At 42.6% G+C, this 70355-nt stretch overlaps 4 protein-coding genes and 1 non-coding gene across 5 annotated transcripts; 3 read left to right on the top strand and 2 right to left on the bottom strand.

The window, feature by feature from the left end:
• The first annotated feature begins 18268 nt into the window (after positions 1-18268).
• SNRPF (small nuclear ribonucleoprotein polypeptide F) lies at positions 18269-19632 on the top strand. The gene is made up of 4 exons (XM_052667403.1): positions 18269-18394; positions 18515-18640; positions 18833-18897; positions 19515-19632. Exons 1-4 carry the CDS (start codon positions 18392-18394, stop codon positions 19579-19581), a joined length of 261 nt encoding a protein of 86 aa, XP_052523363.1. The 5' UTR covers positions 18269-18391; the 3' UTR covers positions 19582-19632.
• Positions 19633-23098: 3466 nt separating this feature from the next.
• On the top strand, positions 23099-29871 carry AMDHD1 (amidohydrolase domain containing 1). The gene is made up of 9 exons (XM_052667399.1): positions 23099-23293; positions 23497-23603; positions 23759-23823; positions 24445-24719; positions 26233-26458; positions 27396-27520; positions 28396-28489; positions 28891-29051; positions 29531-29871. The coding sequence occupies exons 1-9, from the start codon at positions 23157-23159 to the stop codon at positions 29643-29645; spliced, it is 1305 nt and encodes a 434-aa protein (XP_052523359.1). The 5' UTR covers positions 23099-23156; the 3' UTR covers positions 29646-29871.
• A 2733-nt stretch (positions 29872-32604) lies between these two features.
• Positions 32605-44837, bottom strand: HAL (histidine ammonia-lyase). The gene is made up of 20 exons (XM_052667377.1): positions 44470-44837; positions 43959-44019; positions 43758-43785; positions 43393-43467; positions 43215-43287; positions 43063-43129; positions 42823-42860; positions 42619-42744; positions 41203-41342; positions 39996-40043; positions 38241-38388; positions 38067-38162; positions 37892-37950; positions 37020-37100; positions 36125-36190; positions 35875-36040; positions 34698-34832; positions 34027-34135; positions 33869-33938; positions 32605-32979 (listed from the first exon to the last, which is right to left on the bottom strand). The coding sequence occupies exons 1-20, from the start codon at positions 44714-44716 to the stop codon at positions 32830-32832; spliced, it is 1983 nt and encodes a 660-aa protein (XP_052523337.1). The 5' UTR covers positions 44717-44837; the 3' UTR covers positions 32605-32829.
• A 2351-nt stretch (positions 44838-47188) lies between these two features.
• Positions 47189-61339, bottom strand: LTA4H (leukotriene A4 hydrolase). Its single transcript, XM_052667392.1, has 19 exons — positions 61154-61339; positions 60484-60614; positions 58706-58826; positions 57918-57986; positions 57117-57221; positions 55846-55898; positions 55074-55146; positions 54623-54763; positions 54440-54463; positions 53351-53421; positions 53130-53241; positions 51403-51547; positions 51216-51319; positions 50832-50902; positions 50161-50215; positions 49733-49828; positions 49103-49185; positions 48041-48145; positions 47189-47674 (listed from the first exon to the last, which is right to left on the bottom strand). Exons 1-19 carry the CDS (start codon positions 61304-61306, stop codon positions 47554-47556), a joined length of 1833 nt encoding a protein of 610 aa, XP_052523352.1. The 5' UTR covers positions 61307-61339; the 3' UTR covers positions 47189-47553.
• A 263-nt stretch (positions 61340-61602) lies between these two features.
• On the top strand, positions 61603-61674 carry TRNAD-GUC (transfer RNA aspartic acid (anticodon GUC)). Its single transcript has one exon. It is a non-coding gene; the product is annotated as a tRNA-Asp (tRNA).
• Positions 61675-70355: the final 8681 nt, after the last annotated feature.

Raw genomic sequence — 70355 nt, 5'->3', positions numbered from 1 at the left:
CAGATAACCTTCCTGCAATAGCTGGGGATGTATCTGGATTGTCTTTACAGCCTCCTGTGGAGCAGATACATTCAATATTGTGAAGACAAGGTACATTTCCCAGGATGAGCCAAGAATGCAGACCACAAATTCTGGGGAGAAGATTCATGCAACTGTCTCAAATTCACCTAAACTCAGCCCAACAAATGGTTTTGCTTTTCCTTTTCCTTTTTCAAAAGGGATTTATTCTAATGATATGTGAATTTAACAGGCAGGTGAACCACAGATGGGCAAACATGAAAGATTGATGTAGCCAGATGGAATCGTGTTTGTTTTAATCTGCCATCAGCAGGCACAGTAGTGACAGCCTTTTCACGCTGTTTTACAGGAACCAAACGCTCTGAAACTTGATTGCAATTATACCACAAGAAATAAGAAACCCCAAGAGAGACAGCAATAACAGTGAATGTGAGGCAATGGTGGAGTAATACTGCTACAGAGGGGATAAACACTTCATCTTGGCCTTCCTTGTGCCAAGATGAGCGGTCTGCTCAGGTGTGGAGCTGGAGGGGAATACAGGCCCCAAATAGCAAGAGATATTTCTCAGCAAGTGCCATTTTTCTGCTACTACAACTGCTTCCTTTCCTCCTGCTACAGGAAAGAGCCCACAGCTGTAAGCAGAGCCCAACATGAACCCCACGTACTACGGCTCTTCCCTCAGGCAGGCAGCCCTTAGCCAGGGTGTCCCACCCTGCATGTAGGCGTTCTGGGCCATGGCAGTTGTATGACTGAAAGCCCTTTTCCTGTGAGGTCACCACAATGGAAGCCTCCCTCGCTCTTCCTGCGTCCAGATCAGGGGCTGCCAGAACAAGAAAGACCTGGAGCTGTTGGAGCAGGTCCAGAGGAGGGCCTTGAAGATGCTCAGAGGGCTGGAGCACTTCTCCTATAAAAAAAGGTTGAAGGAGCTGTGTTTCTTTAGCTTGGAGAAGGCTCCGAGGAAACCTCATTGTGTCCTTCCAGTACTTGAAGGGAGTTTATAAGCAGGAAGGGAAGCAACTTTCTACTTGGCCTGATAGTGATAGGACAAGGGAAGACTGACTTTAAACTAAAAGAGGGGAGATTTTGGTTACATGTTAGGTGGGCATTCTTTAGCCAGAACGTGGTGAGGCACAGAGTGACCAGAGGAGGTGTGGGTGTTCCATCCCTGGAGACTTTCAAGGCCAGGTTGGATGGGGCACTGGGCAGCCTTATCTGGTGGGTGGCAGCCCTGCCCAGAGCAGGGAGTTGAAGTTCAATGATCTTTAAGGTCCTTTCCAAGCTAAGCCCTTCTGTGATTCTCCCGAGAGCCCCTGGCACTCCTGTGGCAAAAAGCCCTGTCAGTGCTTTCCAAGAAAAGCAGCAGTGTTTTGCTAAAAGTTCTGGCTGGCAGCAGGTTGGCACTGGGTTTCTTTGTTAAAAGATGACAGAGCTTACGTCTTCCGGGAGAAAGAAAAGTCCTATTGATATAATAATATCATGCCAGGCAGACAGCCCTGCCTGTGTAATCCGCCGCGAGCACAATGGCGTGTTGTGGCGCGGGCATTGTTCCCAGCTGAAAAGTGGCTGCGGTGTGCCTGGCTGAGGACGTGAGCCTGACTGACAGCTCCACAAAAGGAGATGGAGCCTGGGGAGCCCAGCTGAGGGCCGGGGGACAAGGCGGAGGCCCTCGGGCCGGTGCATTGATTCCTTATCAGAAACGGGATGGGTCCTCTGTTTGGGAGGAACATGGTGGCAGGGAGCCTGCTCAACATGATGCTTTTTCGGTGGCAGCAGGCAGACTTTCCCATTCATGCTCTGCATAGCATTATTGCTGAAATCCTGGTATTCCAAGGAAACACCAAAGCTAGCCAGAGACAGCAGTAATGAAATCCTACTGACACTGAGACTTTTTGTCTTCCTTTCTTTGCTTTCCTTACTATACAGAAGTACTCACCTTAAACTCTGAAATGTCCCTTTGCTCTCAGAGAAATCATTGAGAAATGTTGGTCATTTGAAGTCTTAATTGTTAATTGGTCATTGACAGTTGCCAAAAGCACTCAGGTTTGTAATAAGTACTTTGTTACTGAGAAGAAGTAGAAATGCAGATGATAGAGAAACATTAAAATACTGCCTAGCAGGTGGATTTTGGTGATTTACCGTTGCTATGCTAACACTTTTTGTTCACTCAGATATCCTGGAAGCCATAGTAAACAGTGGAAGACATCAACAAAATTATGCTAATTATGGATGTTGCCAACAATAGAAAGCTTTTTATCTTCAAAGAAAAACATATTGATTGTTTCTGCCCATCTAGCGTTAGCAACTAGCTTTAAGGGGAACGCTAATATATCTAAATCTGGCAACATTATATAAACAGAATTAGACACTGCAGAAAACTTGATTTTCATTTTGCATTTTTTAATGACTTTGGCTGTTCAGTGGCTGTTGAAAAGTCTAATTGCTTGATTCTCTCAATAAATGTGATGAATGTGACAAGGTTTCTTTACAAAGAATTAAAAGGTAGTATCGTCTCATAGGCAGGAATTTGCCTTGCAAATTGCCTCTTCATCTTCTATCTCTTTTTTTGACATTGGTACAGGTTAGAAATTCAACTGAAATAATGAGGTCATAATTTCAAGACAATGACCCTGGCTTGTCTTGGGCCAAACACTGATGCCATGTCAAAGATGATGGGCTGAGCTTTGTGTGTGCAGTAGAGCTAGGTTGTTGTTAAAACTTTGTATCAGTTAACTTCCCTCAAAATTTTGCATGTGTGTCTACAAATCTTTCTCAAATTGCAGAGCATTTGTAATTGACAAGATGCTGTTTTCTATGTAAAGTGGTTTATAACGATTCCTGTATTGTAATGACAATTCCTAACCTGATCTATTTGCAAAACCTTCTTGAGGGCTGAACTTGGCTATCAGCTATGCAGTGAGAAATCTGGTGCCTGCTGCAGTCTTATTCGAGTAGTTTGTGGGTTTTGTGCCACCCCTCTACAGAAGCAGAGTCAGCCAGGTGTGAGAAGAGCGTGACAGTAGCCTGGCCAGATGAGTGCCATGTCTAGGCAAATAGCTAGGTTTTCCTAACACAGGAATGAAAAGCATCATTCTCCTCTTTGGAGGCTGACATTTTAATCAACACCCTTTCTCTAGTCAAACATATTTCAGTATTTTAGTGATGACAACTGAACAGAATCTCCATTTCTCACCTGACTTGAAGTGCATCTGTAGCATCCAAGCCTGAGCCGTCAGCACTGTCATTAGGCATTCAAGAGCTGGCATGGTGCAGATGGCAGCACACATGCTGGGTAGAATCAAACTCCCTCTCTGTATTCAGGATAGGGAATTATAAGATTTAAATGTCATGTAGCCCTAAATTTAAATGCCACATCACCACATTCTAGTCTTCAAAATCAGGCTGACCTTCTCTCTCCAATGGAAAATGAGCATTAAGTGCTATGCATGCAGTTGACTCAAATGCTGCTTCACATGTTCAAAACAGCGAAGATAAGCCTGAGATAGTAGCTGAGTACTGAGAGAAGTGCATCACCTGCAGTCTCTGAAACCACACCTAGCTAAGACACACAATTTTTGACAGCTTTCCATCCAAGTAATGACCAGGCCTGAACATGCTTAATTAGCGAGATCTGATGAGTGTAAAGCCTGGGGATGTATTAGCCTTGTTTCTAAATTTGGACACACACTTTGAACTAGTAATACATGAATTAAAAGCACCATATAAATGGGATTAGACTTGGCTTGCAAAATCTTGGCTTCTTTGTCAGAGGGAATAAAAGACAGCAAGAAAACACACAGGATAGCCAATGTTTTGTACACAAATGGCTAGGAATGGGAAAAGCACAACTTTCAATATCTACTTCTGAGCAGGTACGCCTGGGCATGCCTGGGGTCTTGTGGTGGGGAGCATGACATTGTGGGAGGAGGCTCATGGGAGGGCAATGGCACCCTATGGCATACCGGGCACAGATATCCCCTTCAGAAGGAGGTGCCCTCAGTCCATCTACACATGCAGGGGCTGCAAGGCTTCCAGGAGCACCAGCCTATCTGCTGGAGAGACACAGGGCTGCCCTGCTGCAGCACTATGGAATGGCCTGGCATCTCCAGCTACGGAGCAACCAGGAAGGTGCAGTATGGTCCAGCCACCCTGATGTGGCGCAGCTTGGGAAGTCAGGGCTGTACAGGGGGCTGGAAGAATCCACCTAAGCAAAGCTTCCACATGGAACAATAATAATAATAATAATAACAACAACAACAAAAAATAGGAAGTATCCAGGAACACATACTGTGAGATTTACCCAGTGGCTCTGGATGTTCCCAGAGCTCCTATCATTGGACGTGAGGGATAAGGGCAAAGTAGCCATAGGCTCAGAGCAGCACTGCCACTGGACATAACAGGGTGATTACCAGAAAAGATAAAACACCAGAGGCTTCCGTTCAGTGATCTGTTGCAGGGCTTTACCCAGGGATTTTCTGTCTCAGCAGGAGCGCACAAAGAAAATGTAGAACTTGATGGTTCTGAAAATATGTCAGATAGCACCCAAACACATGCACCGTGGATGTACACAGCTTACTTACTACCTTGTACCTACCTCACATATAATTTCACAAGAGAAATTCAAGCTTTTTTGAAGAGAGTTATTTCGTAGGAGAGCATTTTCATATGTATAAATTCAGACTAGCACCTGTGAATCCATGTCCTGGTATGATCTCTTGGCATTAAATTATATTTTTTCCTGTCTTCTGAATATAATACTGGATGTGCTTCTGTGTTGCAGCTCTGGGAGCCACAGATGCTCTTAGAAATGCATGGTCAAATTGTTCCTTCTAGTCTCCAGCGCTGTATCCCTAAGCAAGGATGTCCCAAGCCAGCCAAAATCTTTTCACTGGCATTTCTACTTAGGAGAGAGCTAAATCTACTTCATGTGCTATTTTGTCTTCTTTTCCTTTCCTAATTTATCTGCAGATGTTTCAGGACTGGAGTAGAGTGCTTAGCATAAATCTCACAGCTGACGAACAAAAGACAATATTTAATGTAGTTACTTTCAAATAATCCAGTCAAGCCATCCAGACGTTTGTTGCCAAACAAGATCACCAAGGTTAAGAGGCTTGTATATACTATTCCCATTTTTCTGATGACTTATTTGCTTTGCATTTAGAGCAGTCTGTAAACTATTTTTCTTTATAATGTAAAGGATTTTTACGCACGTAAAGAATTCTCCATCCTTCACTTTACAGATGTGATTTAACAGTTCTTGCCTTCAGAGATTTTTATCTTGACAGAAATATCTGAGGTATCTAAAATATTATAATGGAGGTTAGAAATAGTACCAAGAACATAGGGCTTTTTAGAACTCATTCAGCCTGTTGCAGTGAAAGAAATTTTTTAGCTTTAGGGAGGAGTGTTTTTTTTAGCTTTAGTCTTGGAAGGACAAGTTCAAAAGCCAAAAAAGTCTGGAAGTTTGAGAAACATTCCCTTTTTCTATTTACATGTTTGTTTTGCCACTGCAAAGTAGTTTTAGAAGTACATCCATGAAGACTTTCCAAGCATTCCTAAGAGACATTTTATATGGAGTGTCTGTATTGTAAAGTGGGAAGGTGGACATTCTGAACTAGCTCTTCCCCTTGTCTGATAATCTTCCCTATGAATACACACTCAGAAAGCGGTTCTGTTCACACACCAGTAAATGTCACATCAGCTCCTCCCTTTGTCCCAGTGCACATCGGATGAGTTGCTGGTTGTTGCGTTCATGAAGGTGGTGGCCCTTAGCATTTGCCTCCTCTAAGAGACCATTCTCCTCCATGGGGATCTGCTGACTCGCTTCTCTCCAGAGTTCTGCATTTTATCACATACTTCAGGCTATGAGCACTGGGCTCTGTTTCACTTGCAAATCTGTGGTCTGAATCACAAGGATGAGTATTGATGCATAAATTTTACTTGAGGTTTTAAGATGTGTGTGTCATGGGAGCCGCAACCAACACAGTTGTGTCAGTGGCTCAGAGATGCAATGCTGAAATCTTTGCTTGTCTGGGCTATGTCTGTTGCTTTTTGCTCAGACAAGTTTTGTAGTTCCTTTTACCTCAGTATTTTTGAAGCCATTTCAAATTCACTGCTGAAAATGAACTTAGAAGGAATCTGTTTTTTTCTAGATTTGACTGTACCACTGGAAAATGTGGTGACATCAGCTGTAGTTCATCTACGTTCAAGTGCAGCAACCACTTCTAATAGCAGCCTTCAGCAACAGTAAAGCAACTCAGAAAACGGAAGGCAATTCAAAAATGTGTGGTCATCTTCAGGAAGATCAGTATTTTCCAGTGTAGAAGAAATTTCCACAGCCAAGGAGATTTTTATTTACAAAATATGACAGTATGTTTGTGTATTCACAGTCAAACTATTTTTTTCTTAATAAATGAAGAAGTTACTACTTGAAGTTAAGCTCCCTTGATACTAGCTTGGCAGGGTAGAAATAGACAGCAAAGCTTGTTCTCTGCTACCTCCTGAGTACATAAGTTCAATTCAAAAATATGAATATACCACAGAAAATGAGATACTGGAGTTGTTAGTGAATCTCCTGAAGGAAGGTTTCCAGAGGAGAGCCTCTCAGCTGCCTTCCTTCCAAGATTGTTTTGCTTCCAAGACCACAGCTGCCTCACTGCTGATCTTAATTTCTCCTTCACAAAGTCAGAGTTTCTCCTTCCAGCAGGTAACTCTTCTTGGTGGGAAGGGCAAGGCCTTTGGTGGTTTATACCAACAGCAGACTCTGATTCTCTCTGCCTGTGACAAAGCACACATCCATGTTCACAGACATTTCTCTCCTCTCCCATTTCAGTATTCCATGACAGACTGCATGTAGGGGCTTTTTTACATCTTTCCCAAGCTGGACACAGTTGGGGAACAGCATATCTTTGATTACTTAGCAGTATCTCACCACAGCCATAGACCATGTCAACCAATCTTTTCATCTGGATTAATATAGGGTTTTTTTTTTCTCTCTCTTTGTACCTTTTTGCAGCAACAGCCATGTAACAGGTCAGTGGAACAATACCAACCATCCCTTGCCAACAGCTGATATCACGTTGATATTTGTCTGCTGGACTTCCATTTTTACAAGAGTGCAGTTCCTCTTGTTCCCTGGACAGACTGCACGTGTTGTGAGGAACAATATATTTGGCTCCCCTTTCAACAGTTACAGTTCCCAAAATTGAACAAGTCTGTAGTAATTCTGCCTTATCATTTTAATCTCCACATCTGCCTTTGAGCAATTTTTCTGCCTGCAACACACACAAATGTAACATTTCCTACTGATGTCACTGACATTCTCCTCCCTCTCCAGTTCATTAATAAAGTTGTTAAAAACCTTTCATTAGCCTTCAGGATGATTTACTACAGGTTGCTGCTTCCATGACTAAGGGGGACTGTTAGCAGGTCTGGAACATCTCCTTAGTTTCAAGTCCTGCCTACAAGACAGACTGCTTACAAGACAGAAACAACATAATATCACAGTTTTCGGCAGCTGCATGTTGATTAATCCCTTCTCATTTTCCTCCCTTCTTTCAGAAGTTGTTTCTTTGTAATTTTACTTCCCCCTCAAAGTTTAGCAATAGCCTCGAGTCTCCCCTCTCCACAGCGTTCATGTACTTGGAGAGCTGTGGCTCAGAAATTCTTCATTCTTATTTTGCAAAGGAGCTGAGTGATGGAAACAGCACACTGTAATAATTCTTTTAATCAATTAATAAACTAATTTATTGCTGGAATTATTTTTTACTTTTTCTGCCATTACATTGGGTCTTGCTGGCATGTTCTTGTCAGTGGTTCCAGCTGTGGTGGGTGGGATTTCTCAACAGCAATGCTGAAAATTACTTACATCAGTGAAGCTTTTTTTTTTTTTTTTTTTTTTTTTTTTGTTTCTGCATTGAAATTTGTAAAAAAAACTACTTAAATTTTCATTATCTGTCACTATAAGCCAGACAAAGACCTTATAAATCAACTGTTTTGCTCTTTCTGATCCTAATGTTTATACTCAAAAATATCACAGGCTTTCTGTGTACACAAACAATTACCTCTTCTATCACAAGATGTATGTAGCAAAGGTAAAATATGTGAGCTTTTTCAAGATTCTCCACGTCTTGCTCCCATCCCATTAGAAGCAAGAGTGTCTCTTGTGTGTAGTGATAAAGCTACTTCATATTGCCCTTGTTGGATGTTCTGGGTGAAGACTTCTTTGTAAGCATCACTCTCTAAATTGGAGGTGTGGTAACACCTTGAGGTTGTGCCTCAAGAGCAGGGTGAGGAGCAGTGCCTAGGCTAGGAAGGAGAGGCATCTCAGAAATGCCCATCTACCATGGGCGTAGGCAGCATCTTGCACATAGCTTTTGACTGGGCTAGAACATCATGGAATAGTTCAACACAGCTGGATTTTAAAGGACAAACAGGACAGTGAGTCCTGTGTCCTAAAGTCGTATTTAATAGAATCATCCACCTTTTCTTAATTTCTTTTCCCAAACTGATACATTGATCACAATGGCCTGGTCAAGCCTAAAGAGAAGGCGAGAAAGCATTATGAAAATTAGACTCAGAACTTCAGTGTTGGGTTACTGCCTTAAGGGTGGACAATGTGAGCATGTGTTCTCTGCTGATGACAGCCTGCATCCTCCTCAGCAGCTGTGGTTTCATTATAGTATCATCTGACCCCCTGCTGGCCTCATTTTTCTCCTGAGCACTTCTTACACAGCCAATTTTTCTGTTTTTTCCCTCAGGATTCTTCACAAAGTCACTCTCCTTTGTGAGGAAAAAAGTCACTTTTTGCAGCAGAGGATCACCCCACACCAACCAGCACTGCCCAGTATTGTTCCTCTCCTGCTGCCGCGTTGGTGGCGATCCCTGGCAGAACCCGACTGTATCTCTGGCTAATGAGTTGTCAGAAATTCGGCTCCGTCCCTCGCCTCCCGGGCAGGTTATTATTATGAGGGCTGTCAGTGGCGGGTGAGGATGGGGCAAGCCGTCCATTCTGCAGTCAGCGGGGAGCTGCGAATCTGTTCACAGGGGATCAGCGGGGTGCTGTGGGAACCGGTCTGCCCTGCAAGCGTCCACCAAGGACGACCATTCAAGTGGGTTCATGGCGAGCTCAGCGCGCCTGCCTCTAATGTATGCCCTAATGAGCTGACGGAGGGTGTTCTGCCTGCCTGAATGTCTTTAGTGTGGCAAAGTGGAGTGGACATTCCCATACAATAGTGGGCTTAAATTCAGCTTCTCACCGACGCCTAATTCATGGGCGGAACGGCTTTTGTGATACCTATAGAACACAAGTACAGTAGGTCATTTCACTAACTAATTGGAGTTGACAATTGCATATCTGTCCATATCTCAGAGCCATTCACATGCCTCTGGAAATGGAGGAGGTATTTTGTCTTTCTACATGTGGTCAGCTACTGAGGAGGGAAAAATGTAGGTATCCTTCTGTGTTTCAGACAGCAACAGAGCTTTGCAACAAAAAACAGAAGTCAGACAATGTCTTTTTCACTTCCTGAATGGCAGGTAGAGCATTAAGGGTCACCATTCTCACCTCTGCTCTCCACTTCTCAAGCGATCCTTCGTTTTCCCCCTCCATCATTTGATACCCACACAGGGAAGCCTGGCACCTTCATCACACTTGCCAGTGATCCCACACAGGACAGATCAAGAGCCTTAGTCTTGCACACACCTTGTAGGTGCCATCACTCCCTCAACAACAGAATGGAGTAATAGTCATAGTAACAATGAAAAATGTTCCTGCTTTACAAATGACTTCACAGCTTGCTAAAAGCCACTTGCTGGACCAGCAGCAGAGATGAAACCAGCCATGAACTCACACCTAGGTTGGTAGGCTGCATCAAAGCTGCCATGTGCTGTAGTCTGTTTGGGCATAGCATGAACGGTCTTCAGTAGAGCATTTGGTCCTCAAAACATCAGCCACCATGATTGTGGCATTCTGACATTCTTTTGAAGAATTAACAGCGGTTTGGGCTAACTTGGGAGATTTTTATTATGATTTTTTAAACAAAAGCTTGTTTCTGTCCACTTGTCGTGCTAGAACTTCCAGGCTTTCTCAGAGCAGCCCTCAACTCAGTTAACAGTCTATTATGAAATCAAATAATTAAATTCACGTCTTCTATTCACTGAAAGTTTATTCCACATAGGATCTAACATGTTGAAACTGTCTGCTTAATACTTTATGCTGATACTGAAGGAGAACGAAAATTGGTGTTTCCACGTCTTGGAAGGAGACAAATAGACTTTATGCATTGACTCCATCAACTCAGAAGCAATTCAGTTGTTTGTGATTTGACATGGGGGTTTTCTAAGATGTTGTAGAGACAGAAAGCTTATGCGGCCACACCACAAAAAGAACAAAGATGAGGTAAACTGCCACAACGTTTTCCTAAGTGTATTCAATAAGGGTATTACTTCGCCTAGAACAAAAGAATTTATGATGTTTTTGCTCTTAGGAAACAATGACCTGCTACAAGTGTGGGAAATATGGTTTTTTGTTTTTTTTTTTTTAAACCAAACAATAAATGGAACACACGTCAGTAAAGACAGCTCAATTTCGTTACGGTGGTGTGATCACAAAAACATTTTCTACCATGCAACTTTTAATTAGTCTCGCAAAAAATTATTCTGCTTCACTTATACGGAGTACAGTAAATGGCCACGTAAACACGTAAGGAATGAAATAAATACGCTTTGTTCAAATGTGGTGACCTTTGGGTGGGAGACAAAGATGATAAGAGAATGAAGTTTCTTTCTGTTTCCCCTTGTATCAATGTTCCCTCATGAAATACAGTAATTATGATAAAAAATAAACCAAAGTGAACTTCTTCACTTCACACTTCAACAGTCTTCCAGCCATACAGACGCATTCATGCATGTATGGCTGTCATTTCCAATCCAGACAATTTCTGATAAGCTTTAGCAATTCTGAGGTGCTGCCAGTTTGAGTGACAACCTTGATACCTGCAACTAAATGGTTAATCTGTTCACCATTGTGAATGTAATCAGTGCTCTTACACACAACAGAATCCCACGTTTTTCTAATGTCTGAATAAAGTGGTTGTTAGTAAATAATATAGGCTTTACATACACACTAAATGTGGTACATAAATATAGATCACTACGGATGGCACTGACTGCATTGTTTTGCAGTATTGCAGATACACATATAAAACACATATTAGATCTGAGAAAACACGGAAAGTGCAGCATATTTACAAGTGATATAGAATGGATCTGCTTTTGTAATAAATATAATTGCATGATACTTTTCATTACAGCAACACTTCAGATGTAACATAAGTGTGACTCATCTGTGCTCTATGGATTTTTAGTGCAATTCAGCACCCAGTTCCCATGGAACTCAGGGACATTCTGCCCTTGAAAGTACAGTGATTACTCCCATCCTGCTGCTATTTAAATGCACTTGAGATGATGTATATTTCCAAATGTGAACAACACAAAAACAGTGAAGGCAAAGGTTATGAAGACAAAGGGTATTCCATTTCCCTCATTTGCTAAACACATTACAGCTCAGATCAGTGTGCTTAGCATGCACCTTTTGGCCCATCATCTGAGGTTCGAGTCAACCTGGCACACATTACAAATGTTGTATTTTTCATTTCTGTGAGCTACTGTATACCCATATATTGATTCTGAAACATTGAATCTGCAGTATTCCATATCGATACTGCAGTATTTTTCATGTGTACTTAAGTTATTAATGTTGATTGCTCAGTTAAAAAAAACAATCATGCAAAAGAACACCATCTTTTCAGAATTAAGTCATTGGAATTCTGACAAACTTGGGACTGCCAATAATGGACGCATAAAGAATCTACTGTATGGATTGAATGTCAGAGAAAAGAAGGTCAGTTATTGATAAATTCAAGAGATACTTCAATAAATACAGATTCTTAAGTCTGGTATGTGTTGTTCCCCAAACACCTCAGGGAGCAGAACTATAATGTTATAAAGGTCACTGTCAGCATGGCCCACGGGAACAGCAGACCTGTGTCCAGCTGGATACCACGTGGTGAACAGCACCATGGCAGCCAGGCTTCCAGCTGAACATTGCTGCAAAATAAGCTGAAGAAGGACTCTTCACCTGTGGATTTGATATCCCTTGTGACATACGTTCTTCACTGTATCATTTAATCCTCAAAAACACCTTTCCCAATGATAAAGAATGATAACAGGTTCTTTTTGGAGTAATTCAGGAAGAACCCATAAAATCACAGGGGAGCTGAAGCGTTTTACATCCACTTCACAGAAGCATGTAAATCCATAAAGTGTCACAAGTATGAACTAGCCCCTTTCTAATTACATATCTTTAACCATCTGTCAAAACAAGTAGTCACTTGCCTTATGTGAAGCATCATATAAAAGGAACACAGTATCAGTCCATTGCAATCTACAACTGATCAAACAACCTTAAGGATACTTTTAGAAGTAAAATTTGTCAGAAAATCTTCACATTAAGCATGGATATTGTAAACCTTTGCCTGTTGCACATCAAAAAATGGTAGAACAATTTCACATCTAAGCTAGTGTTCATTACATATAACACAGATTAAATAGATAAGTTTATTAAGTAAAGTTGGTAATGCTGTTATTAAGTTTTCACTGTTTTCCATTCAAAGCTCCTCTTTTTTAGCTGCTTATAACTTTGGCAGATTTGAGCTGTCTGCATAAACATTTACAGGAGTAGATCTCTAGAAAAGCTTTCCTGGAAAGAAGGAAATCTCTGCCCAGCTAATATTTTTAAAGAAAATTTCAGCCAACAAGGTCACTTCCAAGAAAGATTCTTGGGAGGAAAAAAGGTGACTTTCTCACTTTAAAAAAGAAAAAAAGAAAAAAAGAAAGAAAAAAGCTTTTTTTTCTGGAAAACTTTCAAGGAGCTTTGGAGCAGGGACTTGGATATCAGAATAAATGGTCCTTGCTAAGGGTGTGCCTTTGGAGATGCTTGTGAAAATCTGCTGAGATGCAACCACCACGCTAATCCCTGATTGTACTCTTCTCCAAATAATAAGTCTGCACGTGCTGGTGGGAGCGAGCTGGCTCAGATAGCATAGTCTATTTGTTGGCAGAGAGGCAGGCTTATTTCAATTGTTTTGGTTACCCAAACTAGCTTAAGTATCTCTATCCTGCACTGCAGTAAACAGTGCATTGGGGTCTAATCTCCGCACTCCCCTGTCCCTGTAAGTGCATCTGCTGCCACGCTCCTGTGCAGAAGTGCTGGTTACCTACCGACCATCTCCAAACTCTGCTTACCTCCTGACCTTTCCCATCACCAATGGAGTTAGCTTGAATGAGCAGCAAGACAGTGACTGGAAAGCAGCTGAAAATGGGCAGGGGATGACTCATACTTGGAGGCAGAAGCAAGAAGCAACAGGAGGATGTCCACCCAAAGTTTTGCCCTGGAGAAGAAAGACACCACATTGAGGTGAATGTCTGCCTCAACTCGATGCTGCTGAGCCCATTTGTGCTCCAGTGTAGGCAGGTGACAGCAGCTGCTAAAAGGGCCATAAAGGACTCCCATGTTGTGACTCCTCATGTTCTTCTCCATCCTTTGTGCCATCCGCCTTGCGTGCTAAGTTCTTGTTCTCTGGCCATTCCCACAGCCAACTCCTTATTCCCATGACCCTTCCTATCTTGGGCAGGCAATGTCTCTGGGGTTTGTAGGGTCTGGGAAAAGCTTGCCCACCTACACAAGCTCGGACTCCTGCCAACTGCAGGATGGCAGCAGGGCTCTCAGGCTGTGCCTTCTAGTTTCTCTATGGAAGCTCTTCCTCCACCCTGCTCCATGGGGATGCACACGCAAACATGCCTGGCACTACAGCGGGCCCTCGGCTCTTCCTAACCCAGACAGGCCCTCTCAAAAGCGCCACCAGATTAGTGAAAAGGCAGAAGGCACTGCTCTCAGAGACACAGCAGTCTGTCTTCCAGCTGAGACATGGGTCCTGGGCTCAAGTTCAAGCCAAACACAAAATGCAGACATAGCCTCTGGAATACTTTCAGAGTCCGGGGGGTTGAGGATTTTTTTGTCTGCAGCCCCTCCCTGGAAGGCAGCTTTCTGCTGCCCCAGGACCAGCACCAGCTCCCCTGGGAGAGGCACAAGCAGAGGCTCCCACCCCAAATCCCTCTTCCCTTCAGCTATCACAAGAATAGACATATCTGGCCAAATTAATAAAGCCACACATTCAGAGCCTCGCAATGTCATGGAGGTTGTTCAGAACATATTTGTCCCTGCAGCTGCCAGTCCTTCATGACTCAAAGGTTTCTTTGGTCCTTATTTCTCTGCCTCATTGCTCCAGAACATCGCTTGGGCTCATAGTTTTCAAAGAAGTTCAGGGATCCTAGATCCTTTTAATCCAGCAGCACTTCTCTAACTTTCTCCTCTAGAGCAGCTTTCCTTCTGCTGTGTCTAATATGTCAAGGGAACCTCTTGTAAAGCATCTTATCTACCTTGACTATTGGTTCCTGGTGACCCACACACTCATCCAACAGTCCCATTGGTTAACCTCTCCTCTCCTCTCCTCTCCTCTCCTCTCCTCTCCTCTCCTCTCCCCTCCTCTCCTCTCCCCTCCCCTCCCCTCCCCTCCCCTCCCCTCCCCTCCCCTCCCCTCCCCTCCCCTCCCCTCCCCTCCTCTCCTCTATCCCAAGATGTACTGTTAAAGATGGCTTTCCTCTGTTTGTCAGGGTAACTGTTGGTTTGAGAGGGCTTTGGCATGAATAAAAGATTGTCAAGGTTTAGAAACTACTGGTAGGCTTGTATCTACATCGCTGGAATTTCAGCCATGGATGGAGGTAAAAAGGACAACAGAAGCAGATAAGCTTTCTTCATACAGTCCATCACCAAACACAGAGTCTCCAACATCAGACACTTTTGCTGATCCCTGCTCAGATTCCTCAAAACACTACGTGATTTGAAGCCAGCTATTAGTTTCTGTTAAGAAGTCTGTGTGAAAGCAGTTTCCAAATTCCTTCTTCACAATGCTTGGTGTCCCCTTCCCCTTTTTTTCCAGTGCACAGAAGAATTCCAGTTTATTATTTATACAGATCACTTTGTTTTCCTCAGTACGTAACCTCCAATTCATTAATGTCAAAACATAAAAGAAACAAAAGCACATAAAGCAACAAAAGTTTTCCCCAAACCAGAAGATAACAGCTGATAATTAAGGAAGTCCCATTATTTCTTGGCAAAGGAGCCCGTGTTTTCAGAAGCACATTCTTAAAAGGCCTCCCTTTAATGTAGCTGCATAATTCACATGAATACTATTTTCACAAACAAATAAAGGTTTTCAATATGCATAAAAGAAGGCTTTAATGTTCTCCTAATTCCTGTACAATACCCATTCCATAGCATCCCCAGTACAGTTCGTCCTGGTGAAAGGTTCACAGCACAGCCACACTAGAAATCTCCACATAGAGAGCAAGATTTTTATGACTCCCCAAAGACATGGGCTCTTATTAGTGCACAACCCCAGCCTCATTTCAAACCATCAGCATTTAGAAAGAAGGCACAGGGGTGCCTTAGATTCTGGATACCCACCTCTGAAACACAGTTTGGCTTGGTTTTCAGTGATGGGGGGAGAAAGTACAGGGACAATAAGGACAGCAGCACACTCTTGTACTATTTTGTCAGTTTTAAATCAGTCTCAGGTTCATCCATCATGTGCCAGGGTTAGTTCTGTGCTGCCCTAACACACTGAGTTTATTTTGATGCCAACTTCTCCCTGAAGATGTTGTCTCCAGGTGAAGACAGCATGGGAGCTTCATCCCATGGTGTCTTCAGTGTGATGGTTGCAATTCCAGTGGACTGTCTGGCATCACAAGTTGCTCAGTGTGGGATAACAGTGCAGCAGAGCAAAACTCTTTTACACAGGCATCAGGAAAAGGTCTGAGATGTTCAGCCAATGTGCAGTTCAGATGTTGGAACCTGGGATAGCTCTGGAACTTTCCTTAAGTAATGTGTTTATGACAGGGAGCACAGGGTTATCGCAGGGAGCTCCTGAATAGCTCTGGACAGCTCAGCTTTCACTCAGCAATTTGTGAGAACAGGAGAGTACCTCTGCTGAGTATTCAGGTGATATGGTGTATTAATGATGTCATTGAGCTTTTGCACTTAGATAATGTCTTTTAGGGTATCCTTCCACCAGACATGCTGCTGCTATCAGATGTCCAGCTGCTCAGCGCATTTCCTTAGGAATAAGTGTGGGCAGTCATGCTAAATTCCCAACCAAGCTGTGTAAGAGAATGCTATTCATCCATCCAAGATCTGAGGTTTGTATTAATCTACTACAAAAGCACTTTCCTGTTCATTTCCCGTTGAGCAACATCCTAAATATCCTGAGCCAAAGGCAGAAAAGAATGCAAACTATTACTTCCCCTATTACGTGAGGAAATACAAAGAGGACAAAAGGTGAAATTCACCCCTCTGCTGAAGGCCACGAGAAGACTCACGTAAGCAAACCGTCCTCTGACTCAGAATGATTCAGTCAACAAAGTAAACAGCAAATTCCTCACAGGGGGAAAAAAAGAAAAAGCTATTTTGTTTTCCGATTAACCAAGTTATCCAGTTACCTAAACAAGATGTAGTCATGCGTTCTGTGCTTTCAGTACATCTTTCTACTCTACCAGCAGGCAACACCTCATCTGTAGCTGATGAGGTTACTGACACATGCATTCTTGCACTGATTATGAAACCAGAAGCTGAGCACTTCTACTCTCAACTATGACTCCAGTACTGATACCTATGACTCTGAGAAATGCATCTATTTTCCGGTGATTTTACAACAATAGGGCTGGAATATTTAATCATCATATCACGGAATGGCCTCAGTTGGAAAGGACCACAATGATCATCTAACCACCAGACCAGGCTGCCCAGAGCCACATCCAGCCTGGCCTTGAATGCCTCCAGGGATGGGGCATCCACCATCTCCCTGGGCAACCTGTTCCAGTGTGTCACCACCCTCCGTGTGAAAAACTTCCTCCTAATATCTAACCTAAGCCTCCCCTGTCTCAGTTTAAAACCATTCCCCCTTGTCCTACCACCATCCACCCTTGTAAACAGCCATTTCCTCTCCTGTTTATACACTCTCTTCAAGGACTGGAAGGCCACAATGAGGTCTCCCTGGAGCCTTCTCTTCTCCAAGCTAAGCAAGCCCAGTTCCCTCAGCCTTTCTTCACAGGAGAGGTGCTCCAGCCCTCTGATCGTCTTAGCAGCCCTCCTCTAGACCCACTCCAAGAGCTCCATGTCTTTCTTGTACTGGGGGCCTCAGGCCTGGACACAGTACTGCAGATGGGGCCTCACAAGAGCTGAGTAGAGGGGGAGAGGGGGACAATCACCTCCCTCTCCCTGCTGACCAATCCTCTTTCAATGCAGCCCAGAACACAGTTGGCCTTCTGGGCTGCAAGCGCACACTGCTGGCTCATGTCCAGCTTCTCATCCACCAGGACCCCCAAGTCCTTCTCCAACTCATATATTAGAGGAACTGAGTGTATTAAGAAATGAATGTAGCTGGTCCTGTATTTCTCGGCCCAGGGAGCACCTTCTCACTCCGTACAAGGAAGGCGTGCAGCAAGCAGCCCGCTTAAGGCACAATCACCGTGCCAGTTCAGCACTGCCACCTCGTGGAAATCCGTCTGGAGGGAAAGAAACATTAAGAGATGGCCAGGCTGAAAGCAGTCCTCAAAGCTGCTAAATCCGAAAGCGGAAAATAACGGACACCCTACTGATGCAGATGTAGCTGCACTCCATCGCTCTCCCTGCGCAGCGCTACGTTTCTCCTCAGCCAGCAGAGCAAGCTGGCGGGGCTCTCCCGGCACGTTGCAAAGTCTCCGCTGGCTGCACATAGCACAAACCCCGCCCTCCGGAGCCTGCGGGGACCTGGGGGCTGAGGGAGCCCCAGGTGGAGAGGGAAGGCAGGGAGGGAGGGGCGAAGGCCGAAGCGAGCAGAGCGGTGGCACAGGACCGCGCCGGCACCGCCCGGCCACCACAGACGGCACCGCCGCGCGGACGCCGCGCGAGATGGTGGAACGGCTCGCAGCACGGCTATTGGCTGTAGAAGAACGGGGTGGGGAATCCAGCCCAACCAATGAGAGCGAGCTCACAGCCCCGCCGAACCAATGGACGGCCTCGCTTTTCCCTTCGCGCGCCGTGGCGACGTAGCCAATCGCAAAGGCGGCGCAGCGGGGCGAGAGGTCAGAGATCGGCGCGGCGCCCCGGAAGTGGAAGCCGGCGCTGCGCTGCCTTCCATTCTCTCGCAGCCCGCGGCGCGCACGAGGTGTTCCCGCGTGGGCCTGCGTTTCTCGGGCCGCCGCCGCGCGCCCCGTCGCCATGGTGAGGGTGGCGCTCGCGCGGCGCGGCTCGGCGCGGGGCGGGCAGGGGGCGGTGCGGGGGCGGTGGCCGTTGCTAACGGTTGGGAGGGGCGGGCGGTGCTGACCCGCGCTCTCCCCGCAGAGCCTGCCCCTCAACCCAAAGCCCTTCCTCAACGGGCTGACGGGGAAACCGGTGATGGTGAAGCTGAAGTGGGGGATGGAGTACAAGGGCTACCTCGTCTCCGTTGACGGCTACATGAACATGCAGGTGAGGCACGGCGAGAGAGAAGAGAGGGAGGGACCTGGGACCTGGGACCTGGGCCCTGGGCGCTGCTTGCTGGTGGGGGAAAAGCAGGGCGCTTCTGGGCTGCCCTCAGGTCCTTGTGGCCGGAATTGCTGCGAGTCAAAGTGGCCGTGAGGCTCCCGTTGATGTAATCTTTGTGCTGGTTTTCGTTCCAAGCTTGCGAACACAGAAGAGTATATCGATGGTGCGCTGTCTGGACACCTGGGGGAAGTTTTGATAAGGTAAACGTGGTGCCTGAGCAGGGGAGCGGGGTCTTCTAAGTCTTGTGTTACTGCTTCTGTTAAAGCTTGTGTATCTAGGAGCTGTGCTTCTTGTCTGTACTGGAGTGCTAAACGTCACTGTAACTCTTGTGTGAAGGCTACGGGCTGTAACCTTTAAGCTGGGATCCCTTCTGAGGAGAGAAATAGATAGTTTCAGAAAGAAAAAGTATTTAAAGAAGTATTTATGATCCCTTTCTCAAGTAACTAAACACCTTAGTTCTCCAGCTTATTGCAGGTCTGTAAATCCTCTTGGCAGTAGTAGAATGTATTAGGATGCATGAGTTATTGTTGCAGCTGCTGAAAACATTGTGTGCGTGGAAATAATGCTCGACCATGGCTGTTAATCCACATGAAAAACTTTCTTGTACATCACTGTTAACTGCCTACTGCTTTCATAAACTTGTCTTGTATTTGCAGTGAATCTTTATGGAAAAGCTGAACAATGTCAACAGTGGCCATTTTTTGCACAGGTCTTGAGTGTTGCCAGGTTGCAGTCAAGTAGGAAAATGCTTAAAGCAGTGTATTTATGAGGGAAACGAAGGCATTTCAACTAAGGGAACTCTTGATTCTATTTACAGGTGCAATAATGTTTTGTACATCAGAGGTGTGGAAGAAGAGGAAGAAGATGGAGAAATGAGAGAATGATGTTTTGTATGTCTGGAAATAAAGTTTTTTCTTTTTTTTTCTTTTCCACAACTTTGTAATCAGGTGTTATTTTTGTTGTTCTTGTATTTTACTATGGGGGAAGTTCACTTTTAAAAAGGTCTGTGGTGAGACCTTAAATGGCCTTAGGGCCATTTCCCCTATATTCAGCACTGGTGAGGCCGCACCTCGAGTACTGTGTCCAGTTTTGGGCCCTTCACTGCAAGAAAGACATTGAGGCCCTGGAACGTGTTCAAAGGAGGGCAACAAAGCTGGTGAGGGGTCTGGAACACAGGCCATATGAGGAGAGGCTGAAGGAGCTGGGAATGTTCAGCCTGGAGAAGAGGAGGCTCAGGGGAGACCTCATTGCTCTCTATAACTGCCTGAAGGGAGGTTGTAGTGAGCTAGGGGTCGGCCTCTTCTCTCGTGTCATTAGTGATAGGACCAGACGGAATGGCTTCAATGGCAGGGGAGATTCAGGCTGGACATTAGGAAGTATTACTTTTCAGAAAGGGTGGTCAGGCACTGGAATGGACTGCCCAGGGAGGTGGTGGAGTCACTGAGCCTGGGGGTGTTCAAGGAAAGACTGGATGTTGTGTTGAGGGACATGGTTTAGTGGGAGCTATTGGGAATAGGTGAACGGTTGGACTGGGTGATCTTTTAGGTCTTTTCCAACCTTGGTGATTCTATGATTCTATGATGTCCTATTGATGTCCAGAAAAAAAATGCTGGAAGAATAGGTAATGCTGTCAACTTTAAACTGGAAGTCTTTGAGTGAAAACAAAGTATGAAACAAAAAAAAAAAACAAAAACACCACACAACTAAAACTTGTAATTATTAGGCAATTTCTTTCAAGGGAAGCACTTGAATTTAAAAGGTTCCCAGAATGAATTAAATCTTTTAAGGTGTGTTCTCTAATACAAAATAGATGGCTCACTCTCATATCACCTCAGTGTGGATCAGTGTCAGAACTCTGCTGTTGCATGGCTGTGCTGTGGAAGACTCGCCTACAGTAGAAGATTAAAGAACTTTGTGTCTTTAGCATGTAACTCACAGCTACAATGACAACAGAAGAGTCCAGGAATAGACTGAGGGTGCTGCAGGAATAGAATCAAAGGCAGGAGAATCTTGTGTAGTCTTCATGACTAATATCCATACACAAAGACTCTCAGCAGCTAGAAAGATTCATGAATTTCAGTGGCACTCATAGAGTTAAAACACCCTGTGAATTGGGAATGCCTGATCTCAGTCTGCTTTATTATGAAAAAAAAACCAACACCAAAAGTAACAACAAACCACTCTTAGTTATCAGGCATCCAGAACACTATAAAGTTTTGGCAGGAATGCAGTAACTTTCTCAAATGTTAAGAGCAATCATTGACATTAACAGAAGCTGTTCCTTGCCTATCAGCATTTCCTGATGACAACCATTGCTTTGCTAATGCTGCTAGTCAGAGCCTCCCCATGTGAGGAATCTACCTGCAGCTGTAGGTTGGAGAGGCATTCTGCAAGCCAGAACACAAATGGCTATACGGCATGGATTTGTGTGTAACTTTGTCCCTTCTCGTCAATGACTGCTTGTCATATACATCTGTTGTCAAATACAGATGTATATTTTCCATTTTGCAGATGGAGAAAATAGAGCAAAAGCAGGCAGTGACCCAGCTGTGGAGGTAAAACTCCCTGGCACAGAACATGAAACCTGCTCCTGTATCAGTGCGGTTCAGTGAACTGTGGGCAAGCCACTGCAACTGAGCTTCAGTTTACTGAGAAGTGGAAATGATACTTAACGCCCTTCTCAAGGTTTTGAAGTGAAAAAGGCCCAATTCTGTTGAAGAAATCTCATGTTCCCATTAGGAAAAGAGCTGATTAAGCTAAAGCCAGTACTAGCAGAATAGATCAGTGCTTTTAAATTGGAGCTAGGCTTAGGACACCTCAAAACATGTAGAGCAAATGTGTTCCTAAATATTTTCAGTAGCAGGAATGAGAGGCAAAACAATATCTGGTTTATGATACAGTATGCACAGTTTGACACATACGATGCAGAATGAGGCCTTTCCCATGTTGCCATTGATAATGTCAGCAGTGTATTAGGGGAGGTTGGAACTCAGCAGCCAGCTGCTTCTCTTACTGAGGGCTGCTCCTCTGCTCGTAGAGTATGTGGGGCTGGGATGAGCTGGGTGAAGTATGATCTTAGCACTTCATCAGCAAGCGGTGCCATCATTGTGATAACATCTGCGTGATAGTGTTGGCTTTTCAGAATAACTGGGAAGATCTAATGTATGCTGGGCAGGACTGAACTGCTGTGCTGAGCTTCACCACAGTGTGCTGTGCTGCATGCTTGACATGTCGGCTTGTGCTGTTGCTGTTCTTTAATTTCTGTTTTCATACATATGGTGATACTGCTGGGGAAAGCCAAAATAAGCAGCGGGAACTCCTGAAAGCAGTACAGCACTATCTTCCACCTCTGTTGTTCATTTTTCGCACGCCTGGTGAGGGAGAATGCTCTGAAGGAACACACATTGCTTTGTGGTTCAGCACTTGAGCCAACATACCCATCTGTTTCTGCTATATGGGAGTATGTGTATGCACTTCAGTGTTGCAAGTGTTATACGTTGATCCCTTTTCTAAATGAAAAGAGGATATCTAAAGACTACTGCCACAAAGGCAATTGAGGGACCACCTGGTTAGAAATAAATTCCACTTGCCGACGGGGGATTACTGGAGCCCTATTGCTCACTGTGTCTGAAGAGAGAATTATAGAACCACAGAATCACCTGAGTTAAAAGGGACCCACGAGGATCATCAAGTCCAACTCCTGGCTCCACACAGGACCACCCACAGATCACACACTCAGTCTGAGAATGTTGTCCAAATGCTCCTTGAACTCCGGCAGCTTGGAGCCGCGCACTGCCCTGGGCGTTCTGTTCTGCGCCCACCGCCTCCTGCTGAAGAACCATTCCCATTCTACCCGGCCCTCCCCTGCACAGCTCCGTGCCGTTCCCTCGGGCCCTGTCGCTGTCACGCAGAGCGCGGCTCAGCGCTGCCCCTCCGCTCTCTGTGAGGAGTTGCAGCCGCCATCAGGCCTCCTCTCAGCTCCTCTGCTCTGCTCTGAGCTAACTAGGGAAGCTCAGCCGCTTTCATGCGCTTTGTCCTCCGTGCCATTCGGCACCTTCGTAGCCCTGCGCTGGACGCTATGGAGTGTCTAGAAGAAAACTGAACATCCGTATTTGCTCCCTAGTTTTCCCATCCCTAACTCTGCAGGGGGCAGCAGACTCTAAGCGACCTTTTGATCACTGATTTGGACAACCAGTGTCTGCCCCGGTAAAGGAACGCCGCCTGGGTGCCTGGAGCACCGCGAGGCATTACGTTCCCGTGGGGCTGGGACGCGGCCGTGCTAAGCGCACCATTCGGAAATTCTCCATTCCGTTGTGGGGTTTTGCTGCCCACCTCCAGGGCAGCCCCGGCTGGACAGGAGGGTTTACGCCCCGCCCCGGGGGACTTTGAGCTGAGCGGCAGGCTGCCCTCCTCTCCGACCACCATTTGTGCCAGCGGGGGCATCGTGCTGTCTGCGGCTATGGCGGGCGAGTACCGGCTGCTGCTGGCAAATGCCCGGCAACTGGTGCTGGTGTGCGGCCACGGCGAGCAGTACTTGCTGCGGGAGGGCATGGCGAGGCTGGACGTGCTGCACGATGCCAGCCTGGTAGTGGGGCTGTGAGTGCTGGGAGGAGGGCCGGGAGGAAGCAGAGCGTCCCTGGGTCGGCGCTGGGGCTTAGGTCTGGGCTTAGAGGTGCATCGGTGATATTCTACAGACCCTGCCCTGGGTTGGAGAGCTCGTGCCTCAGGTGCTCTGCCAGCGTCTCGAAGCTTAATTCGATATCATGCTCAGGCCTTTGTGTGTTGCCTCCTGTTTGCAGAGATGGTTATATAAAAGCCGTGGGCCCGGCAGATGCTATCCGCCGCCGCTTTGCAGGAGCAACGTTTGAAAGTCAAATTGACTGCACTGGGAAGTGCATATTGCCAGGTGGGTGTGTTATGCCTTACTGTTGTCATACAGGAGGTCTGCAAGCCTGAGGGGCTTTGTAGGGAGCTTCTGCTTTGTTTAACTTGTTTGCGTGCTCCCACAGCTCCGTCACACAGCTAAATAACAGGAGTGTATGTATGCTGTGTTTCCTTTAGGCCTGGTGGATGCGCATACACATCCTGTGTGGGCTGGTGATAGGGTGCATGAGTTTGCAATGAAGGTAATAGCGTGCAATCACAGAGCTGGGGTTTACCTTCCCTCCCCCCCCCTACTTCCACCCCCCCCCCCCCCCCCTTTTTTAAAAACTGAATGCATGACCCTTTCTTCTTTCCGGTGACATTTCTTCTGTAGAAAATGGTATAATTTCTGTCAGGCAATCTAATAAAGGGAGGAGGAGTGATGTCTGAGGACTGTAGGCTGTGAGAGCACTGTGAATGTAGCTTTTGCAGCCAGCCTGAGTCTTTGTGCCTTGACTCCTGGCACTCCTTGTGCCAGGAGTGTCAGTTTCTGTTACCATTTTCATCTTAAAGTCTTTTTTTTCCTTCTTGTTTTTCCACGTAGAAGAGTCTTTAAGAAGTAGGTTTTCCCCTTAGGTTCAGAGGGAAATAAATCTTCAAAGGAATTTTTAATGCAGCTTTTTACATCATTTCTTTGCTCAGGTGGAGGGGACAGATAGAAGAGGAGGGAGGGTGAATTAATGGGGATTTGTTTTTCCTCTTTCTGTCTATCGCTGCAAAGAGACCTCAGGGCACTTTCCAGAATCTCTGGGATAGAAAATTCACATTTAATGGCTAATTTTATGTGTGTGGTGGGTGTTTTTGTTCCCCTTTTTTTCCCCAAGCTTGCAGGTGCTTCCTATATGGAAATCCACCAGGCTGGAGGAGGAATACATTTCACCGTGGAACACACCCGGAAGGCCACAGAAGAGCTGTTCACTACTTTCAAACACCGACTTGAACGCATGTGCAGAGCAGGATCTACTTTGGTTGAGTGCAAGAGCGGATATGGCTTGAACTTAGAAACAGAACTCAAAATGCTGAGAGTGATTGAACGTGCTAGGCAGTCCATGGATATTGGCATTTCTTCAACTTACTGTGGAGCTCATTCTGTGCCAAAGTAATATAACTTATTTTTTCTTGCTATTTTTGTTACTGTTTTGCATTGAAATTTGGCTGTTATTTTGAGAAAAACAACTTCTGACTAACCCTCCTAAAATATAACAGAGTATATTCAAAGCTATACATCTGTGTTACCCAGTTTGGGTCTTCTTAAATCCCCTTTTTTTCATTCATGTGGTCATGTCCAGAATATTTTACTTGGATTTTCTATGACCCATCAAACTTAGATTCTGCCTCAGGCGTTTATTCTGACCAGGAGGAATTTTGCAGCTCTTCCCTAATCTGAGACCTGAGTGTTCAGAGCACAGGCCCTCTGCTGGCTCATGAATGTTTGGGAGAGTTACATACTGAGGGAAGCATCGTGAATTGGTGAGCTCACTTTTTCAGATCTTTATTTCCTTCAGCCTTAGTAACACTGCAGGATCTCAAGGGAGTATGTTCCCCATGGATTTGGGGCTGGAAAGTGCTCTTTTTAAGGATTCAGGTGCAAATAAGATTATGAGTTTGTTCCCCAGAATGTGAGATCAAGACTTAATATTTCCCTCTGTTTTGTCTTGGCTCTGGTTCCAATCTTTACATTCAAATTACTCCAAAGACTGCTGAGCCTAAATTAAAAGAGGGAGAAGGCTTGACGTGAGCTCAAGCAACCCAGACTGTTTCAGTAAGAGGTGAACAAAGGAAGGGCAGTGTGCCAGGTTTTACTGTGCTTTGTGACTGTGCAACTGTGTTCATAAATCAGAATAGAATGTGAGTTCTTGAATTTACTGCCACTGTAAAACTGAAAGCTCACCCACATAGAAGCTCGTCATGATTTTACAGTGCCTGAAATGAGGATAGAGATGTCACCGATATTTAGCTGCAGTATGTCACTTATCTTTAGATCTTAAAATTGCAGAATACTAACTTTAATTTTGGGGTTGTTAATTCTTTCAGAGGCATTTACTCTCCTGGGTTATCTTTGTGTAATTGAGGGTTCATAAATGATTCTGACATTGGCAGATCTAATCTCAGGAGCTCTGTCTGATTTAGAAATGGTTACCTAGTCATTACTCTGAATGATATCATCAGAGGAGGAGATAATGATTTGTGCTACACATACCCTTTGAGCTTTGATATTTGCATAAAAATACTGCATGAATATCATTTTAAAATTTAAATAATTATTTACATATTTTAAATAGTTATATGTTAGGATACAATATAAGTAGATCAGACTATATGGATAGGAAAGCTGAAATTTTGGTTCGTAAATGTCCCGTGTCTTGTTTAGCATCCAAAGAAATCAGCCTTATAAAAACAAATTGTAATATTATCTTAATATTCTTTAAATGGAAAGTAAGTCATGTTTGGATCTACGTAAGTTACAGTGCTTTTATTTTTTAATTTGAAGGTTGAATGATTTGTATTTGCATTATTTTCTAAATAATTTAGCAGTTGCATTTATGGTTTGAATGTCTGCCAAGCTTCAAAGTTGTTTTTTTTAAGGCTCTGTAACATTTTCTTTCCCTTAGAGGGAAAACTGCTACTGAGGCCACAGATGACATTATTAATAACCAGCTCCCTAAACTGAAAGAACTCCAACAAAGTGGTGAAATACATGTTAACAATATAGATGTGTTCTGTGAGAAGGGAGTGTTTGATCTGGATTCTACCAGGAGAATTCTTCAAGCTGGAAAAGATACAGGTTTACAGATTAACTTCCATGGTGATGAACTCCATCCGATGAAATCTGCAGAGGTACTTCTGTCTTAACATACAGTGAAGCCACTTTTTGGTTTTGCTTTGCTTTTCTGATACTTGAATCTGTGAGTTAATTTCAATTTTCACAGCCAGTTTTTTTCCTAAGATTTTGCAAAGTCCATCATTCATAGGTAGTAGGAAAGTGCAGCCGTTGTGCAATTTTGGAGTTAAGGACGTGGAGAGAAATATTGACTTCTGTGACTAACATGCACTGCCTAATCAAATATTGACTTTGCTCATCTTCCACATGCGATATGGATGGGGAAACCAGTGGATATATATGAACACAAAGATGACAAAAGCACAGTTTATGTACTACTTGGAAAATGCTTTTTCTTTTAGAGTATGTCTAGCCCTAGCAAGTTGTACAGTAAGCACACTGAGAGCACGGGTTTAGTCTAGTGTAGGATCAAGGTTATTTTTTAAAGACAGTCTGTCTGATTCAATGTTTTGCCATCATTTAAAGAATTCTTCTTTGCTGTGGGATAAATATTCTTGTCTTTTTTAAAAAAAGATTTTAAAATCTTTTTTTTTCATTATATAAAGCCTTTTTGCTGCTTCCCTACAGAAAGAAGCAGACACATTATTTGTTCAGCAGCCAGTGTCAGACCTATCACTCTATTTCTTCTGCTTACTTTGTGGGCAGGAGTTAGTAATGATTTTATTCATAGCAGTCCCATAGTTTGCAAGTTCATCTGTTAGAAATGCCACTGAAGGCGTACTGCCAGTCTGTACTTAATATCTTAATGAGCTGTGATTAGCTTTTCATGCAGCAAATTAGAAAGTATCTTGTCTGCATTTCATTGGTTCTTTCAGGCATTCTTTATGATCTTTCTATTAGTAAATTTCACATTAATAATGAATTGTCTATTCCAGTTGCTTGATGACAACTGAATTAACTCTTAACAGTGAGTAATGTTGACTATTCTCTCAGCTTGGAGCTGAGCTAGGAGCCCAAGCTATCAGCCACCTAGAAGAAGTTAGTGATGAAGGAATTGCAGCAATGGCAAAAGCTAAGTGTGCAGCTGTCCTTCTGCCAACCACTGCCTACATGCTAAGGTAAGGCCACTAGATTGGAGGAATCAAAAAACCCCACAGTCCTGGTTCTGGCCTCTGGTAATACCAAGTGTAAGCTTGTATCTATCCATTGATGAGCAGGATGGATCAGTGAAGACCATCACAAAGAGCCGAACAAACCTCTTCATTTCTTACTTCTGGTACACATCCTTAAAAATGAGGCAACATTGGGTAGTGGTTACTCAGTTGGTCAAGGTACTTTCTAACTGCCAGGTGACATTCATAATGTAAGTGAATATTTGGAGGTCAGATTGATGAAGCTGAATTGCTGTGCTACCTTGAAGTTACACCACCCCAGTGAGATATGTATATAGATATCAATGGGAGAATGGCTTTTATGAAGCAGCTCACCATAGCAATTGTTTGCATTAGCATTGCTAAGTGAGAGAAATCCAACATATACAAATGAAATTCACAGCCTCAAGTTCCAGTTCTGAATTACCAGCAGAACTGGGATGAGACAGACTATTGCACTGGTTATACCACTGCTCGTGTTGGCAAGCCTGTCTTCAAAGCTATACAGATCAGAAAATTACTTCTTTGAGAAATGAAGATTTTCACCATGTAAATCCTGAAGTGGCTGAGGCCTGGATAAACAGCATTTCATTGGCCTGCAGCGTGGTGCTTGACAGTGTCTTTTGTCACGTGCTGTTACTGCAGAAACAGTGGACCACAGTTTCATTTGTGTTATCCATAGGATGATTTGTAGCCAAGAGGAGAATTTGGCCTCTTGTTTCCAAATGGATTGATGTAACTGAATGCATTAATTTAGCCAAACTGAGTGATGACTTTCACTTTTGTAATTCATCATGTAATAACTAAGTGAATGGTACTGACAAGCGTGTTTTTCCCACTAGACTGAAGCAACCTCAAGCCAGAAAAATGTTAGATGAAGGAGTTATTGTTGCTCTTGGCAGTGATTTTAATCCTAACGCATACTGTTTTTCAATGGTAAGTGATCCCTAATACTTACAAGAGCATGAAATAACACAATTTTCTGCTAGTACAGCTTGTGTATAGATCTTACATGCCTAAAACATTCTTCGTGTCCACAAAGAGAGCTGCATGCCCAGCTTAGACTTTTGGTCCTGCCTGTTTATGTGGGGTGGTACTATTTGCCAGAAGTTCTTGAAATTTGAAGGGGTTTGATTTTTCAAATGCAAAGAGTCTTAGAAAACAAGCTTGCAAGTTCCCGATTTCACATTTCTCATGTTGGAATTGGCAAGATGCACATTGTGCAGCACAACTCCATTTGTTGCTTGAGGTGGGAGGACAGTGCTTTGGGATTTGAGACATAAACAGTTTTATTTGCATATTGGTAACTCCCATTTTCTTCTTAATTTTCCCATTAGCCTATGGTGATGCATCTGGCTTGTGTAAACATGAAGATGTCAATGAATGAAGCCCTAGCAGCTGCCACCATTAATGCAGCTTACGCTCTGGGAAAATCAGACACACATGGTTCCATAGAGATTGGCAAGCAGGGGGATCTTGTTATTATAAATTCATCAAGGTATGTTTTCTATTGTTGTTTGTAATGTGATTTAACATAAGGGACTTAGGTTTTCACTGTGTCATGGAGAGTGGATAGTTAATGTATTCCTTGGGCTTCAGAAGTTACTTTCATCTATAAAAGGGGACACTGATAACATTTTATATCCACTTTCATTTCCTTTAATTCCAGTGGAGGATAAGGCCTAAGACTTTTAGGGTTAATATTACAAGTAACATATGCCTAATTACAAATTATTTGAAGATAACACTTGTTTATTTGTGGAAGGAATTCTGCTCTACTGTACTCTACTTGTACATGACTTATTGTATTCATGCAACAAGTGATCAACATGTAAACATGGAATTCTGAATTGTCATCAACATGGCATAGAGCTTTCCCATGGTTAAATCAAATTGTTATAACTGACAGAAATACTAGGTGTGTGACATGCTTTTGTGCAAGTATGGATATTCTTAAACATCTCGTTGTCTTTTTAGGTGGGAGCACTTGATATACCAGTTTGGGGGACATCAAACATTGATCGACTATGTTATAATTAAAGGAAAAGTTGTCTATAAAAATGACAGCTGTGATATGATGAGCAGTTACTGAAAGAAGACAATCATTTACATGGATTATTTCAAAGCGACAGACAAATCAGATTTGTATTTACTAGTAAATTGTTTCACTACTTATCTTACCACCCATTTTATTCAAATGAACTTTATCAAGCAAAAAAAAACCCCAAATCATCAATGAGATCTATTTGAATTAAGACAGTTTCCTGAATATTTCAATCTGTAAAATTTGAGATAAATAAATAAAACCACAAAACCAATGACTTCTGAATGAAGAAAGAAGTTTGGGTCCAGGTAAGACATGGAAGTGCGATGTTATGTAACCTGTAGCCGAGGGCCGGGGTCTCAGGCATGCATGTTTGGAATGGCTTTGGCAGTACTGGGAGACCACACCACCTTGAAGAAACTTTCATAGCTCCCAGGTCTGCTGAGTGTTGAACTGAGCAGAAATCAGGAACCACTGACCTGGTAGGAAGCACAGTGTCTTACCTTTCTGAGAAGTCAAGTCTCTTGGTTTCTGCAGACTTCTGCAGAAAATCAGTGGGGTCCAACAAGGTATCTCTTAGCAGCTGAACTGGAGCATCCTGCCACATTTAGGATCTCATAGCAGGCATTAGAAACAGGAAGGGAAAATGCAATGTACAGCACTCACTGCATTGCTGAAAGTTTGAGTGCAGTGTAGGAGAGGGAATGAAATAAGATCCACTAAACCTTAGAGATTACTCCTATAGGCAGTTAGTGCATTGAGGTTATGGTCTGATGAGTACAGCCAGGCTCTGAAAATACCAGCCACACTGAAATCTAAAAGATGACCTGCAGTCTCATATAGATGCTCCAACAAACCACCACCTGAGCTCATTTATTTTAGGCTGAATCTGAAGTGACATGAGACTCATTAGTCTGTATTGGCTTGTGATGACCAGTTAAGTATAATAACTCTCACTAAGACCAATTAGGAACTTCAGAGCTTGTTTTTTTTTTTTTTCTTCAAAGCTCTCTCCTCTCCCTCTCTCTCCCCTCTCTCAATTATTACACTTTTTGTGAGCTTGTACCATCCTCTAGGGAGGTGGTATGTAGAAAGAAGATAACACAGCTTTGGAGTTTAACCTTTACATTGTTCTAAGCAGAGAATCTTGGATAGGGAGGGTCTCTGTGCACACTGGCTGAAGCTCTTCTTCAGCTTTTCAAGTGGAAGATGGCTATAGAAATAAAAGCACTTACCTTTCTTAAGAAAAAAAGTCATTAAACTATACTTGATAAGTATGAAGAGCTTTGCATCAAAAAATGTGCTGTCAACAATAGCATCTGACCTAGACTGTGGGCAGAGCTATTAGTGAAGCAGACCCTCAATGAGGGACTGTAGTCTTGTTCTGGTAGGAGCTTTATCACACCCTTCTGATCTCCCTGAGCCATGGGGTTATTAACATACAAAATGTAAGCCACGTCTTTGTTCACATTTGGTTTTCCTTGTATTCATGCTGCTTGGGTGCTATTTCCCACATCTGAGGTTATAGCAGTAACCACTGGGGAACTGTGTAGGGCCACTGGTTTTGGTGTTGGAGAAACTGTTATTCAGCCATATCTTGAGGCTGAAGGCAAATGTTATAACAACCAGATTGTTGTATAACAACCAGACTTGTGTACTGTAGGGGGTCATCATCACAGCTGGTTTTATTTAACAGCTGGCTGGCTGTGAGATGGAAGAGCTTCAACAGGAGTTTGAGATAAGCTTGTTGCAGAGTCTGTAGCTGGAAGGGTGGAGACAGATTTGGCACATGGGGGAGAGACAGAGGCCAGAGGAGGGACCTCGCACACCATAGTGTTGTCCTCATTCCCAGGTCTGCTTATTGCTGAGCTGTAGACCGATCACCACACTCATGTTTGTAACTTGGAATGACAGGCCAAAAGTCACCTACCTCTCAGTAGGGCAGGACAGGACCTTGCAACCCTGCACAATTTGTGCTTTCTCCTGGCCAGGTTCAAAGTCTCCCTGCTGGCTTGCCAGTGGGCGTGTGTCCCATTCTCAGGGCATGCTTCCCACTGCAGACCCCAAAGACACATATGGGTGGACCCATACCAGTAATTCGGCTTCCCCTTGCAGCATAACTGATGACCTGGAAGGATTCCAGCCCACATTGGACCCCCTGTGGCTGGGATCTTCAGGCCAGTATTGCCGAGGTCACTGGTTTTTAACTGACCCTTAAATGTCGTCACTGTGCTATGATGGGAAGCCTAAGTCCTGACTCTTTCCTTGCAAAACACACAAAGCCTGTGCCAGAGGTCGATGCTGTAACACAGACCACATTACAACACAAGTTTCAAAGTGGAACAGGGCAGCCAGCAGCCAACTGGATGCCCAATAAGGAGTGGAAGTGCAGGTCTCCAGTGCTGGTTCACATTCACTGCTCCCACAACTCCTCCTCCTGCTCTCCCAGAAACCATCAGTACTTTTTGCAGGTCTCTTTGTCAACTGGGCTGCTTATTTCTAAGCTAAGCCTTTGCTTTTAACACCTTTCATCATGACAGGAAAACACATTGCTGTAGCCGTATGTGGAACCTTCCTGCATCTATTGCAGGTGTGAGACTGTAGGTCTTGGAATGCTTGGAAAGCATGAAGTGTAGTCCGTCATCAAAATGCAATGTTTTTGTTCTGGAGCAGTAATCACCACAGCACAGAACTCTTTTGATTTGTGAACCACCTGTCTCCAAAATGCTTGTTATACAAGAATCTGTATGCTTTACATAAGATGTGCACAGTGCTGGAGGGACAAAGGGGAAAAGGGTTAAGCGCTGAGATAATTTTGCTCATGGCAGAATGGAGAGTACTGCAGCAGTTTTCCAAAGGAAAAAAAAAGAAAGAAAAAGAAGTGAGAATAACAAGTCTCAGCTGTTCAGTATCATTGGCAGAGATACAGAGAATACAAGCGAAGAGCTGACAAAAATACAGAAGGCACTGAGTAAAATATCCACTGATTTCAGCAGGACTCTGAAGGTTTTGTGTTTGAAAGCTCAGGGTGTTTAACGAGATCCATACTATAATGACCAAGCTGTCTATCCCATGGGAAAGAACAGGGCAGCCGTTTCTTTACTGCTGCTATGTGCTCCCGAGTGAGACAAACAGTTCCTTTGGGCCATCTGAAGAAACCACATTGAATTTTGGTGAAACAGCCACACTCAGGCCAGGCCCTGGGTCTGCTCTTATCTGAGGAGAGCAATTGTTAGAGTTCGTTGTGATGCCTGTGGTTGTGGCCATTGTGCGCTTTCCTTTCCAGCGATCCCAGGGAGAAGGCTGTTGGTGAACCAGGTCTGGATTCAGGGATGTGTTCTCTCCTATATTTTTCAATGTAAGGTTCAGCTACCTCCCACACCTGTGAAATCAGAGAGTGAAACAGGGGAGTGAGAAGCAAATAAATAAATAAATAAAATTCATACTTGGTCAGATATCAGCACACAACTTCAGGAAAACCTGTGGGAAAGTTAGTGGGATGTAGGTGAGAATTACCGACCTGCATGGATTGGTGGTAGGTAGGTGATCAGCAGAAACAGCAGTGCAGCCAGAGTGAGGGTTGGAGAAGAGCATGAGGATGGAGTTGAGAGGGGATAGAGAAAGATACAGCTCTGGGAGGACAAGGTGAAAGGATGTGAGATGAAAAAGTCGCATCATGTCTTGTGGCCAGGTTAACGCTCAGCGCATAACACCTGGGAGAGGATCACTGCTATTTGTTACCACATCACTGGGTCATGAGAGGGCCAAGGAAACAAATGGCAGCTGACATGGCCAAAGTGAAAGGGAAGGGGTGGTGACTGCTGTTCAAGGCAGAAAAGGAGAGAGTTCTACAGTTTCCTTTTTCTCGTCTTTAAGGACAGCAAGACAGCTGCAGATCAAAAGCTTTACAGTGGAGAGACTGGGATCTTCTTCCATTTGGTTAGTCTCCAGAATTGTTTTGTTACGTTTTACAAACAAATAAGAGAGATTCTACAGTCCCACAGCTGTGCAAACACTTGGCCTGGGTTAGCACCTTTGGCTGCTGCTGTTCCCTCACCCCTGTCCCCTTACCATGCCCAGGAGCCTCCCGGCTGGGGAGCTCATGCAGACCCTTTGAATGGGGATCAGCGCCCAGAGAGAGTCCCCCCTTCCCTGGCACAGGAGCACTGCCTCTGGCTCCAGCAGTGAGCGTAGTGAGGGGCACGTCCTGAGCGGAGCTGCAGCTGCCCCTATGGCCAGGCCACACCGACCTGCCAGAAGCCAGCACTCGCCTTCTGCTCCACCAGCAGCCTCTGAGCGGCTTCGATGTCCGGGGCCATGAAACGGTCCTTCATCCAAGGCCTGCAATGAGTTGGCCAAACATTAACCACCAGCAGCGGACCTCTGAAACAGTGGGTGACCCCCACCTGAGGCATTTATCTGATCTTACCTCACCACCGAGCGCACGAGGTCGTAGACCTTCTCCAATGGGGTGGTCGTCTTCAGGGGGCGTAAGAATTCAATGCCCTGGCAGGCGGCGAGCAGCTCTATGGCCAGAACTAGAAATCACAGCAGCGGGAGAGACATTCAGCAGGCACAGCTCGAGGCGAGGCTTCCTTCACCAGTCTCTCCGTGGTGTTTGGTGTAGCTGCTGTGATCTGCACAGCCCAGAGCACTCACACGTATGGGCAAATGAGTGCAGTGTTTGTGTGCTGTGTATTACTGTGTACTTCCACTAAGAGTTACAACTCTATCCAAGCACATCCTCTGCCAAATGAATAAATAAAAGAACAAAAAAGCAAGAGAGCAAGCTGTTGTTCCAACCAAGGGAGGAAAGTTTTGCTGAGAAGCCTCTATTAGCAGTTTTCTTTCATAAGAAACACAGCCCTGGTTTACCTCATCTCTGTATAAAGATCCAACTGTTTGTGAAAGTATATACTTAATAAAACATTTTAAAAGTTACTTCTAATGAATTAAGCCTTTTTTTTTTTTTTTCTTTTTTCTTTTTTCTTTTTTCTTTTTTCTTTTTTTTCCCTGAACAACATCTGAATAGAATGGCACTAATATCTTGATCTGGTTATGTGCACAAGGTCTATCTGGAAATCAGCATTTTAACGTTACCTTGTTCCACATGCTCAATGACTCTCAGTGCTTTTCTCGCAGACCATCCTCCCATGGACACGTGGTCCTCCGTAGCAGCACTGGTGGACAGAGAATCCACAGAGGAGGGGTGGCACAAGGCTTTGTTCTCCGAAACTGCAAAAACCCCATGAGGAAATATAGGGCAGAACACATAATGACACCAAAGCATTGGCCAGCCTGGCAAAAAGGGCCCATCCACTACCACAGTCTGTAGGAGAGTCCAACCTTCACTTCTTTTCAGAGAATGCATCAATGTTATGGCTGAGTACTTTGTAAGGAACACCTTGCAAACTGCCATTGCTTTTGAAAAAGGCCACCAATACCAGTCTTCGGGTGTAGGTCACTGACTAGTTTTCTGCAAGGTATTTATCTACTCCAGTGACCTCTATTCCTGGTTGTTTGCATTCCCCACTTGCAATTTACCATCTGCTTACAGCATGTTTGTCTTCATGTGGACTCCTGTGAACTGTAATGTCCCACAGGCCAGCATGTTTGTTGTTGCTTTAGTCATGAGTACTAGAGGAAAAATGTACTAGTGCTTATTTTTGGCATGTTCCTCCAACACTCTGCCCTGGGAAATCCAATCTCTCCAAGCTGTAGTTTGATACTGCTGTAAACACCTGGCCATTGGTTGGAGACACCAAGTAATTCAGCCTGGCTTTGAGACAAGTGGTGTCCCTGTGAGAATCTAGGCATAAAGGTTCTCCCATTTAGAGACCAGCCCTATTCAGGCAGAGGCTCTGGGTTATGCAGAGTGGCTCGGACAGTTGTATGTGTTACCTGCAGCATTTATTGTGAGTTTTACAGCCCTGTTTGAGCCAATGTGCAGGCTGCTGGTTGCATAACTCACTAATTTCAGCTGGAGCTCATGGGTTGGCAACATCAGAGTGCTCTCTGCCAAGCCCATCAAGATGCAAGCACTCCCAAAGTCCACCTCAGAGCAGTAAGTGCTCTCATGGAGCAGTGGAGAACAAAAAAACCCCGAGCTGAAATAATTGCAGCTGCACCGAATGCTCAGACGTCACACCCAGCCAGCTCAAAGCATGTGGAAAAGAGAAGGAAAACAGGAGCAGATCCCTTGACAACTGTGAAATTACAACTGCTTCAATATAAACTGGTCTTTGGTTTGCTCTGTTGATATTGCTTAAGCACTCACCCAGGGCAGCTGCTGTGCAGTGAGCAATCATGAAGCCGGAGTTCAGACCTCCTTCGGTGACTAAAAATGCTGGCAGTTCGCTGAGCGAGGGATTGCAGAGCCTCTCAATTCTTCTTTCACTAATTGCAGCGAGTTCGTGCACGCCGATTGCCAAGTAGTCCAAAGCCTATAAAAGATCTCCTCATTCAATCAGACGACAGGAAAATTAAACAGAAACAAAGATGTCTTTTTTCTCCATATGCTTAATTACCTTTGCAGGGTATTCACCGTGAAAATTTCCTCCAGAAATGGTCTCTGCTCTTTCAGCAAACACCATCTTGAAAGAGAAATTAAGGCACAAACATAAATGAATGGAGCTTACATGACAGATATGCCATCTTCCTTATCTGAAGGAATATTTCTGCTAGTAGGCTTTTATTTGCAGATACACTGTATTACCCAGTCTCAGTTCTCCAAACCTGTGCACAGTTTTGACGTGTTTTTTCAAATGGACTGGATGAAGAGAAGTGTTCAGTTAGGGAGTGGAATTACTGGGGTTGTATAGAAACATGTATTTGGATCCTAGCAGAGCTGCTTGGTGCATTCTCTCTGAGGCAGGTAGAGTATTAGGTAACAAGCAGCACTGCTTGGCAGCTCACAGTGGGATGTTAGAGCATCTTTATAGTGCTGAAAAGGACTGAGCCTTGCTGAACCACGAGGAGGCCTACTGATCACACACATTTTGTCTGCCTTCCTTGCTGGAGCACAAATCTTGTCCTGGATTGCAGGTCTCACTGATGCTGCACCACCAGATGTTTCATATGGCAAGCCACCGTCCATCCAAGTCCATTTGATTGCTAAGCCCCATCATTCTACATATTCAACATAAGCATATAGAGTACTGTCTTGTACATCTTTAATGTGCACTAAACTGAAATCACAAGTGGTTTCCTTGCCTCAACACACACTTGCATGCACTGATGGCAGCTAGTGATAGCTACTGATTGAAGTCTATAGGACTTTCTTTTTTGCCTCACATGCAAATAATTACTTAGGAAAAAGTCAAACAAACAAACAAGCAAAAAAATAAAAACAACAAAGAAAAAACCAACAGATAAAAAAGGACAGACAAGAGTGTGCAAAGAAATAAAATCATGTAAAGATACAGGGTTGTCCGTGGCACTATTGATTTCAGTTGTCATGATGTCCTTCACAAAAGCAATTGTATCATTTACTACTCCGTGGACCTGGAAGAAAAGACATAGTATCTGTGCTGAGTGTCTGCACTTATTTCACCTTGGTGGTGGTGCTGACCCAGTTGCAGGTGCTCTCTTTCCCACTGTCCCAGTCTCTACCTCCACACTTAAAGATAATTTTGGATTTGCTCTTAAAATCAGTGCTGCTGTGGGACACTACCCACCCCAGACACCTGAAAGACTTGGTTTTCTGTTATGATGGCAGTAGCACTAAATAAGTCATTCTTCAGTTGTTTGTGTTTGTTCATCCTAACTGGAAGATAAGATACTTCATCAGTGGCGTAAGTGTTATTAGGGGAAAATTATTTTACAATCCCCCACAGAAAATGAGAAGTCTTATTAACCAGCTAATCAGCTGGTAATTCCACTGATTTAATAATTTTGCACATGTTAAAACTCGGGGCATTGAGTTTATCCAGCATGTTTGAGACTCAACAAATACACAAACATTTTGTCACTGTGTCCTACCAGAAACACCTTTCCCCAGTTCAAGGTCTTAGCATCAACGCAAAAGAAATACTCTACAACAGCTGCACGTGGGGAAACCAGCACCTTCCCTCTGCTTCCAGTGCTGGGTCTTTTTCAGATCCAAACACAGCTGTGTGCAGGGAATCAGCAAATTACACATCAACTATTAATAGGAACTCTGAAGTAAGGGAGAAGAAAAATAACATCTCTTCCTCTAGCAGAGTCAGACAAAATGCACAGGTGACCATTTTTCTGAGGAGGGAACTCTGATATTTTTTCTACTGGTAGGAAACGAAATAAAAGTCGATTTTTACCTGAGGGCAGCAGCGCATTGTGTAAGCGTCCTGAACTCGGTCACAAAATCGGTGGCTCTCTAGGAAGAACAAGAGGATAAAAACCAAATATTCCTCACACAAAAGCAAATGTACTACAGTTGTAAGACCCAGCCTGCCTATGCAACCTGGCACAGTGAAGGCTGACATTATTTACCTGCTATTTCTGAAGGATGATGGTCAGAATCCAGAAGGGACCTGAACCGAAATGCCACTTCAGCCTGCCCTCGGTGTGGACGCACAGCATGGATGTCTAGCAAAACAAATGAGACTGTTTGGCTATGCCTCTCTCCAGTGTCTGCCAGCAAACAGAGAAAAGCTCAGCACCCACCAGTATCAAAGGCCTTAGTTGTACCCTTCAGGACTTCAAGTGTAAGGGCAGCCACTATGTCTGCTTGCCTAGCAATGGCGCTGGCTCTTTCAACTGCTTCGCAGCCCAGCGAGGTGATCATTTGTGTCCCATTGATGAGAGCCAGACCCTTCAAAGACAGAACAGATGTTAACCAAGTCCACATGCTGCGATCACTCCCCATCTCTAAGATGATTCTCTTTCTCACAGAAGTTATTTGAAGACCTTTGCTGAGCTCCCTGGATTGTCCTGAAGAAAATCATAAGAACAGCTTGACCAAGTATCTTTGCTACACAAATTGTCAGTGTTCATGAGCCCGCTAAGTCATTATAGATGCCCTTGGAATTCCAGTGGTTTCAAGAAGGAGGTTTAGTTCACGTTACTTCAAACTTAAAGTGAAAAGCCTTTTCCAATTGCTTTGGATTTTTTTTTTTTAATTTTTTAAGTCATTAAACCAAAGAAGTCAGGATCATGGGGTGTGCAAAAATAGTCATAACAAGGAAATGGAGAGTTGAAACAGAATAAAAAATTTTAACTGCTTTGAAAAATTTGTTGTGTGCCCTGAAAGTACAGTTTTGTTTTAAACAACCATGAGAGTCTTCTGTCTGCCTGCAGGAGATACTGGATTTGGCTTCCTGCTGCTACTGTTCTTGTTATTTTACAACTTGGGGGCTTCTGAGGCCCCATACCAGAGAACTCCACCTCAAATCTGCAGTGTTCCCAGGCAAACTTGTTACTTCAAGTGAGGTTAATCTCACTTGATTTTAACCACCTAGAAGTCACCTTCAGTGTGGTTCAGGTCTGTCACATGAACTCTAGCTTCAGTCAAAGGGCAGAGAGGTACCTTCAGAGGACTTCTTCTGGGATGAGATGAAGTGTTTTTTGGAAGATGGCTGTCCCTCTTCAGTCACCACACAGACAATCTAAACACCACATCTGGGACTGATTTCAAGTCAAGTACGGTGACACAAGGAGAGGTAAATCCCATTTGAGACAGTACTTTATCAAGTACAGCATAATCCACTCATGTTACTACTAGTGGCTGCACACTAAACATCATAAGGTATATTTTAAAAGTGAATTTATGCATTTTTCTAAAGTCATCCATAGCAAAAGCCTTCAGAATTCTATAACCCACTAGTAGGAGTCATCTTCTTTAAGGATGCAATACAAACCTATGAGTAAATTCACATTTGTAACAAATCACAAAGCCTAGGCTGTAAAATGAGGACAGATGTGAATACAAGACCTGTAGGTTTTGACAACAAAGTGAACTGCTGGCTGGCAACCAGGACAGATCTGCAGCGGTGCTGCAAGGAATACATCTGTTACAACTATTGGTATTGCTACTGCAATAACTTCCACTGCTGGTCAGGAGCATTGGAAATACAGACCCATTACAGTTACTGCTTGCAAAAGGACTGGATTCTATCACTGGCAATGAAATGGGGGCAGGAGGCAGGATGGGACTTATCTGTCTGCTGGCCAGAAGCCTTACAGTCACAGTTTAGCTGTGGTTGTACTGAATCCCACACATGGGAGCTGCAATGGAAATGCTGCCATAAGCTCTGCTGGTGAATGGAGCCTCTGGCATCCCTCCCCGTGGCTGACTTTAAATACCTTTCTGAAGCGTCATCTAAAATGACTGTTGGCTCATGTCAGGCTTTAGTTGCAAGTATAAAGCAACTAGTGATTGACTAAACTTGCTTTTCAACAGCTGACATTACCCTTTATTACCTCTTTTGGTTTCAAGGTAATTGGTTTCAGACCATGGGCTTCAAGGACCTGTGAAGGAGTTCAATGAAAAGAGTTATGTATATATATATATTTTAGTAATCCAATACCCCAAATTTTGAAAGCTTAGCTGTTTCTGTACATTAATACAAAAAATAAAAAAATAAAAAAAATCCCCAAGCGGAGGATGAAAAAAAAGCTTTATATTACAAAAAATTTAGACTTTCTAAAAACTTTTCTTCTGAGCTAAATAAGGAACAGCATTTTTGGGCTTCTAAACTAGCACTTCATTTCCCAATATCATTAACAGAAGGCAGTAGGAACACTACTATGAGATGTTGACACAGCCCATTAACGTCTACTATGTATTATCTGGTGGGAAAGAGTAATAGGAGAGAAGGCTGGAAACACCTTGTGATGATAGCTCTGCCTGACATAGGTACATGAAAGAGTGAATTGAGGTGTCTCTTACTTCAGAAAATGGGAGGTCCAGGACATGCTGGTCTCGTTCCTCCCTATCTTACTACTTCTACAGCCTACTGTGATGATACAGTTATCAATCTACAAATAAATCTGATGTTCAAATATTTACAGATAGGACTGATGTGTTTGAAAGAGCAAATTACCATGGAAGATATAAGAGAACCTAATTTTGGAGGTGTTCAACACCAGATCAATCTGCTGATGTACTGTGATAGGATAACAATTAATTCATTAAAAAAAATTCCATTGTAAGGCATCTTGCTTTAAAGGAGGGTACTGTAAAGTTTCCCTGTGACCCTTGTTAATCATTCTAAAATTGAATGTGCAAATCTGTGTATCTGCTTAAAGCCATTATAAGTGCACTAGGAATGTTACTGATCAATTCCTGCTTTCAATAAATCTCCAGTTACTCCTTGCAGTTTTGAATTGACCTTGGGTTTGTTGGAACAGTGTTGATGTTTATGGAGTTGAAGATGTACTGATAGCTCTTCACAGCTGGTATCACATCCTGCCCACCTCTAAATGATGTCACTGCAGTATTTCACATGGTGATAACATAACATGGTATTTCTTTGGACATGCTGCACATTCATTTCTGCTCCGGGGACACAAGCCAGTTGTCCCATTCTCATGGATCCACCCTCCTTAAGGTAGAGGATGAGCTGCTAAACACAACCTAGTCCCAGTTAAAACCAGTACACAAAATACAAACACTCTTAAATCTTACATATTTAGCATCAGCCCAGCCACTCTTTGGGGACCACATCTTTCCCTCTCCTGCTAATCCCAACGCAAGATGAGAGAGGGGGGCCAAGTCTCCGCTGGCTCCAACTGTTCCCTTCTCAGGGATATAAGGCAGGCAGGAAGCTAGAAATAAAACAAATACAGCTCCTGTTAGAGCTTCCCCTTGATGCAGTTATTCCTTGGAAAACAGTGAAGCCAGAAAGTAGGTGGTCACAGTTATACTCTGTAATTAATGGCTGTGGTCAGTGGCACAAATAGGACTACTCTTCTTGCAGAGAGATTTGTTGCCTACTCCCAGACTAGTTGCAGTTTATAAAGAGATTGATTCCCTTTTGAATTCAGCTCTGTTAGGATTGAGAGGACCATGGCTAGTGGTGAGAGCATCTTTATAGATGCACATGGCACCATCAAAATGTCACTCTTCTCAGATCCCCATCACAGCCTTACCACCAGTCAAAGCTCTAAGTTCATTTCTCAGCCCACTAAACATTGAGTAACTTCTAGAAACCATCTCCAAAGCATTTTTCCCTGCCTCAATCACAATGAATGTGTGAATTTAAGGACCCTGAAGGTCTTTTCCAGCCTTCATGATTCCAAGATTCTGCTCAAGACATGGCTTAGTGGACATGGTGGTGCTCACGGTTGGACCTGATGATCTTAGAGGTCTTTTCCAAACTTGATGATTCTATGATTATGTGAAATGAAGAGGCCCAGGAAATCCAGGGAAAAGGATGGAAGAGACCATCCTATTTCTTTTCTTTTGAAGTGCTAAGCAGTATAAAGCTTGTATTCTTCAGGCCTCACATTTATAAACATGGTTCTGTTGTCACAGATGTGTCGCAGCATTAGAGCAATCTTCCATTCTACAGGTTTTGCTAAAAAAAGGAAGTTGAACTCGTACAGTGCCGAGCCCTCTCAGTAAGAGTCCCTGTTTATCCCAAAGACAAGTCCTGCACAGGAAGAGGAGATGCTCTTTGGTCACAACTACCATATTAGAATGCCTCAGCAGGCATTAAAGCTCGGTGTGAACCAGCATTATCTGGTGATTATCTACTACATGTAGTGAATCTACATTATCCAGATTCAGCTCCTGCTTCTGCGAGAAGCTTTCTGCTTAATCTAGAGCTGATCAGCTTAGTCGTTAACCTTTCCTGACATTTCTGCTCACACTCAAGTTCTTCAATAAAGCCTCTACCCATGAGCTTGTAGAGGACTGAGCCCTGGTTCCTCACAACTACCAAGTCAAGAGAACAACAGAACACCCACAGCTTGACTCATTGAGCCCATCCTTTAAAAAAATGGTTAAAAATAAATGAAGCATACAAGAACATGAAAACAGAAAACATAAACATAACAACAACAAACGATTTTCGTGAGCTTTCTGTAAGCATCTTTTTACCATTAAATGCTTCAATAACTTGCTGGAGGGTTTCTAGGGATATTCCACTGTAGCCTTTTGCTAGGACATTGATCCTTAGTCCTAGCAGCATGCGGGACCTCTCTGGGGTTAAAGGTTTCCCCACACCTGAAACAGCAGTGGGCTCAGTTATTGACCTGCTATCAACTGCACAAAAAGGGAAAATACTGAGCAATTTCCCATTACCTGCAGAATGCGAACGAACCAAGTTCATTTGAAGCTCCCTACAGAAAATAAAAGAGTTACACAAGAAGCTCTTTCAAAGGCAATTTCTGTTTTGTACAAAACAGAAACAGCAAAGCAGCCCCCTCTCATCTAGCCACAGATGAATAAGCAGTATGCAGTGTGCAACATGCTTCTCTGCAGTGCTTTGCCTTCTTTCTTTCCCCAAAGGAAAGGAGGGAGAAAGCTGCATATGTAACTTACATCAGTTTGCTGTTTGGAATGACAGTTCTGGCAAACTTCCCAAACCCTGTGGTGATTCCATAAACAACTGCAAGAACCATACATTTCTGGTTATGGAGAGAAAGTTTTCAAAGTGACTGACAAAAACAATCGATAGAGATGAGACTCTTCACCTGTCTGTTCCTTTACAATCCTTTCAATCACTTCTCGCGATTGCTTGACTTTGGCTTCAGCTTCAGGAGTGAGCTAGAAAATGTGCATTTTGAACATTAATTTATGTATCCTCATGTGATTTCTTATTGTAGGAAGATAAACATGTAATTTATAGCCACATTTGTTCAGAAGTCTTACCTTTATCTTGTAGAGTCCTTTTCCTAAGTTGACCAAGTCCTGTGTTGTTAAGCTGTTGCCATCTAAAGAGATATACTACACCGAGAAACCTTTTAGTTTGTGATACACATACACATAACATTAATAATCAGAGTTACAGAACAAAACAAACAGGCAGAGCTCAGCAATGATGAGAAGCTCGTGCATACTCTCATCCGTAAGACAAGAACATCATAATAAAAATATAATAAGGAAACTATAATACATGTTTCTAGGCCCAGCAGAACTGACAGGCACCAATGTCACGAATACTGCAGTGGTTGAACTCTCAACAAGCTCTGATAAGCAGATCATTACTGAGCTGGGCAATCATTGGCCGTTCCTACCTGTTCTGGTTCTCGATATTTGCTATATCTGAAAGTTCTGTAAAGGAAAATGAAGGGCAAAAGGGTTGTCACATGCAGTAGTGTCTGATTGGAGTTGGCAAAATGTGTTTAGAATGAAGGAACACTTCAAGAATGTGGAAATCTAGAAAACTGTGTATCTGGAAATATAAAATATTCAAAGAAGATTCAAAAAAAGGATACAAATGAACTCCTTCTGGCTGAGATGGTATGAAGTCTGGAGACATTATATCTCCTTCTATAACTAGAAGAGATAGATGCAAAGTGAATAGGAACAGAATCTAATCATATTCTACATATAGATGAATATGTTATTAATTACAGTACATAACCTTAAGTAATATAACTTGCAGTTGTCAGCACCAAACATGTTTGTATGCCTCCATGACAATAATTAGCATTCATGTAGTTTATTTTATGTGCTTCAAAGATGAAAACAGGACAGTCCAATGCCTGGACATGCTCCATACCCCGATCATCAACAGTATGTGACATCTGACACAGATGATTGTACACAGCATCCCATAACTTCTAAACCTTAAATAGTTCTTACTAACAAAGGTTGCATTTGGTTGTTTTTCCATACAAATCTTTGACACTGCCTCGGATACAACTTTAGATGAATTAGAGCGCAGCTGCCGACTCAGGCAGCAACGCAATCGTTCTGTCACACATCACCTAAGGTTTCGCTTACCAACTTCAACAAACTCGTTGTCCTCCAGGGCATCCTCCACTGTATCATCAAGATCCAGCAAGCCGAGACCTTTGCACCTCCGAACAAAAAACTTCACTTCTTCCACTGAGGTAAATCCACCGTTATCAGGTTTGTTCTTCATGTACCTCCTCACAGCCTCCTTTCCCAGCCATCCAACTGTGTTCGTGCCGTATGGGCATGGCACTGCCAGCCATTCTCCTCGGACATGCACTGTGTATCTTAGCATGTTTCCTCCTCAGATTGTTCCTCGCCTGAAAGCAGCCGCAGTGAAGCAGCCTTACATTCACACACAGCAGCCTGGAGAGCGATGTCTGGCTGGATTGCAGTGTCCCAATCAGATAAAGGCAAAAATCCTCCCCCAAAGTTCCCCACCTTTGTAAATAAGTGAGATCGATGCATTCAGCTAACTTCATCCAATCAAACCAAATTGAGGGAGCACACCCTTTTCCTGGAAAGGGAAAAGGAAGCTACTGCCGCAGGATTTTTTTTTGGCCAAAGATCAGGAATATAAAAGTGAAAATTTAGGAGCTGGAGTTAATGTATCAAGAAGAAATAAATCAGAGTAAGAGGAAATGCAGCTGCTCTGAAAAATTAAGGGTTTAATGAGAGTTAACAGAGCTGTCTGTTAACTAAGAGCATGGCATTAGCTGCATTTGAAAACCGTCATGAAGGACAGGGCTGGAAGGTATTCAGCCCTTGATGGACTGGTCATGGCTGTTGGAATTGAAGGGAAACTGGACCCTTAGCTCTTAGCGTAAGACTAAGACTACACTCATAGTCCTACTGTAAGACACTGCTCACTCCTGCACTGAAGTTTTAGGACACAATATTCTATTGCAGGTGAGAAGATTCATGAACTTCCCTCCATTACTCTCTCACATGTGCTTGGGATGATACTGTCAGAACGGTAACAACAAATAACAGGCCACATGTGCACACCATCGGGACTGGTGCTGCTATTCCAAATTTCTTCTGCAGATGCAAAGAAGAAAAAATGTGCAGAAATACCAATTAGAATGGTGCTATAACAACGTTTAGCAATGACCGTGCCCACACAGAAGATTGGTGGAAGTCAGTGTGTAGGAACCATCACCTGCAGAGCTGGACACTATTGAAAGCTGCATCTGCCACTGCCTTTTTCCTAGCTCTGGCAGCAAGAAGTCAAGATCAGATATCAGTATGAACTGCTAAATCACTATGCATGATATGGACTTTTATGACTAAAAATGTGATCCCAAAAAGCAATGAAAACAAAGGGTTTCATTGCAAGAGAATAGCTTGAATGAGTACCAGATACCCCCTCTTCCTATCAAAACCTTTTCTGAGAAGATCGCCATTCATTCAGGCACAACTGTCACAGGAGACTGATTATATTTTGGAGTGAATGGAAGGGATAGAGTAATCTGAACTAGAGAAAAATTCCTTTCAGTGCTTTCAGTGAAGTTTCCCACTAGAAGTTATCACTCAGAGGGGCAGCAACAAAAGTCTCACTAAGTCCTTAAGGCAGGAAAGTCTTAGCAGTTTTAGTAGTTTCTTTGCTATTCATTTAATGCTATTTTGGTTCCAAAAAAGCCAGTACCTTTAATGACTTTGTTAAAAGATGTCTGACAGAACATTAATTAAAAAGTTAACTAAAATGAGCTTAACAGATATATGTAGATTAGATCAGAATGAAAGGACCCAGTATATCTTGATTTAATAAAATCTAACAAGATGCATTCAGGCCTTAATTTATGTTAGAGCTGCTAACAGGAAAAGATGAATCTCCTGGTGAAATACCTAGCTTCATCTACTGGAAAGCCTAATTAAAACTCAGAGAGAAATTAATTGAATGAGTCTCCATTTCCATTCTAATTGCAACTACTCACCATAATTTATGTAGTTTTCTTTCTCCTTTAGAATAGCATTTTCCTGCTCTCTGTCACTCCTTGATATGGGGTCATCTCCACGCCAACGAATTAAAATTATGCCAACTGATCATTTCTAGGAAAAGTTCTTCTCAAATTCAGTTCACAGAGTAACCCATAGATGGCAGCATTCACAACGGCTTCACCTCAACTAACAACAATGGGGAGAAACACAGCCAGCCCTCTTCCCGCTTTTAGCCTTATCTCTAAATTGTTATATTAGCATAGAGCAGTTCACAGCCAGAGCTGTTTATAAAATGGAAATATTAAACAAATTCAAAACCATGAAAGAATTAGAAAAGTATCACAGAATCAAAGAACATTGTTGGTAGGGACCACAAGGATCATCGAGTCCAACTCCAGGCTCCACACAGGACAACGCAAAATCAAACTGGGCTGAACAAACCTAAGAACCTCAGCTACTCCTCATCTTGCCCTTAGACCCTTTGTAGCCCTCCTTTGGTCACTCTTCAATAACTTTATGTCCTTCTTGTATTGTGACACCTAAACATGACCAATTAGGTGTGCAACCATGGCATAGGAGATTAAGTTCATTAAATAAGACTTTTCCTGCATGAACTCATGAGGACTGTTGACCAATGACTGCGCTGTCTGCTATTTTACCACAACTCCCAGAATAATCTTCTCCATAACCCTGCCAAGAACCCAAGCGAGACTGACAGGCCCATAATTAGCAGGCTTGTCTTCTTGTATTTCTTGAAGATTACAACGTTTGCCAGCTTCCAGTAAATAAGAAAACTATTATTTTGATACAGATCAATACACAGACAAGCGAGCAATAAAAAGATTTATTTTTCAGTTGTCAGATACTTGAAGTTTTAATTGTATATTGCTATGAAAGAGAAAGCTGTGCACAAAGAGCCACACTCTTTCCAGGTTTTTAAATCCCATGACTGACAAATGACAACATCTCAATATTTTTTGTGTTCTACCAATTGCTTGCAAAGAAACCCTTCTCCTAGTTCCAAAGATTCTGTGATTTTTTGCAGTATTACATGGAATTGCAAAATAGCAAGTACCAAATTTGATCTAAATAGTACCAAAGCAGGAGAACATTTTACGCCATCATCAAGCATGCATACAAACAGTTTGCAGAATCAGCAATAAGAAAATTTCAAATGAATCAATAAGTTTGTCACTGATCCAGCTTCAAGTCTTTGCCCACAAGCATTGATGTGACTGGGTGCATACAGGCTTTATGCTCCAGGAATGTCTTGACAGCAAGATCTCGAGACTTGTCAAAATTGTAAAGGTCCCTATTAAAAAAAAAAAAAAAACACAACAAAAGCCACACTTCATATACTGTTATGAGAAAAGAAAAAAAGACTATGAAAGAAACAAATGACAGTACAATGGCTCAATGAATATTTTCTCAAGGCTTTACTTTTCTCTTGACAGCTTCACTTTTAGGGACATACTGGGGCATAAACTTTAACCTATTTAAAAAAAGCCAGAAAGTGGAGAGTGACTCTGAAGATAATCTTGTTTGCAGCATATAGAAAATTCTGTGCTATATCACTATAAAGCATAACATAATGCATATACAATATTTAGAATTACTTATCCTGTTTTACTAAAAATGCCAACAGCGTGAGCTTCCACAACCTGGACATTACTTCTACCTGAACAAGGGTCGAGTAAACTTCATCCTGCCCTGCTCTGTTGCCATTTTTAGAGCCAGAGGAATCGCTTCTTCCCACTTGGACTGGATGCAGAGGCGCAGCCATCTGGAACAAATAAACAAACAGAACTTTCACTTGCTGCAGTCAGTCAGCTTGATTCTGCTCCTGTAAACGCCCCAAGCGGTGCTGCTCATGGGAATAGAATTCTGGCATAATTTCAATATCAAATATTTAGTGCCTATATGGCATGGTACAAAAGCAGACTTTTCTATGTTTTATGAATGAAATGCTTCAGCTTTTCTCCAAGATGTCTGATGTTTTTTTCCTGAGGCAATGCATTTCTATTATATTACTGCAGCATCCGCTTGCATCACTCTGAATTGAATTACACAGCACTTGTCACATGGGACCTAGTTATGAAAAAATTCAAAAAACAAAATAAAAAACCTGCAAACAAAGCCTCACTACCAGCTGGCACATATTTGTTTTAAGTATGGGAAAACGATATTGCAAGAAACCAGGGAAATACTGGTTGAAATACTGGTCGAAAATAATTAGTTTTTTAATAAGGAACAAAGACCTCTAAGTTAGAGGTAAAGTAGAATAACCATTGTTCCTGCAAACGTTCCCAGTACATAACTGGGCAAATATGGCAAAATATGTGAGACATCATGATATTTCAAAATGACTATGACCTCAAAGATACATTGTTTTTAAAAGCAAGTGACCTGTTTTAACAATATGTAAATATCAAGTAGAAGTGGTAAGAATTGAGACACACAACTAAAGCCTCTCCTACCTGTTTAGATACTTCTTTTGATATTTACACTTATTTTAAGAGACAGAAGCTCTGTAATAGCAGGTGCTTGCTCTACTAGACTACATTTGCCCAACTTGTAAGTAACAATACCACTTTGGTAAGCATGCTTACAAGCACATACAAAACATAGGAACAGCTGCGTCAGTTCAATGAAACAGTATGGCTCAAACCATTTATGAAGCAGGGCAATTTGTTTTATGAAAGCATTTAATGCTAGAAAAAGCATCCATACTAGAACAAACCTGAATCGTATTTCAGAATTGTTTATAGCATTGAAGTCATACACTTGCTGCATTCGTTTGACATGTGACAACGGCAGAGGAGCCTGAAAAAGGCAATTGCATAGTCAGAATAAGGCAGAGGCACACCTCAAGGCACATACCTCAAAAATAAACAGGATCATTCTAGAGAACTGAAGTTACATGGGATTTAAAAACTTTAGCTGATGAACTTGTTCCTTTCACCTTTTCAGAGCATCAGGAAAGGGACAATGAGTAATCATTAGCAAATTCCCACATTCAGTACTACCAGCCATTTCAAATCTTCAAGTACATTCTGTTTCATTAGCAGCTTTTATAGCTTATTTGCAGGTCACAAACTTCAATTATAGAACAAATTCAAGCAACTTCTAATATTCTTTTTATCTTTCAATCCAAAATAGCCCATACATCCCCAGTCAGCTGGAGAACCAAACATAATCAGAGAGGCATGGCTGAATGTTTTAGTGACTATGCACAGTGAGAGCAGGTTATTACAGCAAGACCTTAAAAAAAAAAGAAAAGAAAAAAAGACAATTTAATTTCAAAGAACATTTGAGCCTCTATGACTGCCTTAGTGATACCAGAAGCAGTACACTCCAGCCATGCATTTACCTCCAGGAGCAACAGTGCCAAGAACTCAATCAGCTGATGAGATGATATTCCCTTCAGGTCTGCTGAGCTGAATGAACCCAGATCACTCTCTTTTGCCTAAAAGCAAATAATTTCTTAAGTTTCTAATAGATATTCCTAAACATAAATAGGTGTAACTTCATGTTTGAACATCTGCATATACATGTCACATAGAGCTGGCTGGATGCTTTATTAAAAATGTACTGCACTTCACATACAGAAGCCATAGCAAATTCACAGATTCCACAATGAAAGGCTACTGTGCGTAACGCAAAACCTCTGGCAGCGATACTATCATCATTAACAGTCTTTCTAAGCAAGTAACAGATCTCAGAAGAGAATGGTTCACCCTGTATAAAGAAGACTATTTCAACGTACAGAAACCTCAGTTAAATTCTTAAACTACTCACTTTGATCCATCTTTGGCTCAAGGCAACACAGGCATTTGTCAGCGTCATATCATACCTGTCAAAGGTTATAAAGAAAGGATCACACCTAGGAAACAAGAAGTTTCTGCAATGTTTTTACAAGATGCTTAGGAATTATTTGCTCGTGGCTCCACTTCTTTTTTTTCTTCATTGTAGGCTCCAATATTGGAATACAATTTACAATTCAATACTGGAATACAATTTACAAACATACTATTCTCATAAAATGTATTTTTGCCTTAGTTATAAGCATTCTGTGCATAAGTGATGCAATCTATTGATCCCTGCACTCCTAAAATGATTGGTTATTTGAGCACATGATGCTTTATTATTTGCACATTATACAGTGTAGAAGAAAAAAGAATATTGTCACAACAAACTGTCAAAGAAAAAAAAAAAAATAAAAAAAAAAATAGCTTTCCTGGCAACTTTCAAAGCAAAATGTATTTCCAGCGGAATTAAGAAGAAAGCAACTTTAATAATGCTTTTTTTTCTTATATAAAACATACATCCTTTTTTTACATAGCACAAGGTCATTTTCTAATAGTACATTTGTAAGAAGACTTTCACCCTGATTACAAACTGTTTTATTATCATTTGGAATATCAGCAGCTTTGGAAGGAATAGACATACTGTAACAAAACATAGCTTACGTGGGTTTCACTGGTGGCATTCCTGGAGCATGCAGCCAAGAGTTCCAGTCTACTTTATCAAGAATATCTACCTATGAACAACACAAGTTCTTAGTGAATTTTAAGAGTCATTTTTAGACAAAAGCATGCCCTATGAAACCAGTTTCAATTTTTTTTTTTTTTAAAGTACCTCCAACTACCATGCAAAACATTCCAGAAATAGAACAGAGAGCAAACCAACCCACAAACATCATAATGCAAACCCATCTCTGTAAGATTGCAGACTGCATAACATTAAGACCCTGAGATAAAACGGAGAAAGAAAAAGAACTGGTCCTTAAAGAAGTTAATTCCTGAGTTGTGCCATAGCTTGACATAATCAAAAGGTTTTAAATACTACCCAACCTTATCCTTGAAGTAGGAGTACAAGAACGTCTTCCAGTCGTCGGTTACTATGCTCTTATAAGCAAACTGCTGTATATAAGCCTTCAAGAAGCCCATGAAGACATCTAAGAATTAAAAAGAAACAACCCTTTCAGTGTTTGAAATTAACATGGAAAAGAATTATTTGTGAAGCTTAACTAACGCTTACCTGGTCCTCCAAGAAGCTGCTCAAGGTAAAAAAGCAAAGCAAAGCCTTTCTCATAGGGAACAGATGAATAGGCAACATCAGGATCTACTTCATTCAGATTGGGGACGAGGTTACTGATGGGATTTTTATCTCCAAGCGTATTTATCTGCAACAAAAATATAGAAAAATATATTCTTGAAAAAAAAAAATTAATAAATCACAGCTAATCCTATTTCTAAAGATACCATCCCTCCAAAATAGAGACAGCCCAAATCACTGTCTCAATCTTTTTCTTAAGTTTTTCTTAAGTTTTGAATCTGTGCAGTTTACTGAACTTCTTCTCATTTTGCTCTAAGAATGTCCAACCACGCATCAAACAAAAAGACATTAGGATCAATTACTTCATGTTCCCAAAATTCCTAAGTAGTTAATTACTGTCATGCATGTTGCAATCATGAGAACTTAGGGATTATTTATTATCAAACTACTTGTTTTAAGTAGGTGGCATAAAAGGTTAAAAACAAAAAAACAAGTGGAAATAAAATAGGCAAACTGCATTATCAAACAGAGTGAGAGCAGCTATTTTGACAAAGACTGGAAATCTGAAAACTGAAGTTTACCAATGCTACCTAATCTAACAAAGTTTATCATCCTTCCTAGATAGTAATAGATTTGCAAAATGTTCAAGTATAATTCAGTATACAGGAGAAATGAAACAAAAATCGTGTATTTGTATTTGGCACTGGTGATTCTGATGGTCATGCTTGGAGATAAGCTTGAGGCTCTAAGGGACATAATTCAATGATGGGACCCAGTAGGCTGAACTGATGGTTGGATTGGATGATGTTGAAGGTCTCTGCCAACCTACATGACTCTATAGTTCTTCAATTTTGACAAGCTTTCAGCTGCTTACTAGTAAGTGAACAGGTGACACTACAGTTTATCCATACCCAGTTACAACCAAGAGAGGCTAGAAAGAAGTTCATCCTTATAAAATAGCTCAAAACATTGCAAAAAGCTTTATTTATTTTCTAAGCTAATTATCTTGGGAAGATAACATACCTTGGAATCAAAGTTGGGCATCCTTTAGTAACAAAATGCTAGGAAAGCTCACGTATCTAGACAAGTCTTACTCCTGGGAACAGTGAAATCAGCTTTATTTTAATTACAAGGGCCACTCTGAAAGTAATGCTTCCTACATTGTTATGTTGGCACACAGCATCAGAGGTGGATGTTGGTGGTGTGGCAGCAGAGGTTGAACCTTCCTGCCAACATTCTGTTACATCTTGTTGCCATGAGACAGATGGCAGCAAAGAGGCAGTGTGACAAAACAGCATCTGACAAAGAAGTGCACATGAAGCAAAGGTGTGGAACTGAATTCCTCCACGCAGAAACAAACACACTTGTTGACATTCACTGATGTTTGCTGAGCGTGTATGGAGACTGAACAGTGGATGTGAGCACAGTGAGGCATTTTTTGGGTGATGTGCTCCAGCAGTAGTGACAGTGGGTCACCTCTACTGGTACAGATTTTTAAGAATGCAGCATGCAGGCTCTTGTTTCTTGCTGCCAAAAATGCACAGCTAATGGTGGTGACTATGTTGAAAAACAGTGTTTTCTAGCTGAGAATTTGGTCCATCCAGCTGCATTATTGTGCTTATGGTATCTCTTGCAGTTTCATAGTCTTACTTTCAGAGCAACCTGTGTAGGTGCACACCTAAAGTTCACAAAATCTTGAAGATATTTACCGTATTCTGCAGTTCCCTCCATCCTCCTAAGGCTTTGAAGTGCCTGAACTGCTCACCAAACAAGCGACCACCAATCCTGCGTTCCAGATATACAGTATGCCCCTCATTCAGCCTGGAAACATACTGATAATGTCAGCAGTGGTAGGACGACAAAATGAATTTCACTATTCTCTTTGCAGATTTTAATATATATTTTGCCTTGTGCTGAACATCATACCTACCAGAAATGCTCCCATGTTTTGTTTGTTACCAAGTTCCCTGTCCAACTGTGAGAGATTTCATGAGCAATAACCTAAAAGAGAAAAAGACAGATTTACCTTTTAGGCTCTCTTTTGAAAACAAATCCCAACAGAAAGGAAAAATCCTAGCAGGATTACTGCACTACATTCCCAAGGTCAACAGATAGTCAAAGATCTGTAAGTTTTCCCATATAAACATCAGTTGGAGGACTAACCCTATGCAATCAAACCATCATGAGAAATAATTCTGAATCTGTAGCTTGCAAATCACAGAGCCATACTGATCAACAAAAATAATTCTTCTGATAGAACTGTTCAGGTACTTGTTTGTGAAATCACTTTACAGAGCACTGGATACATGTCAAGTAATGGACTAATATTACTTCCTCACAAACCTGCTTGTCTGCTGTAGGGCTGGGACGTTCTAAAGAAGCAAACAAGAAGAAAACAGTTGCCCCCTTGAAGGATAATGATGAACGATACATTAAAAAGTACCCATGTCTAATATTTCAGTGCTCTTGGGACAACCATCACATAAGGAATCATATTCATTTTGTAAGGCAGTGTATCAGTCTAGTAGAGAGACCTATCAGATAAATCAGCTTCCAGAGTACTCAACTTACTGGACAAAATTAGAATTTATTCAATTTGTACTCATCATTTTTACTTTGCAAGTAAGTCATACACAGTGCAAGTTCTAACTCATAGAGGCAGGTATACTGAAGAAGTTGCCTACAAACAATTTAGAAGAAAGCAACTTAGTTGTGATTTTTAAACGTATCCATGTTCTCTATATAACACAGGACAGGAGAAAAAAAAAAGCTACTGAGCAGCTGACTTCAGTCCCCTATATATTAAGGAGGATAAGTCATTTTCATCTGTTCATCATGCATAATGGTTATTTTAGAATTTATTTAGAACTAAAACACACTGTGTAAGACTTTTTGTATCACTGTTAACTTTTAATTCTCCTGATGAACAAGAGGCTAAGTTTTCAGATATTCAATACAAAGCTTAGATGCAAATTCAAGCTATATTCTAATTGAAGACATGAACTTATTTTGCACTTACATTTGATAGAGATCGATCACCTGCCTACAAAAGAAGAAAAAAAGGCAACTGTCATTTCAGGTGAAGCTCAAAATATACCACACAAATCTTTCTGGACAAAAGATAGCCTGCAAATAAACATCCATCATATGATGGATGAGTAAACTCTAAGGAAAGCTTGACTTTCACCATTGTTACACTTACCAAAAGGGTTGGAGTTACAAAAGTAAGGCAAGGATTCTCCATACCACCATAAGGAAAAGAAGGTGGTAAGACTAACAAATCATACTGTCCCCATACATAAGGTCCTGCTAAATCTTCAGCTGTCTGCAGCATAGCTTCAGTCTGAAAGAAGAATTCACATTAGTTTATGATACGATTTCTAGCTAACAAACACTAGAGACGTTATAAGCTACTGACCACACACTGCATTCTCTCTCATCTCGGAATGTCCCACATGATAAACAAGTAAAACACTGCGCAGCAATAATTATATTTAGTAATAGTTCTGTGTTGTGCTAGAACAGCAGCATTTTTGGGGTAGGAAGAGGAGAAAGCAGGGCTACAGATGAACAAAACTCTAAGCTACATCCTGTTCCTTTTTCAGTACTAAGTAAAACAATTAGTTTAGAAAACATTTTTGTTAATTACCTACCTCAGCAAATTCGTAGGCTGATTTATCCACCAGCTCCTTTTCAGCCCACACCAATGTCCTTGGACCAATCTTTCTGTTGGAAGTGAAAATGCCAGTGAGAACACTATGAACTGGAAAACCTTCTATGGGAAACTAACACAGAAAGCACACGTTGATGTGCTCATGGGTAACCCATGATGTTCAAGAACTTTGTTACAGAATCTTCCTCTCCTTTTTCTCTCCAATGCTGAAGTGACACTGGAATTGGCTTCAGAAAACAAAACAAACCACAGCCATCTACAGGACAAATAAATAGGGAATGCATTTACAGACATTAAAATGCTGCTAAGCCCTAATTCGCGGGCATTGTTACTGGTTGGATTAACACATCCTGAAGGCTGAAGCCTTCATATTCTGCCTTTTGTACAACAGTAGGCTTATTTGTTACTAGAGAAAAAAAATACATTTTTCCTTGAGCTAAAAGAAGCTCTCAGTGGCTCCAATCTAAAATCTTCATAGTTGATCTTAATGCAAAAGTATACTCAATAAGAAAATAACGCAAGAGTGAATCAAGATTTCAGTAAGGTGAAGTACTGTAGAACAATTCAGTTTCAGGATGAAGAGAAAGTTCACTTCCTCACAGGTTCACTGAACCTCTCACACTTTTAAAAACTAGAAATTTGATCAAGTGACCAAAGAAAAACTCATAAAAATAACAACAACAAAAATAAAACCTGTGAATATTTTTTTCTTAACCGCTATTAATATTTATACTTCGTGCAGATTCACTCACCTGCTTTCTAAATCTCCAACCACTAAAGCAATTAAGTAGGAAGGTATGGGAACCTAAAGGAGAACATTAAAAAAAAAATGACATTATTTAATGCAAGCTGCCAACATCATTGATTCAAGAAAAATAAAACAATGGTACATTAAGGTAAGTGTACACGTTTCCTCTATAGCTTTTTGCCTTACATTATTACAAAGGTACTGTTATTTCTCTCCAAATGGTATTTCTTCATCTACAAGTACTTGTTCCATTTATCTTTCATACAAAGGACACAATTTTTTTTAAGTGTTATTTCTGCTTGAAAAGGAAAAAAAAAGAAATCTGTAGCTATAAAGGCATACAAAAAACCATCACTTGTTTGGTAAGCATTCAAAAGAAAGTCAGTTTTCCAAATGAATTCCAGTACCATTAAGTCATATTTGTTTTCATTTCACATATTAACACAACATATTCTGGAAAAGATTTAAGTCCATTGACTTGTGTTATAGAGAGGTTATTAAAAGATTAACAACAAATTCCCACATTTTGATGCCTGATAAGTTAGGATCAAGTTCTGAAATGACTTCAACTCTCAACAGCTTTTGGGTCATAAATCCATTTTACAGAGATTGCTCTCCACTATGCTTCTCCCAGGCCAGGATCAAAGGAACAAAAAAGTGATTCTAGGTAAGCTCAACATACATACATATCCAAGAATTCGATGAATCTGACGTTATAGGTTGCACAAGTCCACTCGACTTATCAGCAGCGTATTTCTAGATAACGTACAACGAACACCAAAGCCTTATACACTAGACCAAGAGCATAAAATGTTTTTGGCTCTACAGAGCAGGTACAACACTGTACTGAAGCTCACAGATGAAGGAACTACTTGTTTTCCTCTCTTTTCTCAGGTTTCACACAGCAGCCAAATCAGTCCAACAGCAGCTGCAGTTCAGAGGTTCCACTCCTCTCTCCAGCCACCCAAGCCCATCTCACCATGCACTTACTCAGACCCTCACTCATCCAGATCATTTCCCTTTGCTTAATTGTTTTTCCTGCCTGTTGAGCAATATGAACTAGGCTCACTAGGAGATCCCACAAACACCAGGACTGTAGCCTATAAGGCTGTGAGAACAAAAGCTAGGAGAATAAATTGAGACAGCCACATTAGGAACAGTGGAATCATTGAACTGCTACATAACGAATCCGCAATCTTTAATTAGTTGGAGATGCTTTCCATGAAAGCAGTAAGGCCTCAGGCAGCCCTTTCCTTACTAGCCTGTAGCACTTACATTCTGACTGAATCTGTAAATCTTCCGACTGCTGTCCTCTGGGTCAGGCATCTCTCCATCACGACCAGCACTCATAAGAGCCACCAACTCTTTGGGAACAGATATCTGAAAGAAGGCATTGCAGCCATGAGGAACTCAGCTGGCATACAGTGTTACATAATATACTAGAAGCAGCTGGAGCAAAGACAGTAGCCCAGATGTGTCCTACTGGAAAAACTTTCCCCCTCAAATTGAAAATGTTGCTTCAGGGGCTGGTAATACTGAATTAACCAAAAGGACGACCTTCAACAAGTGTTCAAAGTTTCACTTTCTTTTGGCTACTGATCGCCATAGTGCACATCTCCCTTCTTGCTTCTTTAAAGCAACCAGATCATTTACACCAACACTGCAAAGATACCCCAGCTACGCACCAGAACACGCAATTACTTAATGCATACAGGAAAGCCATTTCAAGTTATTTTTTACTTTGCAGCACTTTCTGTTGTTTTGCTCTCAGATGTACCAGATTTAGGAAGATTTTTTTTTCTACTCCAACACTTTTTTGTCTTTTTAGAAATAAAGATACATGTGAATGATGAAAAGATGTATATAAATAAAATGGTAAAGCCAGAGAAGTGTCACAGTGAAGACACACAGTTTTTTGCCTCTTACAGTAAGTTAAAAGTCAATATTCTCTGTTTTCATTTCAAGCCACTGATTTTTTTTTTTTTTTTTTTTGGCAGCTACCACAAATAAGTAAATAAAAACCACACACTGTAATGTTTGTCTTTATTTAGACAAAACTATCTTAGGTTCACCTACCTCAGCATAGTACGTTAGTTTCACAGCAGGTGTGTCTTGGCAAGGAAGAATGGCTCTGCAATGGTTAGCCTAGACCAAAAAAAAATAAAATAAAAAATCAGCTAAAATGTAACTATTTTCCCCTGCACAAAGGACTGGAAATAAATCAAATTAATGTATTATATTAGAAATCCGTACATCTTCTGCAGAGAATTAACCACAAACCAATACTTGGTGATAGGGAGGTTGTGGATGCCCCGTCCTTGGACGTGTTCAAGGCCAGGTTGGACGGGGTCCTGGGCAACCTGATCTGAATGTGTATGTTTGGTGGCCCTGCTAGGCAGGGGGGTTGGAACTACATGATCCTTGAGGTCCCTTCCAACCCAGGTGATTCTGTGATTTGTAGCCTATGGTAGTTTTCGTAAATAAGGATTTTTTTAAGGAAATAATGGTAGGTAAGACATCAGAACCACATGCGTTGGTTGCAAAGGACTGGGAAACCCATTCTAAATGTTCCTGTTTGCACAGCAGGCTTGGACCAGCTGACATCCAGGGGTCCCTTCCAACCCTACCATTCTGTAACTAGATGTTTTTCAACAAGAATGCTGGAGGGAATAAATCAGTTCTGGACTTAGTAAATTGCAAACATATAATAAACTCCCAGCAATATGCTGACTGCAGTGTTCTTGTTTACAGCCTTTGACACACGCAGTTACAGGCTGCTGCACTTTCCCCTATTAGACCTATTCCCCTGCTCAGAAACTGAGGGAATTACAGGAATACATAACAAACAACTAAGAAACATCAACCTGGCACTGGCTGAAGAGAAATGGGTGTTTCTTTCCGGAAGTTTGCTCTGGAGTAAACCACTGGAGAGCTGAAGACTTTGGAGAGCTTTCAAAGGAAATTTCAATAATTGCTTCTTGTCCCCTGTACAGTAAAGAACACTGTCAGTTTTGACATGACTTGCAATCGCTTCTGAAATTCCTCTACAAAGCTTTCAGGAAAACAGTCTGCCATATCGTCTCAGAAGCACTGAGAACAGTAAGAACAAACAACTTCCCTTTTTTAATTATGACAGTGAAAGTCATTTGTTTTATTTCAATTTTAACACCACACGATGCTTCCATTCTCCTTTTCTATAGTTCATGGAGAATTAAGACGACTTCACTCCTTAAACCAGCTAAGTTTGTAGTTTCCCCAAAACTATAAAAATATAAAAAAACCTCAATGCAATCACTAAACAAAAAAGCATAGAAAGCCTATATAAGTACACATCATAATAATGAAGAATTTGAACATTCTTCAAATGCAACCCTTAAGAAGAAAATTGTTACAATCAGTAATTTCTGCACAGAGAAGTACTTGCATCTGTTACCTGAAAGTTACAGGCTATACAAACTGCTCTTGGGAATTAACAAACCAAACATATCTCAGCACAAAATCCAGGTAAATCAGTGCTGTTGAACACCAGATAAACTGACCAGGTACACATATCTAATTTATAACTAACATTCCAAAGTACGTATCTGAGAGCAAAAGAAAAAGCAATCTGTACTATCTATCATAAGGCATACATGCTCACTGAACAGTCAGCCTTTCAGTTGTAATTCTTCACTTTCCTATCAACGCTTTATTTTGATTTCCAAGGAAGACTATGTCTAACACGAGATTATAAATGCTTACAAGAAAGATTAGTCTCTATTTGTGACTTTATTGTTGCTACAGTGAAAAAAACCAGATGGAAGCCAAACAAAAGAAACAACTCTCTGTATCTCCACTGTCACCTATTTGTTCAAGGACTTAATTCTTTCAGTTTGACATTCATTCACAAGCATTTCCCCAGAAGGGACAGATGCCTTATTACATTCCTTTTTCTTCCACAATACTACAGATTAAAGATGACTTCATAGAGACAGGAAGCATTTTGTTTCTTATTATTTCGTATTCAATTTCCTGGACAATTTAATTCAAACGAAAGGACCTCTCCATAACTCACAGCTTTGGGCTCTAGGAGGTGAGATGGTACAGAGTATTAACAACACAGCAAACTGCCAAAAATGTATCAATTTGGCAATGGTTTTTTATTTCATGCTACTCAGAAGAAGTAGATTACAGTTACAAGCCCCTCTTTTCATTGTACTTGGGCTAGGTAACACAATAAAGATTTTGATATTTGAGAACACACTGGTATCTAATCCCAGGTGTAACCTGTAGTTTTTAGGTAACATGGGGTCAGTCTTTGCATAAAGGAAAGGAAAACAGTCTGTATTTCCGCAGGCTTCATCCTGCAGCAACTCATCCAGAGTGCAGACAGCTGAGCAAGGTGGACTCCTGCAGAGGAGAAGCATTAAAACACTCCACCATTCAGTCATTTGAAACCCTGGATGTGGGTACAGACTCCTAAAGGTTTGCCTTTCTACTGAAGGCCAAATATGAAACTCACCTACACACAGCATCACACAGCAATGAAACTCACCACTCCGACACGTCCCTTTGCAAGCTTTACCCAAAGACTCTACAAGCAGAAAAGCAGCTTATGCAGCATGCTTTGGAAAGCATTTGAAAGAGCAGGCACAGGGCATACCTTCTCATCTCGAAGGGGAGTGTGATTTCCAGGGGGGTCCCCTTGAAGCTGTGCTTTTCCCCAAAAGCAAATTTTGCATCCTGTCCGTTTGCAGTCACTTTAAATATCTGGAGGTCTTTTGTATCCAAAACCTGGAAGGAACTGAGTAGCGTTAAGGACTGGCACGGCCTTCCTCGTACCTTTGTACCTTAAACACGAGTCAGCCTCAAGAGGGAAGCATTTACATTTCTCAGGCAGAAATAGGGAGGCAAAGCAAGCACGCTGAGCGCTGGGAACTGAAATCTGAGGACAGCAGTGCTGAGGTTAAAGGCTGGAAGGGGAGTCTACAAGGAAACCAAGCATACAAATCCCAGGAGACCCAAACCTGGCTTTGTTTAACTTACATAAAGCTCACGAGGCTCGCACTTTTAATTGCATACTCTGCGAAAATAACTGGAAAAGGAAGGAGCCGTAAGCGCAGCGTTCTAATAGCTTATTCCCATTCCTGCCATTTTAAGGTGAAAACACCGCGTCCCCTCGGGGACGACACGAAGGGAAGAGCAGGCAGAGAGGCGAGGCGGCGGCCGGGGCTAAGAAACGGAAGAGCCGCGGCGCTCCGAGCTGACCCCGCACCCCCACGCTGGGCCGGCCCGCAGCGCGGCGGTGGTCGCTCCCGCCCGCCCGCCGTTACCAGGCAACGCAGCGCGTCCCGCTCGGCGCGCGCGGTGAAAGCCGCCGTGCCCCGCAGCGCGTGCGCGTCGAAGTCCACGCGGCAGCGCAGGTGGAGGTGGCGCGTGAGGCAGCAGGAGGGCGACGCGAAGGAACTCGGATCCGAAGCCGCCATCGCTCGCACGCGCTCTGCGCCCCGAGCGGCAGTCGCGGGCCATGCCGCCGTCACCGTCACCGCCCCGCCCACCGAGGGCAGGAGCAGGGCGGCGCGCGGGGCTCTGGGAAGCGTGGTTTTGCGGTCGGTTGGAGGAGGCTTCGGCAGCGCGCGCCGAACTACAATTCCCATAGCGCAATGCGGGAAGAGGGGGAGAAGGCGAGGCGAGTGTGGAAACGTAACCGAGCCAATGGAAGCAGAGCACAGCATACGGGGAAGGGATGTAGCGGTAGCTGCGAGAGCGCCTTCTGTACGGTTCCTCGTTAGTATAGTGGTAAGTATCCCCGCCTGTCACGCGGGAGACCGGGGTTCGATTCCCCGACGGGGAGGTACGCAATTTTTTTTCCCCTTCGATGTAAAAAGTAACTCTTTGTGAAATCAAGGCTGCGGCTGCTGAAAAAATAAAAGCCTCCTGGAACAGTACCCCAATTTTAGGAAACAGATATGTACAGAAGAAAATTATTCCAGTCCTCTTTGTCCACCTCTGTCAGGACTGGATGGACTGCTTGATTTGAGGTACAGCCTGCTCAGCTACTTATCTGAACTAGTGTGCGGGAGTGTACTTTTGTACTTAAACAGCTCAAACAGCTTTTGCAGGTGATAGCCCTTCCCCTGAGAATGCATACAAATATTGAATCAGTGGTGTTATAGTTGTATGTAAATGACTAATTAATAGTAAAGAGGATGGACTTGAAAAATTACTAACTGCACAAGTTTTGTGTACGGGTACAGCATAGATATGTAGTGCTGTTTGGTGTGCTTGATTTGTGGGAAACCACCAAGCACCCAGGCTTATGCAAATGTGAGATAAATAAGCAATGCTTCTCCTGAGCGTGTGATTATTAACCTATTGCACATGAACAGTGAGTCTGCTTTTTGGACATAAATGTGGTAAGAGTGAAGATTAGTTCTGATACAAGGTTTGGCAATGCGGGGTGATTGCTCCTGGCAGGACATTGCAGAACCCACGGGTGTGAAATGCAGGCTGCAGAGCATAACCCCCAAACTGTGGTGCACAGCAAGGTGAAGGCCATGGAGCACCTGGAGCACCTCACAGCCTCAGCTAGATGCAGCCTTGAGAGGACAGTGCAAGCAATATGCAATGAAGAAGCAAGCATCTTCTCCAAGCACACAGGAGCTTCGCACAAACCTGCTCTAGAGCATCCAAGTAGACTGATTGAGATCAGCCCAGCAGGAGAAGAAGGGGATCTCAGCAGGCCTATTGCTTGCGTGTATTGCAGAAGGAACAAAAACTGATCTCTGTTTTGCAATGTCTAAATATTCTTCCATGCCCTCTTCCCTTTCTCAAAATCTGCACACATGTCATTGGAAGCTGAAAGAAAGTGCTTATCTGTTTATTTCAAAGCTGAGAATGGACTATAAAATAAGATCTAAGAAGCATTTAGTAGCTCATATATGTTGGCATCAAGTCAGGCAATTTCAGCTGTCATAAAGCGATAATGGATTAGAAGAGCAATTCCTTACAAACAGAAATATGCTGACAATGCTTTGCAGGCATAAAAAAATCTTGCAAGCACTTCCAGACCTGCTTAGTCAGGGTTCCTGTGTTCACATTATGCAGGGCACATGCAGAGCTACACAAGAGACAAACTGCTGTACAAGTGCAGCTTCTACAGTCCTAGAGAACCAGCCTCCTTGAGGCATGGGCAAAGGTAAAAGGAAGGGCGCTGTGAAGGATTTTACAAGGCTGGCCCATTTTCACCTTACCAAACGTTCAGTGCACACTGCTGGCTCATGTCCAGCTTCTCATCCACCAGGACACCCAAGTCCTTCTCCACAGGGCTGCTCTCAAGGAAATCTTCCCCCAGTAAGTAAAAAAAAACCTGGGATTGTCCCGAACCAAGTGCAGCACCCTCCACTTGGCCTTATTGAACCTCATTAGGTTTCCATGGGCCCATTTCTCCAGCCTGTCCAGGTCCCTCTGGATGGCTTCCCTTCCTTCCAATGTATCAACTGCATCACTCAAGTTGGTGTCAACTGCAAACTCGCTGAGGGTGCACTCCATGCCATCGTCTGTGTCACTGATGAAGATGTTGAAGAGCACTGGTCCCAAGACTGCTCCCTGAGGGACACCGCTTGTGACTGGCCTCTGCCCTGGCACAGAACAACCCTTTGGCTGCGTCGAGCCAGCCAATTCCTAATCCATCGAACAGTCCATCCTTCAAATCCACGCCTCTCCAATTTAGGAATGAGAAAACACGGGTTCATGAGAACTAGGGAGTTTTATGTTGTTGGTTTCTCCAAGGGACCTTTTAAACTTGGAAATGAGAGTAATATGTTCATGTTTCAAGCCAAGTTGAAAATAAGTTCTGGCAATTAATTGTTCTAAGAGACACATAAACATAATGAGCTGCCAAAAACATGCTAATTGCTTTGTCACTCAGAAAGAACCTAATCAATAAAGGGAGATAGGTTAAAGCAGAATAAAAAAAGCATTTCTATAAATGCTCTGCAGGACTGACAGAAAGAACAGACCCAGGAAGACATGCACCACATTGGGTGCCGTTGTACTGTGTTGTGTGGGTGTCAGTCAGGAAAGGTTTGTCTGTTGTTACCAAAACTTCCGAATTTTGCAATGGTCAGAGCTGTGGTTGTTCTGTATTTCTTCATATGTGAGCACATTTAAAGCAAGAAACCCTGAAATAATGGCTTGCTGTTTTCGATAAAATTATTTGGCTTTTATTTCTTTTGATTAAAAAAATGGTTGATAATCACAAAGGCAGAAGGGATGACAAAAATGCCATGAAAGGCAGGAGTTTTTTTTCTGTAGTGAATGCAGAACAACAGGCATATTTGAAGGGCATTCCACCATCTCTTAGTATTATATGATGTGCAGCAAAAGGGTTTCTCTGAGGCTGTAAAATTCAGTATTTTCAAAGTCTAATGGGCTCTGCAGCCTCCTTGAGCACAAAGAGCCCTGTCTGCCCCCCACCAGCCCTATGATGGGACTAGCCCTGGATCTGCTCCTGGGAAAACATCTGCATAAGGACAACAGCTGGTCTATGGGCACTGCCACCATCTCTGCGTCCCTCACATGGGACTGTGGGGCTGCACCCATTTTTCTCGCTCTAATTAAGATTAAGAAGCAACAGCTCAAATGTTGATCAAACCAGTTTATTACAAATCTTAATCGGGGAGATGGGGAAGGAAAGGAGGGCGATGGAAAAAATAGGGAAGAAGCAAGAATTGCATAAAGCAGGGATAGTCACCACCAGGATCCAGCAGCAGTCCCATTGCATGCCATCCCAACGGTCCGAGGCAAAAGTGCAGGGAGAGAGCAGCAGCAGCATGACCAGCTTTGGGCAGCGAGCAAGTAGCAGGAAGAAGTTGCAGGGTGAGACTGGGAGGAAGAAGCAGGACTCAGGTAGCAGGCCCGGGAGAGTCCGTCAGCATGCAGGCATTCTGTAGTGAGAGACCTGATGGCAGACAGCTTTGTTCTGCTTCTTCAGCATGCAGGCATCAGGTTGTGAGGAACCTGTTGGGGAAGAGCAACAATAGCATGGCCAGCCCCAGGCAGGAAGATGGTGCAGCACAGAGCAATTCCAGCAGGGAGAGAGGCAGGTCTTCCCATGTCAGAAAACCCCTTCTTCTTCATGAGGAATTTGTTGCCAGAAAACCTACTGTCATGGTTGTAGGTCCTCCTTTTATCCTTCTTCTTCTTCCAACGCAACTTTCCTGGGCACTGGGTAAGAGTAATGTGCAGGACCCCCTGAGAGGGCTATCTCCCTCAAGATAAGCCCACACAGAAGACTGCTTCCCAGCCATTAATCTGCAGTTTATCTCTCTTTCGTTGCCCTTGGCCTTGTCCATCTGTGTCCCTCAGACAAAGGATTTTGCAACCCTTGCCCAGGACTTGTCTATCAGTGTTCTCCAGACACAGGATTACTCAACCCTGGTTAAGGACTTTCTTGGACTCGTTCATCTGTGTCCCCAGCAAGCTTTGAGGCACTGGCATAAAATAATAATCTCTTACACCATTGGAGACAGTGGCAGCAGGGCGTACCAGCCTCCAGGAGCAGCCATCTCCCACAGAGCGTGATGTGGGGCCTGCAAGCACAACGTGCTGCTGAGGAGTGAATGATCGAACCCTTTCGTGTCCGTTTTCCAGGTCTGGACCTCCAGGTGCTGCATGTTGCTGCAGCCCTGTTCAGATCAGCACAGCGACACTAATGGAAGCCAGGTGCAGTGCTCCCATACCCACCAATCAAAAGCCACCCAGGCCAGCATCAGGCATTCAATCCCAATGCATACTGAAGTTTTATGACTCCTCCAGACTCCTTCAGACTAGCCTGGCCTCTTTCTATGTTATATATATATATAACATAGATATAAACATATAATTATATATGTTATAATATGGATAAATTAATTGTCCGCTGTTTCTCCATTAGCTCTTAACGTATTGAGTTATCACTATTCAAACGTAATGATTTGCAGGGAACTTTATGCTTTTTCTACATGGATAATAATGGAGCCTGGGACAGGTGGGAAATATTTTAAACAACGTTTTATTAATAGTTTATCCTTTATTTATTTTTGAGCAGCTTCAGAAGGCCTAGAAGACCTATTTTACTTCTGCTGGATTATTTTTTTCTGAGAAAGTGTGTTTCTCAGTCCTGTTGTCACCACACAAGACTTCAAACATTTCATACAGCTGTATTTCCACATTTCAGATGGTCTGTTAAACATAATTTCCCTCATCCTTCCTTTCATACAGAAGGAATCTGTTTTGTAATTTTTTCACTTCCTACTTCTTATCTGATTGTTAAATACTTCTGCACAGTCTTTTAAAACCTTCCATGTTTCTAGACATGTGCACAGCTGACACCACCAGGATGAGGAGCTTGAGCTTTTGGATACTCTGCTTAAGGTACCATAGAGTGTCTCAGTTACTTCAGAACTTAAGCATCCAAAAGTCATGATGCATATTTGAAGACATTAACCCAAATTTTGGTATATACTATGAAGTAACTAACATTAAAACTGTAATTTAGAGAGCTTTTATTTGCATTTCAATACACAATTCATTTTTACTCGAGGTGAGAAGTTTATTTTCCTCTCTAGAAGCTGTTATTTAGCTGTGTACAGTTTGACGTCCTCAGTGTGCCATCGTGCCGCTAACAGTTTCCAACAAAAATCCATGCAATGCAGTTATCTTTTCTTAATTTGAGCCTGCTCAGCATTTTGTTGTTTGCTTTTCAAACGTTTTCCTTGAAAAAGGTTTTGAAATCTCTTGGATGGCAACACTTCCTCTTTGTATCCATGTTATTCACACTTACCAATGGTGGTTACAGCAACCTTCTCCATCTGAGAATTGTAGTGCACACATAGCTTAAGTTAATGCCCAGACAGATTGTAGGATGCAAAGAAATTGCCTGTGTTTTCTAGGTATCTACAGCTATTATTGGCTTCATAATCCTTCCATATTATTCCTTTTAAAGCATCTGCTTCTGAGTGTTCGGGCCCTTTCTGTGGTTTGAGATACCAAGGAAACAAACTCATGCTAAATCTTAAATATTGGAGAATCACCAGTGAGACAAAAGGGATGGTATAGATATTTAACACAAAGCACGTTCGTAAGTGTTTTGCTTGAACAGAACCTGGATGCTATCCTCATGCAGAATAAACTCCATAAGCACAAAAGGGGCTTTTATTTCTGTTATTTAGCATCTGGAGGTTTCCAAGAGGTGGTTTCATGTCTGTTTTTATAGGATTCAGCTTTAAGTGACCTTTTCCCTGGCCATCAATACAAACTGACCTCTGGATAAACTCACGGTGTTGTTTTAGGGGTAAGAGTGATGTTTAATTGTGCCTGGATCTGATGCTGGCTCCCACTCACATGCACAGAAATACATCAATCTCCTCCTGCTTCCGTGTGAAGCAATGGCTTCAGTGTAACATGCAGTAACTAGGCCCTGGAGTTATTGTCAGGCCAATAGTTTACAACTCTAGATTGCTAGATTGGATTTGCTGCCCATCCTCTTTCTTTTTACCTGAATTTGCTTCTGTGAGCCTTTTTGATTCCTCTGTAAGATGTGCAATCCTTTTGCATGTAATTATCTAGATGTAATTATCCCTTACATCCAATTTCAAAGCAGAAATGCAAACCAGAGGATGAACATAAGCAGAAACTAATTGTGCAAGAAAATACAATATTACCCAAAGGCTTTGGCAAAAAACAGAAGTCTTTCCATCTCTTCCAGAGGTGCCTTTACTCAAAAGTAGAGCAGAGAAGAAATATTTACTAAATAGCACATTTTTTGGTGGTTTTGGAAGGAAAATGTAATCACGTACTTCCTCCTTCCTGGTCAGTGTGACAGTATCTCTCTGTACCTCATATATTTACAAGGTTGCAGAAGGCTAGCTTACTTCTTCTGCCTAGTTTACTGCATTCAGATTTTCTGCAGAATTCTCCTATTAACACAGCACCAAGTAGTGGAAATGTTTATAAACCATTTGGTTTTATGCTTCTGTCCCCTCTTATGTGTAGACTTTGAGTGTGATCTGAAGACTTAGACGTTGCGTCAGAGCAATGTTTATATTACTATACTTGCTTACGTGGTGTAATGAGTCCCTCTGAATTTCAAAGACTTTCTGTCTGGCACTGAAGAATTACACTTTTTTTTTTAATCAGAATTTGTTCCTGTGACCCTTGTGTTAGGCTTTGCCTGGCAGCAACATTGGCTTCAATTTCTAGAGGCCAAGCTGTGAAAACTGAGTTATTTCCGTATTGGGTTATGTCTGTAGTTTCCACAGTAAACAGTGAAAGAGATTTCATTATGTGATACTTTGTTATAGAAGGGAAAAATAAAAAAGAGAGAGAAAAAGAAACCGAAGATTACTCAAAAGAGACAAGGAGAAAGTCGTTCTTCAAAATCACTGAATGGTGAGTCTTGCATTGCTTCTCTGTGAAGTACTTCAAAGATGTTTCTTCCTACAGCAATCACTTCATTCATACTTTGTTATTCTACGTATTTCTCAAACCCAGGTGTGCTTTTGCCTCTCCTCATTGAGGCTGTTGGTTAACGAGTCTCACAGTTTATTTACTTAGCCATGATGAAATGCTCTCCTCAATGCTCTTCATTAGGCATTTTTGCTATTTCTTCTCCTCTGACCTCTCAGCTTCATGGCAGGCACACCACCATAGCCTGCACAACATTCTTATCATAGACTCCATAAATAGATGTGCCAGCAAACTTCTCTCTTTGTCTGGAATGGGGATGCCCCAAACCTAAAAACAGCTGGAGGCAATGACCACAGACATGGTCACATAATTTCACAATGCCAGCAGCAACTTCCATGTTTTCCTCACAGTTGTTTTTTCATGGCAGAAGTGTTTCCTGTCTGTTCCCCAGCTTATTGCATAACATGCAGCATGATTAAGTCTGCTCTTCGTGTGGCAGTCTCTTCTCTAAAACCCCATGGAGCACATCATCCATCCAGCTTTCCATAGCTGTGGTGCCCCTAGCAGAACTGTTGGCCCACCATTCATAACCTCAGCAAAGCAAGATTGGTCCACTAAGATACCTGTAGTACAGTAATAGCTCCAACCCTGTGAAGTAAGACTTCCTAGGGAAAAGCCATGAACCCAGAAGAAAGGGCTTCTTCAGAAGAAAGAGAATGTTTGTGCAGAGCTATTCGGGGCTATGAACTGCAGACTTTTTACCCTCTCCCTTTTGGCTTCCCTGCCAACACAGGTGGGACACGTCCCTCACTCAAGGGAAAACCTTGTGCTGCATCATTACTGCCTCAGGCTGGTTAAGTTCATATGGCTGAAGGCTGACAGATTATTTACTGTCCTCAGCACATGACCAAAAGGAAGGTCTTTACTGATTTGTCTGGGACCATCTTTAGCAGAGAAAAAGGTTCAAGAAAACTCAAGAGATTAGAGCTGAAAATTTTGGCTGTTCCAGAAAAGCATGGAAGGGCAGGAAAGCCCTCAGGCATGTTAGGAAATACTGCTTGTAACTGGTGGAATTCCTGCCCTCACCAGGATGCTTGGGCAGGCACTGCATGGCTTGGACTGAAGAAAAAGGATAGATGGCTCCTTTTGGCAGAAGCTCCTGTCATTTGGCTCAGATGGCCTCGCTAAGGGGAAATAATAAATTTGAGAGGCCTCTTCAGAAGACATACTCAGATACATTTGTCTTGTATGTTCCTGACTTCTGCACGTCTCTGGCTGAAGTCCCAGGCAGCCCATCTGTGTGTCAGGATCTGGTTTCAGGCACACCAGAGTGGCCAAGGGGGCTGGTGTCCCTTCTGTACCTTTGAGGGGGCCAAGAGATCTGGGAAGTGTCAAGGCTAGCAGATAGATAGACTTTCCTGCACCCATACCTTCTGCAATCCAGGGGAGCAAACAGTCAGCACTGAAGGATTTTGGATGTGGTAAGAATGCAGCGTTCACCCCAGCTCCTGAGCCCAGCACCTTTCCCCTTCCTGCTTCCATTAGCCAGCAAGCTAAGTTTTACACCAGAGTGTGGGTTGCCAGAGGGAGGCTAAACATGCACAAAATACACCCTAGAAATGGGCAAACAAGCAAGCACAGAGGTACTGAGTCGTCCCTATTTCCTCTGGGGCCCAAAACATGTGTCATCAAAAAAGAAATCCTGCAAATGTCCTTCACACTGCACAGCCTTGCTCTCAAAATTCAGCAGATACAGCAAGCATTCATTTCAGCTTGCCATTTAATGTATAATTTTGCCCTGTGCCTATTCCAAGGCAACAAATCTCAGAGCTGGCAATTCTCTGGCTCAAATCCCTGTCCACAGATACTCTGAGAACCTGAGAGAGGCTGGTGAGGGGAGTATTCATCCAGGTTTTCTTTTGAATAAATATTTCCTACTAAGCAGTAAAAAGGAGGGAACAGTACTGAGAGACAAATACATAAGACAATGCACAAGGCTTGGCTGGACATATTTACTTTTGTTGCTAAAATATGAATCTGGAGAATAGCCATGGCAGGTTTCAAGTGAAGTAATATGAAACAGGT

Source organism: Tympanuchus pallidicinctus, unplaced genomic scaffold (genome assembly GCF_026119805.1).
Source record: "Tympanuchus pallidicinctus isolate F22 unplaced genomic scaffold, pur_lepc_1.0 scaffold8, whole genome shotgun sequence".
NCBI classification, from domain to species: domain Eukaryota; kingdom Metazoa; phylum Chordata; class Aves; order Galliformes; family Phasianidae; genus Tympanuchus; species Tympanuchus pallidicinctus.
This window is presented reverse-complemented; position numbering and strand designations above follow the sequence as displayed.

Excerpts from the sequence above, each read along its gene's own strand:
- HAL (XM_052667377.1), bottom strand. The coding sequence starts at position 44,716 with ATGCTAAGATACACAGTGCATGTCCGAGGAGAATGGCTGGCAGTGCCA. Across the intron at positions 41,343-42,618 it reads AGTTATTGAAGCATTTAATG|CTTCCTGCCTGCCTTATATC; the intron begins GTAAAAAGATGC and ends TTTTATTTCTAG. Across the intron at positions 34,833-35,874 it reads CTGCACAGCAGCTGCCCTGG|TTTCGGAGAACAAAGCCTTG; the intron begins GTGAGTGCTTAA and ends GGGTTTTTGCAG.
- SNRPF (XM_052667403.1), top strand. Across the intron at positions 18,641-18,832 it reads ACGGCTACATGAACATGCAG|CTTGCGAACACAGAAGAGTA; the intron begins GTGAGGCACGGC and ends TTTCGTTCCAAG. Across the intron at positions 18,898-19,514 it reads CTGGGGGAAGTTTTGATAAG|GTGCAATAATGTTTTGTACA; the intron begins GTAAACGTGGTG and ends TTCTATTTACAG.
- LTA4H (XM_052667392.1), bottom strand. The coding sequence starts at position 61,306 with ATGGCGGCTTCGGATCCGAGTTCCTTCGCGTCGCCCTCCTGCTGCCTC. Across the intron at positions 60,615-61,153 it reads GGGACGCGCTGCGTTGCCTG|GTTTTGGATACAAAAGACCT; the intron begins GTAACGGCGGGC and ends AGTTCCTTCCAG. Across the intron at positions 55,899-57,116 it reads TTTACAGATTCAGTCAGAAT|GTTCCCATACCTTCCTACTT; the intron begins GTAAGTGCTACA and ends GTTCTCCTTTAG.
- AMDHD1 (XM_052667399.1), top strand. The coding sequence starts at position 23,157 with ATGGCGGGCGAGTACCGGCTGCTGCTGGCAAATGCCCGGCAACTGGTG. Across the intron at positions 23,294-23,496 it reads GCCAGCCTGGTAGTGGGGCT|AGATGGTTATATAAAAGCCG; the intron begins GTGAGTGCTGGG and ends TCCTGTTTGCAG. Across the intron at positions 23,824-24,444 it reads TGCATGAGTTTGCAATGAAG|CTTGCAGGTGCTTCCTATAT; the intron begins GTAATAGCGTGC and ends TTTTTCCCCAAG.